The following is a 72,089-nucleotide window of genomic DNA, read 5'->3' as shown; positions in this document are numbered from 1 at the left end:
GTGTTGGAGGCTATTTTGTAAATTACATCTTTGAGGATTGGTAGGATAGTCAGTTTTACAAGGGTATGTTTTGCGGCGTGAGTGAAGGAGGCTTTCCTGCGAAATAGGAAGCTGATTCTAGATTTAATTTTGAATTGGAGATGTTTAATATGAGTCTGGAAGGAGAGTTTACAGTCTAGCCAGACACCTAGGTATTTGTAGTTGTCCACATATTCTAGGTCAGAACCGTCCAGAGCAGTGATGCTAGACGGGCGCGGGCAGCGATTGGTTGAAGAGCATTCATTTAAGACCAGTTGGAGGCCACAGAAGGAGTGTTGTATGGCATTAAAGCTCATCTGGAGGTTTGTTAACACAGTGTCCAAAGAAGGGCCTGAAGTATACAGAATGGTGTCGTCTGCGTAGAGTTGGATCAGGGAATCACCAGCATCAAGAGCGACATCGTTGATATATACAGTAATCCCTCGTTTATCGCGGGGGTTACGTTCCGAAAATGACCCGCGATAAGTGAAATCCGCGAAATAGAATTTTTTTTTTTTTTTACAATTAGCAACTATTACATGTATACAAATACAGTGACTCACGTGTAGGCCGTTTCGTCGACATTATGGGTTTAGGAGATGTTCGAAATTACAAGATAATTTGGCCAACTTAATGTAAATTTGCCAAGCTGTTTTATGTACGTACACATAACTGCACGAGACGACAAAATGATAGCACAATTCGTAGCATGTTTTGATACAAGAAGCGGGAGTGAGTTTTTAGCGAATCAGAATGCAGAGCACAATGCACCAAAAAAAAAAAAAAAAATGCATTATGAAAATCCGCGAAATAGCGAATCCGCGATAAGTGAACCGCGAAGTGGCGAGGGATCACTGTACAGAGAAAAGTGACGGCCCGAGGCTTGAACCCTGTGGCACCCCCATAGAGACTGCCAGAGGTCCGGACAACAGGCCCTCCGATTTGACACACTAAACTCTATCAGAGAAGTAGTTGGTGAACCAGGCGAGGCAATCATTTGAGAAACCAAGGCTGTTGAGTCTGCCGATAAGAATACAGTGATTGACAGCCTTGGCCAGGTCGACGAATACGGCTGCATAGTACTGTCTTTTATCGATGGCGGTTATGATATAGTTTATGACCTTGAGCGTGGCTGAGGTGCACCCATGACCAGCTCGGAAACCGGATTACACAGCGGAGAATGTACGTTTGGATTCGAAATGGTCGGTCATCTGTTTATTAACTTGGCTTTCGAAGACTTTAGAAAGGCAGGGCAGGATGGATATAGGTCTGTAACAGTTTGGGTCTAGAGTGTCACCCCCTTTGAAGAGGGGGATGACCGTGGCAGCTTTCCAATCTTTAGGGATCTCAGACGATACGAAAGAGAGGTTGAACAGACTGTTGCAACCCCTATTACCAATGGCGGCGGATAATTTTAGACAGAGGGGGTCCAGATTGTCTAGCCCAGCTGATTTGTACGGTTCTAGGTTTTGCAGCTCATTCAGAACATCTGCTATTTGGATTTGGGTGAAGGAGAAGCTGGGGAGGCTCGGGCATGTAGCTGCGGGGGGTGCGGAGCTGTTGGTAGGGGTAGCCAGGAGGAAAGCATAACCAGCCTTAGAGAAATGCTTCTTGAAATTCTCGATCATTGTGGATTTATCGGTGGTGACAGTGTTTCCTAGCCTCAGTGCAGTGGGCAGCTGGGTGGAGGTGCTCTTATCCTCCATGGACATTAGTATCCCAAAACTTTTTGGAGTTGGAGCTACAGGATGCAAATTTCTGTTTGAAAAAGCTAGTCTTTGCTTTCCTAACTGACTGTGTGAATTGGTTCCTGACTTCCCTGAAAAGTTGCATATCGCAGGGACTATTCAATGCTAGTGCAATCCGCCACAGGATGTTTTTGTGCTGGTCGAGGGCAGTCAGGTCTGGAGTGAACCAAGGGCTTTATCTTTTCTTAGTTCTACATTTTTTGAAAGGGGCATGCTTATTTAAGATGGTGAGGAAATGACTTTTAAAGATCGACAAGGCATCCTCTACTGACGGGATGAGGTCAATATCCTTCCAGGATACTTGGTTGACAGCCTCATTTATCTATTTCAATAGTAGGCCTACTTTTAAATCACTGTCAATTACCTAGGTCCTAGACCCTTATTGTTGTAATAATTGTAAAGTGTTTTAACCTCTCTAGGGTATGTAGGACGGTAGCGTCCCACCTCGTCAACAGCCAGTGAAACTGCAGGGTGCCAAATTCAAAACAACAGAAATCCCATAATTTATATTCCTCAAACATATATGTATTTTACACCATTTTAAAGATACACTTGTTGTAAATCCAGCCACAGTGTCCGATTTCAAAAAGGATTTACGACGAAAGCAAACCAAACGATTATGTTAGGTCAGAACCAAGTCACAGAAAAACACAGCCATTTTTCCAGCCAAAGAGAGGAGTCACAAAAAGTAGAAATATAGATAAAATTAATCACTAACCTTTGATCTTCATCAGATGACACTCATAGGACGTCATGTTACACAATACATGTATGTTTTGTTCGGTAAAGTTCATATTTATATCCAAAAATCTTAGTTTACATTGGAGCGTTATGTTCAGTAGTTCCAAAAACATCCGGTGATTTTGCAGAGCCACATCAATTTACAGAAATACTCATAATAAACATTAATAAAAGATACAACTGTTATGCATGGAATTTTAGATCCACTTCTCCTTAATGCAACCGCTGTGTCAGATTTTTTTTAAACTTTACGGAAAAAGAAAACCATGCAATAATCTGAGTAAGGCGCTCAGACGACAAATCAAGCCAAACAGATATCTGCCATGTTGGAGTCAACAGAAGTCAGAATTAGCATTATAAATATTCACTTACCTTTGATCTTCATCAGAATGCACTCCCAGGAATCCCAGTTCCACAATAAATGTTTGTTTTGTTCGAAAATGTCCATTTATGTCCAAAATGCCTATTCTATAACGTTCAGTACACAATCCAAACTCACGACGCGCGTGCAAGTCCAGCGGAAAGTACAGACAAAGTCCAAAAAGTTATATTACAGTCCGTAGAAACATGTCAAACGAAGTATAGAATACATTTTTAGGATGTTTTTAACATAAATCTTCAATAATGTTACAACAGGAGAATTCCTTTGTCTGTAGAATTGCAATGGAACAGAGTTCGCTCTCACGTGAACGCGTGAGACTGAGCTCGTGGCTCTCTGGCAGACCTCTGACTCATTCCCCTCTCATTTCTCATTCGCCCCCACTTCACAGTAGAAGCATCAAACAAGGTTCTAAAGACTGTTGACGTCTAGTGGAAGCCTTAGGAATTGCAATTTGACCCCATACACACTGTATTCGATAGGCCAAGAATTGAAAAACTACAAACTTCAGATTTCCCACTTCCTGATTGGATTTTTTCCCTGGTTTTTGCCTGCCATATGAGTTCTGTTATACTCACAGACATCATTCAAACTGTTTTATAAACTTCACTGTTTTCTATCCAAATATACTAATTATATGCATATTCTAGCTTTTATGGCTGAGTAGCAGGCAGTTTAATTTGGGCACGCTTTTCATCCAAAATTCCCAATGCTGCCCCCTATCCTAGTGAAGTTAATAAAATATATTTATTAATTTTATTACATTTTTGGTTTTATTTGGGACGGTTGATGTTCGGTTGAAATTGCACTTCGGGACGATTCTTGGACAGTGATGAAAAAATATTAGTCTCGAGCCCTGGGTGTGTCATTTGTCCTCCTTACGGGCACAGCTTTTCTAGGCGGAGGGGAAGGTCTGTCATACTAAATTAGCTCAAGATCTTGAGATGGAATGTGTCAGGCTGCCATTTGTATGTGTGTAGTTAATTTGAGGTGCCTGGTGTGAAAATGGTTGAGTAGTGTGCACCACTGCACTTAACTACCACTGTATTCTCTAGACTTCCAATTCAGATCTGACTTCCCACCCCCTCTCATAAACAAATATACACTCATCCATCTCATTGACTAACCATGCTACTACTGTTGTTTTAAAAGGGAGCGACAGAGTGACTGGTTGACTGCCCTAAATATCACTACTCAGGTTTGTCAGGTGTGTGTTTATAAGAGACAGATGTCAGGCTGGCATGGAGCTTACTGGAGAGAGACGCAATCTTCAGGCTTGACCTACCGTAGTTAATCAATACACAGCCCAGGGCGTAACGGAAAAAGTTACTTATAGCACGTCTACTGTGATGTTATAAACTGTGTGGTTCGAGCCCTGAATGCTGATTGGCTGACAGCCATGGTATATCAGACTGTATACTACGGGTATGACAAAACATTTATTTTTTACTGTTCTAATTCTGTTGGTAACCAGTTTACCTTGGGGGTTTGTGATATATGGCCAATATACCACGACTAATGCCTGTGTCCAGGCACTCGCGATGTGTTGTGCCTAAGAACAGCCCTTAGCCGTGGAATATTGGCCATATACCACACCTCCTCGGGCCTTATTGCTTAATTAGAGTTGTAATTTTAGAGCAAAAGGAAACTGAACCCAAAGAGGTTTTTAGAATGGCCATTTTTGTTTAGGCTGCATGTAGTTCATACTTTAGGTGATGCAGGCTTGTTTTCAACCACTATTGTAATCTTATTTTACGGTCTTCACCTGCATTGATGCTCTTGAAATGGTAACAGGATGGACTTTGAGAGGCTGGGAATCAAGTCCGTGCTTGTTTGCATGACTCCGTAAGGAACATTAACAATAAAGTGTTCTTCTCTGGCCACCTCATGTAAATTGTGTCCACTGAACACAACAGAGGCGTCAGTATCAACATGAGTCAGTCTGACACTCACAATGTGGTGGGGAAACCTTATCCATACACTGTTCTGCAAAATTGTTGTAGCAACACAAAGCAGGCAACAGGATACTCAAGGACATAAAATATATAGGCTACATTGGCCACTGAAGAGACATTGTGTGTGTGTGCATGCATGCATATCTTGAAAAAGCCTCCTCCTGTGTGTGTCAGTTGCCTCCATAAATTCCAATTCATTTCTTGAATTTGAATATAATTTTTGATTTTAAGTAGTAAACAGGATACAGAATTTGAATGAAAGGAAATAGAATTGAGTTAAATTAAAATGCCTATTCTATAATAGGTGAAGTCTGTAAAAATATACATCTTGTACATAAAACATCAATCATGTCATTATATACATGCTCGACATTAACGCTTGTCCAGACAAGTAAAGAAAAAAAAATTGTCAGACAAAATAATATAGATTAAAGACGTCCGAATGGACAAGTAAAAATAAATATCACCATCAAACAGTGTCTAATTTTCATTTAGGCCTAAATAAATAAAAAAGCCTACATGTCAAAGTGTAGTGATATGCCTTGGAAGGTGCCAGAAAATGTAGCCCAACTTTTAATTACAAAAATATAAACTCCAGTCTTGTTTGACATACAGAACCAGTCAAAAGTTTAGACACATTGACTCATTCCAGGGTTTTTCTTTATTTTTACTAATTTTTTTTTTTTACGTTGTGGAATAATAGTAAGAACATCACAACAACAAAAAATAACACGTATGGAATCACGTAACAACCAAATGAGTGTGAAGAATCTAAAATATATTTTGATTTGTTTAAAAGTAGCCACCCTTTGCTTTGACATTTTTGCACACTCTTGGCATTCTCTCAACCAGCTTCACCTGGAATGCTTTTCCAACAGTCTTGAAGGAGTTCTCACATATGCTGAGCACTTGTTGGCTGCTTTTCCTTTACTCTGCGGTCCAAGTCAACCCAAACCATCTCAATTGTGTTGAGGTTGGGGTATTGTGGAGGTCAGGTCATCTGATGCACCACTCCTTCTTGGTCAAATAGCCCTTACACAGCCTGGAGGTATGTTGGGTCATTGTAAAGTTGAAAAACAAATGATAGTCCCACTAAATGCAAACAAATGTGATGGCGTATCGCTGCAGAATGCTGTGTTAGACATGCTGGTTAAGTGTGCCTTGAATTCTAAATAAATCACAGACAGTGTCACCAGCAAAACACCATCACACCACCTCCTTGCTTCACGGTGGAAACCACATATGCAGAGATCATCCGTTCACCTACTCTGCATCTAACAAAGACACGGCGGTTGGAACCAAAAATCTCAAATTTAGACTCAACAGACCAAAGAACAGATTTTCACCGGTCTAATGCCCATTGCTTGTGTTTCTTGGCCCAAGCAAGTCTCTTCTTCTTATTGATGTCCTTTTAGTAGTGGTTTCTTTGCAGCAATTCGATCATTAAGGCCTGATTCACAGTCTCCTCTGAACCGTTGATGTTGAGATGTCTGTTACTTGAACTCTGTGAAGCATTTATTTGTGCTGCAATTTCTGAGGCTGGTAACTCTAATGAACTCTGCAGCAGAGGTAACTCTGGGTCTTCCTTACCTGTGGCGGTCCTCATGAGAGCCAGGTTCATCATAGCGCTTGATGGTTTTTGCGACTGCACTTGAAGAAACTGTCAAAAATCTTAATTTTCCGCCTTGACTGACCTTCATGTCTTAGAGAAACGACAGTCCATCATTACTTTTTGCTTATTTGAGCTCTTCTTGCCATAATATGTACTCAGTCTTCTGTATACCAATCCTACCTTGTCACAACACAACTGATTGTCTCAAACGTATTAAGAAGAAAATAAATTCCACAAATGAACTTTTTAACAAGGCACACCTGTTAATTGAAATGCATTCCAGGTGACTACCTCATGAAGCTGGTTGAGACAATGTCAAGAGTGTGCAAAGCTGTCATCAAGGCAAAGGGTGGCTACTTTGAAGATTCTAAAATATATTTTGATTTGTTTAACACTTGGTTACTGCGTGATTCCATATGTGTTTTTTCATAGTTTTGATGTCTTCACTATTATTCTACCATGTAGAAAATAGTAAAATAAAGAAAAACCCTTGAATGAGTGTGTCCAAACTTCTGACTGCACGTCTCGTTCAGATTAAATGGTCACAAGACCGGAGAGTGAAGGACAGTGCCTGTTGCGCACCGCTCATCACCTACCTTATGTAAGTTCATGAAGCATGTCTTGCCTTGTTTCTAAGTAGGCTAGCCAAAATACGACCATTGAAATGTTGAGGGAATTATTTTATAAATGCTTAATATGCCATTGAAACCAGCATTATTCTCATGTTCTATTGGTTTTCAAATCAACTTAATTTTATTGTCCAGTAGCTAGTCATAACCCTAATCATATTAGTAAACCATGGTAGTTGATGCATCTTTAGATCTCCCCTCTTTCTGTCACATGAATCCTCTCGCGGGTGCGGTGCACTTTTGAAAACTGTTTTCCGGCTAATTGCATTTTGGATCATTTGTGTAGCCTTCGATCTTCAGAGCTTATAATATGAAGGAAAAAGAACTATCAACGCTTTAAGATAAACGGTCTCATCTGTTGCATCATCAAATGCTTTTTACATTTGATGTGCAGTGGTTATGAATTTTGGATCTGTTGTTCCAAAACTGTCTGTTTAGAACCATAGACGGGGCCTTAAATGAACACCTGTCAAATGCGGGTCGATTTTGACATTTGCGGCTAAGATGTCTATTTCACCAGCCACGTTGGTGGGTGGTCAGGACTCCAGTGTGAGCATTTCAATAGCATTTGTGAATAAAAATAGTAAAGTATGATCACATTTATAGTCAAATAAATGCTGCAGTAGCTGTTTTCAAAGTATTTCTGCAGTATTGTTTCATGGCTGGTAAATATCACACTCTGGCTGTCCCCCGACAAAAAAATCTGGGTTGACCGAGAGTTGTCTGTTCTTTCGATTGGTCAACATTTTAAAACATATTTTTTCATATACAGTGCAACGGATACCTTATTTACTTAAGTATTCAGACCCTTTGCTATGAGACTCGAAATTGAGCTCAGGTGAATCTTGTTTCCATTGATCATCCTTGATGTTTCTACAACTTGATTGGAGTCCACCTGTGGTAAATTCAATTGATTGGACATGATTTGGAATGGCACACAGCTGTCTATATAAGGTCCCACAGTTGACAGTGCATGTCAGAGAAAAACGCAAGCCATGAGGTCGAAGGAATTGTCCGTAGAGCTCCGAGACAGAATTATGTTATTATGAGGCACAGATTTGGGGAAGGGTACCAAAACATTTCTGCAGCATTGAAGGTCCCCAAGAACACCATGGTAGCCATCATTCTTAAATGGAAGAAGTTTGGATCCACCAAGACTCTTCTTAAAGCTGACCGCCCGGTCAAACTGAGCAATCGGGGGAGAAGGGCCTTGGTCAGGGAGGTGACTAAGAACCTGATGGTCACTCTGATAGAGCTCCAGAGTTCCTCTGTGGAGATGGGAGAATCTTTCAGAAGGACAACCATCTCTGCAGCACTCCACCAATCAGGCCTTTATGGTAGAGTGGCCAGACGGAAGACACCCCTCAGTAAAATGCACATGACAGCCCGCTTGGAGTTTGCCAAAAGGCACCTAAAGGACTCTTAGACCATCTCTGGTCTGATGAAACCAAGATTGAATTCGTTGGCCTGAATGGCACGCGTCACGTCTGGAGGAAACCTACGGTGAAGCATGGTGGTGGCAGCATCATGCTGTGGAGATGTTTTTCAGCAGCAGGGACTGGGAGACTAGTCAGGATCGAGGCGAAGATGAACAGACCAAAGTATAGAGATCCTTGATGAAAACCTGCTCCAGAGCGCTCAGGACCTCAGACTGGGGTGAAGGTTCACCTTCCAACAGGACAACGACCCTAAGCACAGGGCCAATGAAAAAAATTAAATAATAACTAGGACACAAATTACTAAAGAGGGAGACCAATCTAGCCTATCCAGAAGAAACTAACCTGTTCCCGACCCTCCATTTTGACTGCTCTGCATGCCAGTTAGGATTTTCATATGCACACATTCGTGGAACAGTTTCATTTCATTTATAATAGTCTCCATATCTCAAAATCAATGTCATGTGGTTAATCAAAATTCAATTTAAATGAAATTATAGAAATTTAAAAGTAACTTTTCTATTGCCATTGCCAATATTTAATAATAGCGTGCATAAAGCCAAAAAAAAATAACAATAAAAATATTTTTATATCCTACAAATCAAATTGGCTATGCATTTCCTGGCTGCAAGGAAGTTCAAACATTGTATCAACTATATACTTGGGTCCAGCCATAAGCTTGGGCTAGCAAACTTGCAACATTGTATAAAATATTCTGGGCCCTCCGTTTCCTGCTGCAGACTGAAACTGCAGACTGACGGGCACAGCTGTAGGCTATTTGCGCAAGTGATGAGAAGTAATCAGGTAGGCCTTTTTTATGACATTTCCACCAGATCAGAGTGGTTATGGAACGGGAGAGAGCTGGAAAGATTTTTCAAATATGCTTAGTTGAGGAGCTATTGTCATTCTCAGTGGATGTAAAAACACTTTGTTTAAGAAGAAAATATTACTTTGGCTTATCTCACCATCCCTGTGAAGATTCTCAATCAGAACTAGTATCAGATCCCCACATTTACATTTACAGGCCTACATTTGCACGTAGGCCAGGTAGCCTAGGCCTAGTTTTATGCGTAGTCAGATGTGTCCTTACACAAGATTGACAGGAGTGCTCCGAACGAAAGTAAATGGAATGAAATAAACCAGAACTTTTTCCTCACAATTGTAGCATAAGGTTGTGCGCTCTGTAAACAAAGGTTAGACTGTAATGGTAATAATATATTGAATGCATTAACAGAAATTTCCGTAACCAAACAAACATTGCAGATTTAAAAACTATGGTAATTAACGGTAGATGTACTACTGGTGTGACACCCCCGTGGCCTACACAATGGATTAGTCCACTCAGACAGGTGTCTCGTGGGCCATACATTTTTTTAATTTATATTTGCCACTGCTTGACAACAACAACAAAAAATCTGTCGACCGACAGCCTATCGACCAATTCGATTGTTTGCTCGCCAACCATTTCCAGGTTGCTAAAATTCAATTTAGTGCCAAAACAAGTCTTGTATAGAATAGAGAATCATTGTACCATCTAAACCGCTGTGAAATATATTTTCAATAACCAAAAATATCGTGTGTTTTAGCTTTTTTTGAAGCTGGTGTACAATAATCTAATTGTATATCCTGTGGGGCGTGGCCAATTCGAATTTCAACTCATGAGTTGAATGGGAGTCAATTCCAAAATTCTGAATTGAGCACAATTCATGTGTTGGAATTGACTCCCATTCAACTCATGAGTTGAAATTTGAATTTTATTGGCCACGCCCCACAGGATGTAGAGTTTGAGTGACTGGAAGTAGAATTTAATCCAGTGCAATTCAAAGAAATTCCACTGTCATAGAGCATTAGATTAATTGAATCTGACAGTTCACACTTCAACACCAAAGAATATATCACCTTTCTCTGGAAACAATGTTAATTTACTCTTTTAACCTTAGTGCTTAGAATAGCCAATTATATGTCCACCAACCATTTTTCCTTTGTGTCTGCCCTCCAGCTCCAACTCATCCAGTGAGTGATACTGTCAGCCATCTAGCCTAATCCTACGTCACTTATAGAAACTACATTATTCATTCAAAGTGTGTGTGTGTGTGTGTGTGTGTGTGTGTGTGTGTGTGTGTGTGTGTGTGTGTGTGTGTGTGTGTGTGTGTGTGTGTGTGTGTGTGTGTGTGTGTGTGTGTGTGTGTGTGTGTGTGTGAGATGGAGTTTCCAAGGACAAACAGGCTCCTTCACTTTTCACCCAGGGAGATTCTCTTCACAAGCTTTAAACGCTTAACATTCTTTATTTTGTTACTTATTCTGTACTCAAAAACATCTGCATGTTTGGTTTGACAATTTATACAAGCGCTGTGTATTGAGTATGACCAAAAGGACCTTTCTAGTCCTTTTGGAAATCAATTTGGCTTGATTTCAATGAACGGGATGTGTATTTTATATTTAATAGGTTATACAAAATACACACAACCTTGGGAAGGCTAGTGCCACCCTCTTGCCAACACTGGACCACATGTAGCCTGTGTACGGCATGTTTATGGGTGTTTGTTTACCATACTTATTTAGTGCAGGTGAGTGGGCAATTCTCTCATCTAATAGAAACGATTACACCAATGTAGGCTTGTTGATTACACCTCTGCTCCTCCCATTAAGCCCTCTGTGTGTTTACTGTTTGTTGCCTAGAGCTCAGAGCAAGTGTTTTCCATTATAAACCTATTAGATATCAAACGGTACACGCTTCCTTCATCTATCCCTCTGCCGCACTCTGCTTCATATTTAATAAGGGAGGAAGTTTGCTTTGATTCCACGCGCGCACACACTGGCAATAGGTCCCTTATGCTCTGCTCGGGAATGCTGTTTTGCATTCTTATCATTTGCATCATGGGAATTTTCCGCTGTCACTGCAACGCTTTGACCTTTGAGACAGCACAGGGCCCAGTGTAGTGGGTGTGGGGGGGGTTTCCCCTTAGAGAAACTGTGCCTGTGCTATGTTCTTCCTGACTCTGATTAGTGACATGCCTTAGTGTTGTCATATTTTCTCCCTCAGGTAACTTCCTCCATTTACCTTAATTGGTAGATTCCCCATACTACTACCTTGAAGAATAAAAAAATATCTTCACAGTGCCCGCACAGAATAATTTTTGTACAGTTACTTCGAGCACAACCTGGTCCGAAACAATGTTGGTTTTGAAATGTGTAATGGCGCTGTCATAACACATCAGTCCTCTCCATCCCCCTGACTGAGCTAGCTGACTGAGTGTCTGCCTGTTGATCCTAAGAGGAGGGGTAGAGTCACTGATCCACAGTCTGGGAGAGGACTCACTCCCCTGGCGGGAATCTACCAAGAGGAGAGCCCTCAGCCTAGCTACTACTGTAGAGCAGAGCACCAACTAACTAACCAACACCTGGGTAAGGACAGAGGACCCTATTTCTCACCACCCCCACATCTCCCTCTTTCTACAGCCCTCCCTGTGTGTCTGTCTCCTTACCTCCCGCCCGCTGACAAAGCTGTTGTCATGGAGATGCATAGGGGTCCTTCGAGGCACGTAATCTCCACACAGCAGAGAGGCTGACAGAGAGGGAAAGGGAGGGAGGGGGAAGAGAGGAGAGCCCAGACAAAAAAGAGAGGCAAAAGAGGTAGATGAGGGATTTCTTGAGATAAGGAGGAGGGCAGATTGAGGTCTTGTTCAGATTCAGAGCTGTGCTGAGGAGGTTAGAATGTGTGCCCCGTCAATCTCACTCACTCACTGGGACTCAGCTCCGTAGTGCAGGACCTGGGGAGTATGTCCAGCTCGGAGTGGAGATAACTAGGAAGAGAGGAATGTGACGGGACCTGTGGAGGAGTTGATCCACGGATGGAGGGACAAAGGTTATCTATTCTTCTGGTGTCCGGCTTCATGTGACCAGTGCTGGTCTGTTGGAGCGAGGGAGAGCTGATATTGGTTATCTTCCTGAGATTACAACAGAAAGTGTGTCCCACTGAAATGTCATCTCTGTGTACTGACTCCACAGTCACCTTTTATAATAACCTGTGTCTTTTAGGTCTACTTCAGTCACCTTTTATAATAACCTGTATCTTTTAGGCCTACTTCTTGTAAGGTTTTTAGGGCTGACCCCATTTAGTCGACCGGTCAGTTTGGTCGATAACCGAGATTTTTTTTAGTCGAGCGGAAGCACATTATTTTTTTAAACATTTTTATGGTGCACAAGACACCTGTCTGTTTGGTGCCTGTCTCAGTGGACTGATCCATTGTGGAGGCCAGGAATGGCACAGTCCATCACTCTAAGACATGTGATACTGACATTCTAAGTGATTATATATTATGTAAGAATAATAGTGCAACACTAATAAATCTAATATTGAAACACACAGGAAACTGTTGAGTGTGAAAAACCCAGCAGCGTTGCAGTTCTTGACACAAACTGGTGCGCCTGGCACCTACTGCCATACCTCTTGTCTTGCCCATTCACCCTCAGAATGGCACACATTCCATGACTCAATTGTTTCAAGACTCCTCCCCTTCATCTACACTGAAGTGGATTTAACAAGTGACATCAATAAGGGATCAAGAACTTTCACCTGGATTCCCCTAATCAGTTTGGCTTTGAAAAACCAAGTGTTAATGTTTTGTATACTCAGTGTATATCTACAGAAATAAGACTGATCCTGCTTCTGTTGCCATTTTGTGTTTGTTTAATAACCTATTGATTATGTGAGCACCAAGCCTCCCATAACCACAACATGTTGGATGAAGCAATTTCACAAATTCAACTGTTTTTGATCTTTGCTATGCTGTAATAAAGGCTTTACAATTTATCATTTGTTTTGTTAGAAGATACTCTGGTATTACTTAGAATGTATTTAGTGTTAACTGTTCCAAACGGGCATAAAAATCGCATGTCACACACAATATTCTCTCCCTCCTATACCCTCTGTATTTGGGGAGTTTCTCCCATTTCTTTTCTTCAGATTCTTTCAAGCTCTGTCAAGTTGGGTGGGGAACGTCGCTGCACAGCTATTTTCAGGTCTATTTTTGATCGTGTTCAAGTCTGGGCTCTGGCTGGGCCACTCAAGGACATTTAGAGACTTGTCCTGAAGTCACTCCTGTGTTGTCTTGGCTGTGTGCTTAGGGTCATTGTCCTGTTGGAAGGTGAATCTTCGCCCCAGTCTGAGGTCCTGAGTGCTCTGGAGCAGGTTTTCATCAAGGATCTCTCTGTACTTTGCGCCGTTCATCTTTCCCTCGATCCTGACTAGTCTCCCAGTCCCTGCCGCTGAAAAACATCACCCCAGCATGATGCTGCCACCAGCATGCTTCACCGTAGGGATGGTGCCAGGTTTCCTCCAGACGTGACGCTTGGCATTCAGACCAACGAGTTCAATCTTGGTTTCATCAAACCAGAGAATCTTGTTTCTCATGGTCTGAGAGTCCTTTAGGTGCCTTTTGGCAAACTTGAAGCGGGCTGTCATGTGCCTTTTACTGAGGAGTGGCTTCCGTCTGGACACTCTACCATAATGGCCTGATTTGTGGAGTGCTGCAGAGATGGTTGTCCCTCAGGAGAATCTTCCAATCTCAACAGAGGAACTCTGTCCAATCAATTGAAATTACCACAGGTGGACTCCAATCACGTTGTAGAAACATATCAGGGATAATCAATGGAACGGAATGCAACAGTCTCATAGCAAAGGGTCTGAATACTGATGTAAATAAGGTATTTCTGTTTTTTATTTGTAATACATTTGCAAAAATGTCTGAACCTGTTTTCGCTTTGTCATGATTGTGTGTAGATTGGGGGGGGTTATTTAATCTATTTTAGAATTAGGCTGTAACGTAACTGTGGAAAAAGTCAAAGGGTCTGAATACTTTATGAATGCACTGTATTCATTTTTTTCTTTACAAGTTTTTAATTTTTTACATTTTATAATTTATTTTGTGTTTTACACTTCCAAATGGTCAGTAAAATTGTAATCTAACAGCAACAGTTTGGCACGCATAATACTCACGCAGTGCTTGCTCCTATACCCTCCTTTATCTGGATCTCCAGTAGTTTCCACTAGAGGTCGACCGATTATGATTTTTCAACGCCGATACCGATTATTGGAGGACCAAAAAAGCCGATGCCGGTTTCTTGTTTTTGTTTGTAATAATGACAATTACAACAATACTGAATGAACAGTTATTTTAACTTCATATAATACATCAATATAATCAATTTAGCCTCAAGTAAATAATGAAACATGTTTAAATAATGCATAAACAAAGTGTTGGAGAAGAAAGTAAAAGTGCAATATGTGCAATGTAAGAAAGCTAACGTTTCAGTTCCTTGCTCAGAACATGAGAACATATGAAAGCTGGTGGTTCCTTTTAACATGAGTCTTCAATATTCCCAGGTAAGAAGTTTTAGGTTGTAGTTATTATAGGACTATTTCCCTCTCTACCATTTGTATTTCATTAACCTTTGACTATTGGATGTTCTTATAGGCACTTTAGTATTGCAAGTGTAACAGTATAGCTTCCGTCCCTCTCCTCGCTCCTCCCTGGGATCGAACCAGCAACACAACGACAACAGCCACCATCGAAGCAGCGTTACCCATGCAGAGCAAGGGGAACAACTACTAGAAGGCTCAGAGGGAGTGATGTTTGAAACGCTATTAGCGCGCGCTAACTAGCTAGCCATTTCACTTCGGTTACACCAGCCGCATCTCGGGAGTTGATAGGCTTGAAGTCATAAACAGCGCAATGCTTGACGCACAACGAAGAGCTGCTGGCAAAATGCACGAAAGTGCTGTTTGAATGAATGTTTACGCGCCTGCTTCTGCCTACCACCGCTCAGTCAGATACTTAGATACTGTATGCTCAGTCAGATTATATGCAACGCAGGACACGCTAAATAATACCTAGTAATATAATCAACCATGTGTAGTTAACTAGTGGTAATGATTGATTGTTTTTTATAAGAAGTTTAATGCTAGCTAGCAACTTACCTTGGCTTACTGCATTCGCGTAACAGGCAGTCTCCTTGTGGAGTGCAACGAGAGAGAGGCAGGTCGTTATTGCGTTGGACTAGTTAACTGTAAGGTTGCAAGATTGAATCCCCCGAGCTGACAAGGTGAAAATCTGTCGTTCTGCCCCTGAACAAGGCAGTTAACCCACCGTTCCTTGGCCGTCATTGAAAATAAGGATGTGTTCTTAACTGACTTGCCTAGTTAAATAAAGGTATAAAAAAAACGGCAAATCGGCGCCCAAAAATATCGATTTCCGATTGTTATGAAAACTTGAAATCGGCCGTTCCGATTAATCAGTCGACCTCTAGTTTCCACAACTAAGTCAAATGTCTTCCACACATCTGACTTCCCCTTTCCCTCCTGAGCAACCAGTAAACATTCACCCGTTTCCAGTTTCTTTTTCAGGTGGGGGTTGTGCTGTAAATGGAAACGGGTGAATGTTTACTGGTTGCTCAATCTTGCAACCTTACATCCACCTGTGGATGTCGGGCCCTCATACCACCCTCATGGAATCTGTTTCTGACTGTTTGAGCAGACACATGCACATTTGTGGCCTGCTGGAGGTCATTTTGCAGGGCTCTGGCAGTGCTCCTCCTGCTCAAAGGCGGAGGTAGCGGTACTGCTGCTGGGTTGTTGCCCTCCTACGGCCTCCTCCGCGTCTCCTGATGTACTGGCCTGTCTCCTGGTAGCGCCTCTATGCTCTGGACACTACGCTGACAGACACAGCAAACCTTTTTGCCACAGCTCGCATTGATGTGCCATCCTGGATGAGCTGCACTACCTGAGCCACTTGTGTGGGTTGTAGACTCCGTCTCATGCTACCACTAGAGTGAAAGCACCGCCAGCATTCAAAAGTGACCAAAACATCAGCCAGGAAGCATAGGAACTGAGAAGTGGTCTGTGGTCACCACCTGCAGAATCACTCCTTTTTTGGGGGTGTCTTGCTAATTGCCTATAATTTCCACCTTTTGTCTATTCCATTTGCACAACAGCATGTGAAATTTATTGTCAATCAGTGTTGCTTCCTAAGTGGACAGTTTGATTTCATAGAAGTGTGATTGACTTGGAGTTACATTGTGTTGTTTAAGTGTTCCCTTTATTTTTTTGAGCAGTGTGTGTATATATATATATGTACAGTGGGGAGAACAAGTATTTGATACACTGCCGATTTTTGCAGGTTTTCCTACTTACAAAGCATGTAGAGGTCTGTCATTTTTATCATAGGTACACTTCAACTGTGAGAGACGGAATCTAAAACAAAAATCCAGAAAATCACATTGTATGATTTTTAAGTAATTAATTTGCATTTTATTGCATGACATAAGTATTTGATCACCTACCAACCAGTAAGAATTCCGGCTCTCACAGACCTGTTAGTTTTTCTTTAAGAAGCCCTCCTGTTCTCCACTCATTACCTGTATTAACTGCACCTGTTTGAACTCGTTACCTGTATAAAAGACACCTGTCCACACACTCAATCAAACAGACTCCAACCTCTCCACAATGGCCAAGACCAGAGAGCTGTGTAAGGACATCAGGGATAAATTGTAGACCTGTACAAGGCTGGGATGGGCTACAGGACAATAGGCAAGCAGCTTGGTGAGAAGGCAACAACTGTTGGCACAATTATTAGAAAATGGAAGAAGTTCAAGATGACGGTCAATCACCCTCGGTCTGGGGCTCCATGCAAGATCTCACCTCGTGGGGCATCAATGATCATGAGGAATGTGAGGGATCAGCCCAGAACTACACGGCAGGACCTGGTCAATGACCTGAAGAGAGCTGGGACCACAGTCTCAAAGAAAACCATTAGTAACACACTACGCCGTCATGGATTAAAATCCTGCAGCGCACGCAAGGTCCCCCTGCTCAAGCCAGCGCATGTCCAGGCCCGTCTGAAGTTTGCCAATGACCATCTGGATGATCCAGAGGAGGAATGGGAGAAGGTCATGTGGTCTGATGAGACAAAAATAGAGCTTTTTGCTCTAAACTCCACTCGCCGTGTTTGGAGGAATAGAAGGATGAGTACAACCCCAAGAACACCATCCCAACCGTGAAGCATGGAGGTGGAAACATCATTCTTTGGGGATGCTTTTCTGCAAAGGGGACAGGACGACTGCACCGTATTGAGGGGAGGATGGATGGGGCCATGTATCGCGAGATCTTGGCCAACAACCTCCTTCCCTCAGTAAGAGCATTGAAGATGGGTCGTGGCTGGGTCTTCCAGCATGACAACGACCCGAAACACACAGCCAGGGCAACTAAGGAGTGGCTCCGTAAGAAGCATCTCAAGGGCCTGGAGTGGCCTAGCCAGTCTCCAGACCTGAACCCAATAGAAAATCTTTGGAGGGAGCTGAAAGTCCGTATTGCCCAGCGACAGCCCCGAAACCTGAAGGATCTGGAGAAGATCTGTAGGGAGGAGTGGGCCAAAATCCCTGCTGCAGTGTGTGCAAACCTAGTCAAGAACTACAGGAAACGTATGATCTCTGTAATTGCAAACAAAGGTTTCTGTACCAAATATTAAGTTCTGCTTTTCTGATGTATCAAATACTTATGTCATGCAATAAAATGCAAATTAATTACTTAAAAATCATACAATGTGATTTTCTGGATTTTTGTTTTAGATTCCGTCTCTCATAGTTGAAGTGTACCTATGATAAAAATTACAGACCTCTACATGCTTTGTAAGTAGGAAAACCTGCAAAATCGTCAGTGTATCAAATACTTGTTCTCCCCACTGTATTTTTTTTTTTTTTTTTTTTTTACAAAATATCCTCACCACAAAGACAGTCAGCAAAACGCGCAGCCAAATTATGAAAATATCAGTAGTCTAAACATCAGTAGCCTAAACAATCTAGTTGATGACCCCTGATATGTGGCGCTGCGTATTATGTAATATTGACATGCATTTGGTTGTAGTGCGTAATAGTATCTGGTTGTTTTTCTATTGTGTTCTGTCGATGGCAAATGACTCATGCATGGTGCTCATGACAGAAACTTTCTTCCTTGCATTGGTATAGTGCGAGTGTTGTCTTGTCATTCTTCAGCATTATACGGCTGTGCAGGTGCCTTATTTTGTGCAGAGGGAGGGAGCTCCCTTCTCGTTTTGGTCATGGTGCCGACAAGGTTTGTTTTTATTCACAAGCAACTTGTTCACCAGTGGAAGTGAAGTGAAGAAATTGTCCATGATGACATTCCTCTCCTTGCCAACGTAAGGTTCCACAAGCCTCGTCACCGTTTCATTTGGTGGTGTTGTGGACACCTGCTCAATGCGGAGCGTTCAGACTTTTTTTTTACACTCAGGCCTCGGGTGTGTAGGTTCAGGCTGCGGCTCAGAATCAGAAGAGAAATCATCCGAGATGTCATGATTAATTTCTTCCCCAGCATCTGGGAACCTTTCATTCAGATCTTGTAGCTGCGCTGATGCAGCATGTGCATCCATTCTTCTTGGTCTTCTTGCCGTTGTAAATTACACACACTCTCACTGTGTCCTCCTAGTAGACGGATAAGACTGATTGGATTTTGTGGGCTGATATAGGGTACATACCATTTTGAGATTAGAATTGGAATATACCAATCCACTAAAATGACTGCTTTAGCGGTTCTAGTGTTAAAGCATCAGACGAGCTCAGTGCATATAGTTGATTGGATTCAAACACACAGGATGTTTTATATATGGAAAATTTCACTTTTAACAATGTTGTCCAATCGATTGGTTGAAAGTAGAGTTCGACCGATTATGATTTTAATACCGATTATTGGAGGACCAAAAAAAGCCAATGCCTATTTTTTTTTATTTTTTTTATTATACATTTTTTATATATTTGTAGTAATGACAATTACAACAATACTGAATGAACACTTTTTTATTTTAACTTAATGTAATACTTCAAATCTATTTGGTCTCAAATAATGAAACCTGTTCAATTTGGTTTAAATAATGCAAAAAGACTGTGTTGGAGAAGAAAGTAGAAGTGCAATATGTGCCATGTAAAAAAGCTAACGTTTATGTTCCTTACTCAGAACATATGAAAGCTGGTGGTTCAATATTCCCAGTTAAGAAGTTTTAGGTTGTAGTTATTATAGGAATTATGACGTGTCGACTATTTCTCTCTATACCATTTGTACACTGCTCAAAAAAATAAAGGGAACACTTAAACAATACAATGTAACTCCAAGTCAATCACACTTCTGTGAAATCAAACTGTCCACTTAGGAAGCAACACTGATTGACAATAAATTTCACATGCTGTTGTGCAAATGGAATAGACAACAGGTGGAAATTATAGGCAATTAGCAAGACACCCCCAATAAAGGAGTGGTTCTGCAGGTGGTGACCACAGACCACTTCTCAGTTCCTATGCTTCCTGGCTGATGTTTTGGTCACTTTTGAATGCTGGCGGTGCTTTCACTCTAGTGGTAGCATGAGACGGAGTCTACAACCCACACAAGTGGCTCAGGTAGTGCAGCTCATCCAGGATGGCACATCAATGCGAGCTGTGGCAAGAAGGTTTGCTGTGTCTGTCAGCATAGTGTCCAGAGCATGGAGGCGCTACCAGGAGACAGGCCAGTACATCAGGAGACGTGGAGGAGACCGTGGGAGGGCAACAACCCAGCAGCAGGACCGCTACCTCCGCCTTTGTGCAAGGAGGATCAGGAGGAGCACTGCCAGAGCCCTGCAAAATTACCTCCAGCAGGCCACAAATGTGCATGTGTCTGCTCAAACGGTCAGAAAGAGACTCCATGAGGGTGGTATGAGGGCCCGACGTCCACAGGTGGGGGTTGTGCTTACAGCCCAACACCGTGCAGGACGTTTGGCATTTGCCAGAGAACACCAAGATTGGCAAATTCGCCACTGGCGCCCTGTGCTCTTCACAGATGAAAGCAGGTTCACACTGAGCAGATGTGACAGAGTCTGGAGACGCCGTGGAGAACGTTCTGCTGCCTGCAACATCCTCCAGCATGACCGGTTTGGCGGTAGGTCATGGTCATGGTGTGGGGTGGCATTTCTTTGGGGGGCCGCACAGCCCTCCATGTGCTCGCCAGAGGTAGCCTGACTGCCATTAGGTACCGAGATGAGATCCTCAGACCCCTTGTGAGACCATATGCTGGTGCGGTTGGCCCTGGGTTCCTCATAATGCAAGACAATGCTAGACCACATGTGGCTGGAGTGTGTCAGCAGTTCCTGCAAGAGGAAGGCATTGATGCTATGGACTGGCCCGCCCGTTCCCCAGACCTGAATCCAATTGAGCACATCTGGGACATCATGTCTCGCTCCATCCACCAACGCCACGTTGCACCACAGACTGTCCAGGAGTTGGCGGATGCTTTAGTCCAGGTCTGGGAGGAGATCCCTCAGGAGACCATCCGCCACCTCATCAGGAGCATGCCCAGGCGTTGTAGGGAGGTCATACAGGCACGTGGAGGCCACACACACTACTGAGCCTCATTTTGACTTGTTTTAAGGACATTACATCAAAGTTGGATCAGCCTGTAGTGTGGGTTTCCACTTTAATTTTGAGTGTGACTCCAAATCCAGACCTCCATGGTTTGATAAATTTGATTTCCATTGATCATTTTTGTGTCATTTTGTTGTCAGCACATTCAACTACGTAAAGAAAAAATTATTTAATAAGAATATTTCATTCATTCAGATCTAGGATGTGTTATTTTAGTGTTCCCTTTATTTTTTTGAGCAGTGTATTTCATATACCTTTGACTATTGGATGTTCTAATAGGCACTTTAGTATTGCCAGCCTAATCTCAGGAGTTGATAGGCTTGAATTCATAAACAGCACTGTGCATCAAGCATTGCTAAGAGCTGCTGTTTAAATGAATGCCTATGAGCCTGCTGCTGCCTACCACCGCTCAGACTGCTCTATCATAGACTTAATTATAATATTATAAACACAGAAATACGAGCCTTTGGTCATTAATATGGTCAAATCCGGAAACTATCATTTTGAAAAGAAAACGTTTATTTCAGTGAAATACGGAACCGTAAACCGTAAATATTGCTGTTACATTGACATGTTATGTCATAATTATGTAAAATTCTGGCAAATTAATGACGGTCTTCACACCGTTCGCAACGAGCCAGACGGCCCAAACTGTTGCATATACTCTGACTCTGCGTGCAATAAACACAAGAGAAGTGACACAATTTCCGTAGTTAATATTACCTGCTAACATTAATTTCTTAACTAAATATGCAGGTTTAAAAAATATATACTTCTGTGTATTGATTTTAAGAAAGGCATTGATGTTTATGGTTAGGTACATTTGTGAAACTATTGTGCTTTTTTCCACGAATGCGCTTTTGTTAAATCATCACCCGTTTGCCTATTTTTATTTTATTTTATCGGTCAACCTCTAGTTGAAAGAACAGTCGGCCAAGGGGACAGCCCTAAAGGTTTTACTTAAGTGTAAAACTGCAGAGCTGTTTCTCTGAGTGCCCTTTGACCCTTTTGTCAGAGAGATCCATTGGAGAGGGGAGTGTGTCTGTGGGTCAAGGGTTAAAAGTGCATGCGCGTGTGTTTGACTGACTGTGAGAGACTCTGTTTGCGTGCCTGCGAGTGTGTGTGTGTGTGTAAGGGCTGAGGTATTTGTTTGGTTTAAAACAGTCTGTGTGTGTGTGTAATATTAGGTGATTAACTGAGTGATAATGGCCTGGCCTGGTCTGGCTCAACCAGCTGACAGACTGAAGGCGGGGAGACCTGTAGAGAACAGCAGGGACAACGAAGGGAGGGAGGGCCCTGTAGAGAACAGCAGGGACCACAGCGTGAGGGAGGGACCTGTAGAGAACAGCAGGGACCACAGCGTGAGGGAGGGACCTGTAGAGAACAGCCGGGACCACAGATTGAAGTAGTGTAGTAACTAGGTGTCTCTGTTTTGGTTGGCCTATTTAGTATTGTAATATTTTGTTAGGATCCCCATTAGCTGTTGCTGAAGCAGCAGCTACTCTTTCTGGGTTCCACGTGTGTGTGGGGAGGTGTGTGTGTGTGTAAAAAGCAAATTATTTGGGTTGAATCCTGGATGGTGAGATGTACTGTAAGTAACTGATTGCTCTGTGGATTCATTCAGTGTCTTTTTTCTGGATAAAAAAGGGGCGTAGGTGGTGGGCGGGGCATTGAGCGTGGTCGGCCCCTCGGTACAGGTACATTTTAGAGGCCCCATCTTCGCAGTGTATACAATTTTTTTTTTTGCATTTGTAAGCCAATCTACTGCAATTCTACACATTTCTCCATGGAGCTTAGAGACATTTTTGTAGTTTTAAATGAATTGTTTTTGGAATTATATGTCCACTTTCTTCTCTCCAAACGTTATCTGATTTTAGTCTTTTTTGTTGTTGTTATTCTTGAGATCGTATTTCCATTTTGTTTGGACTCAGGCGACCCGAAAATAAACGCTTACGCGGCCTGCCCAATAATTACAATGGCAGAAAAATCCCTGGTATTGAAATGTAAGGTAGTGTGGCTGTATTATGTTGTGGTTTGTCTGTGACCGACAGCATTGCAGTACCATACTAACCGTTCTTCCCTTCCTGTTCTGCAGGTGTCCTTCCCTCCTGGAATCCCAGCATCTGCCGAGTCATCAGTAGTGAGTTAGGGTGTCATGGCCGCCGGGTTCCGGACATGCAGAAATCACCCCTCATAGTGCTTCCCCCAGCCAACCACTTGCAAACACACACACGTAGGAGGAGGAGCAGGAGAAGGCGCAAGGGTAATAATGATAACCACATCCTATATGAACGGTCACATGACTGAGTCAGACGGAAGCCAGGAGGAGCCCCAGCAGTGGCACAGGGAGATGGCGGTGGACTGCCCGGAGGACCTGGGTGCCCGTACCCTGCCTGTGAGGCGCTCTGCCCAGCTGGAGAGGATCCGTCAGCACCAGGAAGACCTGAGGAGGAGGAAGGAGGAGGAGGGCAGGAACAGACAGGAGCTGGATCTGACTGCCTCCATACGGCTCAAGAAGCTGTCTCAGAACCCCAAGGTGGGCATCGATAACCCCACCTTCGACCCCATCGAGGGCCCTGGAGGGCCACTGGGACTGCCACCCAACCTGGGGGCCCCCACTCTACTGGGTGAGTAGGCCTGAATATGAGAACAAAGATATACAATATTAAATGTTATATTAAGTGCCAGTTGTTTGGCATCACTCTGGTCATTAGCCAAGATAAAGTTCTAACAAGTTGGTGGTTGTGTCCTGCTGAATTTAAAATCAACCACACTATGTAAGTATGGCAACATTACTGCTCAGATAGTGTGGTGAAGGAAGTGCCATTTTGCTTAAGTTGATCTTTTTAGATTTACAGGAGTGGGGAGGGGGTCCATCTAGAATTCAGAATACACCTCTAGAGCTGTCAGAACAGCATAGAGCTGTCATTTAACCTTTTATTTAACCAGGTTAGTCTTGTTGAGATAAACATCTCTTCAAGAGAGGCCTGGACCAAGCTGCAGCATCAACACATCAGACAGACACATGACATCAACCAGACTAAAATTACAGCTTAATAGACCTGACCTTGACATCTCTAGCTTTTATAATCATCCATCTCTTTTCTCTCAGTACACATGTATCCTTTGTGTCGGTCTGTGGCTTTCCCTCAGTCTCTTAACCCAAGTTCACTGTTCCAAGTAGGCTTATGAATGACACACAACACCCCTTAGTCTGTAGGCCTATGGTGGGTGCATTCCTGTTCTAAAGCTCTGTGAGTGAGTGATCCTCGGGGAGGGGGGGGACCCTGTGAGGGGACATTAATTAAAAAGTCTGTTCCAAAACATTCTGAACCAGGCTACAATGGCTGCTCTCTCTCCCTGAGTGGGTGCCCCGTCTCCTGTTCTTGGCCTGCTCTACCACTCTTCCTGACAAGTTAATAATGAGTCGCGTAGCCTGCCTGGCCTCACATGTCGCGTAGCCTGCCTGGCCTCACGGGTCGCGTAGCCCGCCTGGCCTCACGGGTCGCGTAGCCCGCCTGGCCTAACGGGTCGCGTAGCCCGCCTGGCCTCACGGGTCGCGTAGCCCGCCTGGCCTCACGGGTCGCGTAGCCCGCCTGGCCTCACGGGTCGCGTAGCCCGCCTGGCCTCACGGGTCGCGTAGCCCGCCTGGCCTCACGGGTCGCGTAGCCCGCCTGGCCTCACGGGTCGCGTAGCCCGCCTGGCCTCACGGGTCGCGTAGCCCGCCTGGTCTCACGGGTCGCGTAGCCCGCCTGGCCTAAAAAAACTATATGGAGAGAGAAAGTAGGTCCTCCATCAGATGAGATGACATTAGCCTCCTAATAACACACCCCATTTGACACACCAACACTCTCCTTATTTTGGTATTACTTACACTGGACAGATATGCCTAAAAGAGGGGTCTGGATTTGAGAGAGCTGGTTAGATTGAAGAATTTGATTAATTTTGGAGTTGTATCCCAGCTATTAATATCCTGTGTTGACCATAGTCCCTTTGAGTTCACTGTTATTTTTTTTCTGCATGTGTATCTGGCTTTTGTGTACTGTATTTCTATGGGTGACCTGTCAGTACAGTATATGTATGCCTGACTCACTTTCCTCCGTACAGATTTGGAGGAGCTGCTGATGTCCCTGAAGCAGGTGCAGCACTGCCTGTCTGACGGCCAGAGTCAGGAGGACGTGGAGCTGGTGCTGCAGCTGGTCCAGAAGACTGACTTCCAGAAGGCCTTCAACATCCACAACGCTGTGGCCCAGCACATGAACAGGCCCAGCCCGCCCTTCCCACACACAGACCGTGCTCAGGGCCTGGCACACGAGGTGAGTCCTGATCTGGAGTCAGTTTGGGGTGTTCTGATTAGAACGGGTCAGGTTAGGGTAAACTGATCATCGATCAGGGCTTACAGATCTCACAGCAGCACGTGAACCGGCCCAGCCCACCCTTCCCCACTCTTAGTGGTTATTTAGCAACAAACCGACGCCTGGGCAACTATGGGACAAAACAGAGAGGGTTGGATTAGATTGTTGACAGCATGTAAACTATATTTCTTTCCAATGTTTATTTAAAACATAAAGTTCCACAATGATCACTTGTCTCTCAAATACATTGTTACAGTTGTTGATCAGTTTGCGTGCAGATTTTAACCATCTTAGCAAGTGTGATGTGGCAGACACCTTCAACGTTGTGCGTTATTTCCCACAGAACGCATAGCCCCTCATTGATTATTCCCTACACACACCGCGCTCAGGGCCTGCCCCAGGAGATGACACCTAGATGCTGATCTCAGTCAGTTTGGGGTATTACTACGTCAGGGTTAAGGGTAGGGTTTGCGTAGAAAGAACTGATCCTAGATCAGAAGTGGCTCAGGAGGGGAGGGGGGGGGGGGGGGCTGATCCAGAGACAGTTTTGTGTTTTGCATTAGAATGGTTAGGGTAGGATTTCCGGAGGAGTAAGCTGACCTTAGGATCTGTTGCCTGCGGGCAACTTGTACCTGGAGCGTATTGAGTAGGTCTGGGGGAAGAGGTTGGTTTGGGGCTGGGGGAAGAGGTTGGTTTGGGTCTGGGGGAAGAGGTTGGTTTGGGGCTGGGGGAAGAGGTTGGTTTGGGGCTGGGGGAAGAGGTTGGTTTGGGGCTGGGGGAAGAGGTTGGTTTGGGGCTGGGGGAAGAGGTTGGTTTGGGGCTGGGGGAAGAGGTTGGTTTGGGGCTGGGGGAAGAGGTTGGTTTGGGGCCGGGGGAAGAGGTTGGTTTGGGGCCGGGGGGGAAGAGGTTGGTGCTGGGGAGGAGAATGGTGTGGGGCTGGGGAAGGGTCTGAGGGTAGAATGAGGCAGTAGGGGTTAGTGCTCCTGTATACTCAATTCCAAATCAACTTGTGCGTCGCTCCACTGGTCTTTGGCTGAGCCCCCACCTCAGACTTCATGGGAACTAGAACAGAAGGAAATGAGTGGGATACACACTTGATCTGAGGCCAAGCTAACAGGCCAAGAGTTAAGGACTGGGGAGGGTCTGTGTGACACAATGACAGGAATATATACCACATGCACACACACTGAGACTCACGTGCACACACACACACACACACTAAGATGCACACAAGCAATCGAGTATGATTTGTAGGAGTTGTAGAAACTTTTGCCTGAATTAGGTAGCCTACTAGCCGTGAGCTTGAAGTTCAGGAGAGTTTGTGCAGTGTAAGAGCTTTTAAATGGACCTCGCCAAAGTACTTCAAATGTCTTTTTGTATGTTTTGTCCACTAATGAAGCTTGATTGAGGAGAAAGCCTCTATGCCTGGAATCACTGTATTGTGAAGTGTTAATGAGACACCATAATAAACTCCTGTCCTCTCATTCTGCCCATTCTGCCCCAGCCAGCAGCACAGAACACCTCTTGTACTCAGCTCGCCCCATCATTAGAGCCCAAACTTATCAACAACTCAAACTCACTGACCTGGACTAGACGGGGAAACTCACAATAGGGCCTCGTGCACTCTCTCACTATATCTCTGTCTGCCTTTCTCTCAATTCAAATCAAAGGGCTTTATTGGCATGGGAAACATATGTTTACATTGACAAAGCAAGTGAAATAGACAAACAAAAGGGAAATAAACAAGGGAAATAAATCTGAAATGAACAGTAAACATTACTCTCACAAAAGGTTAAATAATATATACCTTTCAAATGTTATAATATTCATGTTGTAACAATGTGCAAATAGTTGAAGTATGAAAGGAAAAAAAAAAAAAAAAAAAGAGAAATATAGGTTATATTTACTCCAGGTATGGTATTTGTGTTCCACTGGTTGCCCTTTTCTTGTGGCAACAGGTCACACATCTTACTGCTGTGATTTCACACTGTGGTATTTCACCCAATAGATAGGGGATTTTACCAAGATTGAATTTGTTTTAAAATCTTTGTCTGTGTGATCTAAGGGAAATATGTGTCTCTATGGTCATACATTTGGTTAGGAAGTGCAGCTTGGTTTCCACCTCATTTTGTAGGCAGTGTGCACATAGGCAGACCTGGCTCTCAAGAGAAGACAGGCGATGGCGGCCTTTATCAATAGCAAGGCTATGCTCACCGAGTCTGTACATAGTCAAAACCTTCCTTAATTTTGAGTCAGTGGTCAGATATTCTGCTACTGTGTACTCTCTGTTAAGGGCCAAATAGCATTCCAGTTTGGTCAGTTATTTTTGTTGATTATCTTTTTGTTTTCTCATGGTTTGGTCTAATTGTGTTGCTCTGTGGGGTCTGTTTGTGTTTTTGAACCAGCTGGCTGAGGGGAAGCTTCTCTAGGTTCACCTATGTATGTGAGGGCTTTGTTATGGAAGGTTTGGGAATCGTTTCCTATTAGGTGGTTGTAGAATTTAACAGCTCTTCTGGATTTTAATAATTAGCGGGAATCGGCCAAATTCTGCTCTGGTTGCATTATTTGGTGTTTTACTTTGTACACAGAATGTTTTTACAGAATTCTGCATGCAGTCTCAATTTGGATTTTGTCCCACTCTTGGTTGGTGAGTGGACCCCAGACCCCATAACCATAGAGAGCAATGGGTTCTATAACTGATTCAAGTATTTTTAGCCAGATCCTAATCTCTGGCCGGCTGTGTCTCTGGCCGGCTGTGTCTCTGGCCGGCTGTGTCTCGGTCTGTCTGTCGCTGGCCGGCTGTGTCTCTGGCCGGCTGTGTCTCTGGCCGGCTGTGTCTCTGGCCGGCTGTGTCTCTGGCCGGCTCTGTCTCGGTCTGTCTGTCGCTGGCTGGCTCTGTCTGTCTCTCTCTCTCTCTCTCTCTCTCTCTGTGTGTGTGTGTGTGTGTGTGTGTGCACCACTGCAAGTTGGCTGTTGCCAGATGAGAGCACAGCAAGTGAGGTAGGCTACAAAATGGAAAGCCAATTCGAAACATTGCTTGTAGCTTGGCTAGGTAGCTCACTTGTTAGCTAGCTAGTTAACTTTTTAGCTATTAAATGATTGGTCAAACAGTAAAGTGCATTATCTTCATAATTCCTGTAAAGAAATTGTCTGCCCTGCCCATGTGCCTGTTTTGCTGGAGCCTGCTGCAGTGATAATGAGCAAGGCCACATTTTACTGCCTTTCCCACTGTGTTCCTATAGAAGAAAAATCTCTTCTGATTCTAGCTATAACAAAAACAGCTATACTGTGTAATACTCAGGACCTAAAATGAACACAGGTAGAGTTTGGCATTGCTGGGTAACAATGTTTCATTCACCAGCCACACTGGTGCGTGGTAACACTCTGGGCTCAACGGTGTGAGTATTTAATTGTCAAGTGAGAGTTGTGAATTATAGCTAAGTAAATGCTGCAGTAGCTTGTTTTCAAAGTATTTCTGCTGTTTTTGTTTCATATCTGGTCATTCACAAATAAATCTGAATCCTAATGTTATAACTATCCCACCTCACGCAGCAACACTTGTTTTTAGAAGCAATGGGCACAGGCATAAAAGTTGGTCTAATTTCCTCAAGTCTACTAAAGTGAGACTTGTGTTTCTTGACTGTTTACATTGTTTTGTTCAGATGTTAGGTTGCTTTTCAATGTTTGAGTTTGCTCCCACTGCAATCAAGAAGAGACAGTTGGCTTCTCCTAGTGACATTCTCACACTGATGACTCGAGTGGCCCTGTTACCAAGGTAACCTTAAAGGGGCGGCTAAACATTTTTGTTAAAATCCTCTAGTCACTGAATGTTAAATTAAATCGAGCAATATACCACATTACTACTTACTGGTAATACATTTCTTGTTTTTGAAACATTACTAAGCATGCTCATCATTTATTTATTTTGTGTGTGTAATTGTGGAAACAAATATTTTGCCTGGTAAAAAATTAGAGTGCAAGTAGTTAAAAAAAAAAAATCTAACTGCCACTGGCTGGTATACAAAAAAGTTAGTTTTAGGCCCTGGTAATGCTTGTTATAGTTGAAGAGAGGATGTTCTCAGCTTTGCAGGTAGATTTTTTTATTTCTCAGCTGTCTATTTTACAACTGAGATATTGATATGGATTTGAGATATGGAGCGTGCGAAATGAGCATTGGCCTCATTGGGTATTAGGCTATGACAGATGTGTTTTTTAGGACATGAATAATGACTTTGCTGTTAGATTTAAACATGGCTACTTCCAGTGTAAATTAGATTTAGAGGTAGTGATTTAGCTCATGTGTTTTGACTTTCTACTTAACCAGCTGGTGAATTAGCACCAAATATATTAGTGCCATTAGAAGATGATTAGCCTATACATGTTTTCTATTGGTGACAGCATGAAGAAATATGGGAATATTAGCAGGTTTATGGCACATGCAGACCTCAAAATTGGTATTAAATTGCATTTCAATTGGCATTAAAAAGGTCTTAAATTCAACTTGATGGAACCTGCAGATACACTGTGCGTGTCTCTGTCTTTTTCTCTTGCGCTTTCTCTTTCTCTCGCTCTCTGTCTCGCTGAGGCTGCATCATTATCTACTGAGTCCCTGACAGGGAGCCAGTGCCACCAGGGTTCAAAGAGGGAGGGGCTGGGGGGGTCTTTCCTATGTATGGAGTGACCTATTGGCCAGTCCTCATGTGAACCACGTCACCAGAGTATACCTAATACTAGAGACACAAACAACACCATAGTGGGATTAGCCTAGCTCTGGAGGAGACCAATTAAGTGAGGGGTGTTTTCTGCCTGTGTCCACCCTTGTAAAACCGCACCTCCCATAGGCTTAGTGTTGGGCTTAGTTGACAGGAAAGGAAGGATTTTGTCTTGACTGGCTAAAATGTAATTATTATTATTATTATTTTTTACCCCCTTTTTTCTCCCCAATCTTGTGGTATCCAATTGTTAGTAATTACTATCTTGTTTCATCGCTACAACTCCCGTACGGGCTCGGGAGAGACGAAGGTCGAAAGCCATGCGTCCTCCGAGACACAACCCAACCAAGCCGCACTGCTTCTTTACACAGCGCGCCTCCAACCCGGAAGACAGCCGCACCAATGTGTCGGAGGAAACACCGTGCACCTGGCTACCAGGCTAGCGCGCACTGCGCCCGGCCCGCCACAGGAGTCGCTGGTGCGCGATGAGACAAGGATATCCCTACCGGCCAAACCCTCCCTAACCCAGACGACGTTAGACCAATTGTGCGTCGCCCCATGGACCTCCCGGTCGTGGCCGGCTGCGACAGAGCCTGGCGCGAACCCAGTCTCTGGTGGCACAGCTGGCGCTGCGATGCAGTGCCCTAGACCACTGCGCCACCCGGGAGGCCCTAAAATGTAACTTTTGTATCATTTCAGCCTGTAGTTCTGAGTGATGCTCACAAGCCAAAAGTGGTCTCCATTGTATTGTGTACTACGTCATCCATTTCATATGGGACGGACGGGCAGGCGGGCTCAAATTTGTTGGTACCCCTCCACAAAAAACGAAGAATGCACAATTTTCTCTAAAATAACTTGAAACTGACAAAAGTAATTGGCATCCACCATTGTTTATTCCATATTTAATAGAAATCAGACTTTGCTTTAGATTTTTTTTTTTTTTCATAATATTGTAAGTAATAAAACAAATGATGGGACCCTTAACCTAATATTTTGTTGCACAACCTTTAGAGGCAATCACTGCAATCAAACGTTTTCTGTAGCTCTCAATGAGACTTCTGCACCTGTTAACCGCTAGTTTGGCCCACTCTTCCTGAGCAAACTGCTCCAGCTGTCTCAGGTTTGATGGGTGCCTTCTCCAGACAAATCTCTCCTTTGCTTTCTCTGGTCCATGTTCAGTGTGGTACACACAATGATATCAAACTGCTCAGTGACTACTTCTGTCCCTTTAAATAGGCTGAATGACTGATTTACAAGATTGGAGACGTGTGTGATACTAATTAGTTTGAAATATCACTATAATCCAATTATTATCTTTCGTAAGGGGTACCAACAAATGTTTCCAGGCCAATTTAGAATATCTTTGTAGAATAAGCAATAATTCATCTATTTTCACAGCTTCTTTGCTTTATTCTATTCTACATACCAAAGGCATGCAAGTATACATGATAAAATAGCTTTTAATGTCATCTCTTTTCAGGAGCAATGAAGCATTATTTCAATGAGCTGTAAGGGTACCAACATATTTGAGCACATCTGTATGTATGTTTTTGTTGCAATTTGTATGATATGTTATGAATCTAGTGCTTAGGATCTTTAAAAGGTGTCTGTAACCAATAAGAAACGCTCTTTAGCATTGCAAAACATTCTGTCATTCTGCTGCGTGCCCTAATGAACATAACCCAAGCTGAACCTGGGGCCTAGGCTGTGAACTCACTGGTTATTTTACTATTCTGCTTGCATGGCCTGGGCCTGGGCCTGTGGCTGGGGCTGGGCCTGCATGGCTAGGGGCCTGCATGGCCTGGGGCTGCAAGGCCCATCAGCAGAGCATGGATCACCAGCTCTTAGAATAACTCACTTTCACCCCACAAGGAAAAATGAAAACCAGTCAACTAAATGTTTTAACACAAACCCTATGCCCTCTAATCTGGTGAACAAATGTAGCCTATTGTATCAAATGGGTGGAAATATTTAAATACTTCAAACCTTTCTGTAGATACGTTACTTTTTGATCCATTTCTTTGATCGGAGAGAACAGCTGTAAATCATTAGATGTGTTTCCGGGCGTGACTCCTATCCCTCATCTTTCTTCCTGTGTGTTCATCTTCAGGTCCAGTCTATGGTTCATAACAGCCAACACAAGGAGGGTTTGGAGCTCAACACCCTGCTCTCCTCACCACATATCCAGGTGAGGCTTCCATCCATTCCTACTGGAATGACGAATTATGTGTCTCTGTGTGTAACCGCTGTGTCTCTGTCGTACCTGCGGCTCCGTCCCAGCATAACCCGTATCCCCCTCAGCATAACCCGTATCCCCCTCAGCATAACCCGTATCCCCCTCAGCATAACCCGTATCCCCCTCAGCATAACCTGTATCCCCCTCAGCATAACCCGTATCCCCCTCAGCATAACCCGTATCCCCCTCAGCATAACCCGTATCCCCCTCAGCATAACCCGTATCCCCCTCAGCATAACCCGTATCCCCCTCAGCATAACCCGTATCCCCCTCAGCATAACCCGTATCCCCCTCAGCATAACCCGTATCCCCCTCAGCATAACCCGTATCCCCCTCAGCATAACCCGTATCCCCCTCAGCATAACCCGTATCCCCCTCAGCATAACCCGTATCCCCCTCAGCATAACCCGTATCCCCCTCAGCATAACCCGTATCCCCCTCAGCATAACGCGTATCCCCCTCAGCATAACGCGTATCCCCCTCAGCATAACCCGTATCCCCCTCAGCATAACCCGTATCCCCCTGGCTGTCAGGGCTAGAGTTTGTTCAGGTCAGGAGTGTGTTGATTCAGCTGTTGGCTCCTAATCTCTCTCCCACATCCTTCCTCTGTGTTTATACTATATGGCCAAGCTGCCTTCCCCTGAGCCCTGTACACTTCTTCTGCAATGTGACCAAGCTGTCTTCCCCTGAGCCCTGTACACTTCTTCTGCAATGTGACCAAGCTGTCTTCCCCTGAGCCCTGTACACTTCTTCTGCAATGTGACCAAGCTGTCTTCCCCTGAGCCCTGTACACTTCTTCTGCAATGTGACCAAGCTGTCTTCCCCTGAGCCCTGTACACTTCTTCTGCAATGTGACCAAGCTGCCTTCCCCTGAGCCCTGTACACTTCTTCTGCAATGTGACCAAGCTGCCTTCCCCTGAGCCCTGTACACTTCTTCTGCAATGTGACCAAGCTGCCTTCCCCTGAGCCCTGTACACTTCTTCTGCAATGTGACCAAGCTGCCTTCCCCTGAGCCCTGTACACTTCTTCTGCAATGTGACCAAGCTGTCTTGCCCTGAGCCCTGTACACTTCTTCTGCAATGTGACCAAGCTGTCTTGCCCTGTACACTTCTTCTGCAATGTGACCAAGCTGTCTTCCCCTGAGCCCTGTACACTTCTACCTTTCCCTTACACTCAGACTTGTCTCTGTTCCCCACATCTACAATTATTTTTTATTTTATTTAACTAGGCAAGTCCGTTAAGAACACATTCTTATTTACAATTACGGCCTACCCCTGCCAAACCCTCCCCTAACCTGGACAACACTGAACCAATTGTGCGCCACCCTTTGGGACTCCTGATCACGGCCGGTTGTGACACAGCCTGGAATCAAACCAGGGTCTCTAATGACGTCTCTAGCACTTCAATGCAGTGCCTTAGACCGCTGCGCCACTCGGGAGGCCAGTGATGCTGCTGCTCCTCTGAGACCAGTGCATGTTCAGTAGGGAGGGACGGTTTGAAACAGATTGATAAGGGAGGTACTACCTGAATGTTTTGCTACTGTGTGCCCTACTGAACATGACCCAACACACAGGAGGATGGAGGAGAGGAAGAAGGTAGACCTAGTGAGGTAACTAACCAGGCCTTTCTCCCCAGGGGATGATATGGCTGTTAGTCTGTTACTACTTACTGAAGGTTTCTTATCATGTTTCTCCTCCTGGATTTTCTTCCTTCCACATGAATCAAATCAAAGTTTATTGGTCGCGTAAACAGATCTGCAGATGTTATCGCAGGTGCAGCGAAATGCTTGTGTTTCTAGGTGCAACAGTGCAGTAGTACCTTGTAATAAAAATACACACATAATCTAGAAAATAAATATAGGATGACTAGGCCTTGACTAGAATACAGTGTATACATATAAAGTGGGTGAAACAGCATGTAAACATTATTAAAGTGACCAGTGTTCCATGACTCTATGTACAGCAGTCTCTAGGCTGCAGGGTAGAGTACAGTGTGGTAGCCATCTAGAACAGTCTCTAGGCTGCAGGGTAGAGTACAGTGTGGTAGCCATCTAGAACAGTCTCTAGGCTGCAGGGTAGAGTACAGTGTGGTAGCCATCTAGAACAGTCTCTAGGCTGCAGGGTAGAGTACCGGGTGGTAGCCATCTAGAACAGTCTCTAGGCTGCAGGGTAGAGTACCGGGTGGTAGCCATCTAGAACAGTCTCTAGGCTGCAGGGTAGAGTACCGGGTGGTAGCCATCTAGAACAGTCTCTAGGCTGCAGGGTAGAGTACCGGGTGGTAGCCATCTAGAACAGTCTCTAGGCTGCAGGGTAGAGTACAGTGTGGTAGCCATCTAGAACAGTCTCTAGGCTGCAGGGTAGAGTACAGTGTGGTAGCCATCTAGAACAGTCTCTAGGCTGCAGGGTAGAGTACCGGGTGGTAGCCATCTAGAACAGTCTCTAGGCTGCAGGGTAGAGTACCGGGTGGTAGCCATCTAAAACAGTCTCTAGGCTGCAGGGTAGAGTACAGTGTGGTAGCCATCTAGAACAGTCTCTAGGCTGCAGGGTAGAGTACAGTGTGGTAGCCATCTAGAACAGTCTCTAGGCTGCAGGGTAGAGTACAGTGTGGTAGCCATCTAGAACAGTCTCTAGGCTGCAGGGTAGAGTACCGGGTGGTAGCCATCTAGAACAGTCTCTAGGCTGCAGGGTAGAGTACCGGGTGGTAGCCATCTAGAACAGTCTCTAGGCTGCAGGGTAGAGTACCGGGTGGTAGCCATCTAAAACAGTCTCTAGGCTGCAGGGTAGAGTACAGTGTGGTAGCCATCTAGAACAGTCTCTAGGCTGCAGGGTAGAGTACAGTGTGGTAGCCATCTAGAACAGTCTCTAGGCTGCAGGGTAGAGTACAGTGTGGTAGCCATCTAGAACAGTCTCTAGGCTGCAGGGTAGAGTTCCGTGTGGTAGCCATCTAGAACAGTCTCTAGGCTGCAGGGTAGAGTACCGTGTGGTAGCCATCTAGAACAGTCTCTAGGCTGCAGGGTAGAGTTCCGTGTGGTAGCCATCTAGAACAGTCTCTAGGCTGCAGGGTAGAGTACCGGGTGGTAGCCATCTAGAACAGTCTCTAGGCTGCAGGGTAGAGTACCGGGTGGTAGCCATCTAGAACAGTCTCTAGGCTGCAGGGTAGAGTACAGTGTGGTAGCCATCTAGAACAGTCTCTAGGCTGCAGGGTAGAGTTCCGTGTGGTAGCCATCTAGAACAGTCTCTAGGCTGCAGGGTAGAGTACAGTGTGGTAGCCATCTAGAACAGTCTCTAGGCTGCAGGGTAGAGTTCCGTGTGGTAGCCATCTAGAACAGTCTCTAGGCTGCAGGGTAGAGTACCGGGTGGTAGCCATCTAGAACAGTCTCTAGGCTGCAGGGTAGAGTTCCGTGTGGTAGCCATCTAGAACAGTCTCTAGGCTGCAGGGTAGAGTACCGGGTGGTAGCCATCTAGAACAGTCTCTAGGCTGCAGGGTAGAGTACCGGGTGGTAGCCATCTAGAACAGTCTCTAGGCTGCAGGGTAGAGTACCGGGTGGTAGCCATCTAGAACAGTCTCTAGGCTGCAGGGTAGAGTACCGTGTGGTAGCCATCTAGAACAGTCTCTAGGCTGCAGGGTAGAGTACCGTGTGGTAGCCATCTAGAACAGTCTCTAGGCTGCAGGGTAGAGTACCGTGTGGTAGCCATCTAGAACAGTCTCTAGGCTGCAGGGTAGAGTTCCGTGTGGTAGCCATCTAGAACAGTCTCTAGGCTGCAGGGTAGAGTACCGTGTGGTAGCCATCTAGAACAGTCTCTAGGCTGCAGGGTAGAGTTCCGTGTGGTAGCCATCTAGAACAGTCTCTAGGCTGCAGGGTAGAGTTCCGTGTGGTAGCCATCTAGAACAGTCTCTAGGCTGCAGGGTAGAGTTCCGTGTGGTAGCCATCTAGAACAGTCTCTAGGCTGCAGGGTAGAGTTCCGTGTGGTAGCCATCTAGAACAGTCTCTAGGCTGCAGGGTAGAGTACCGGGTGGTGGCCGGCTAGAGCAGTGACTAAGGTTCAGGGCAGGAAATAGAAGAATAGCAAGGGGCTCTGGAAGTAATGACTACAGTACTGTTAGAGACAGGTCTCTGTGGGTGTGGATGCGTGCGTTCATGTGCCTATATCTGCCTTTGTGTTTACTTTTCAAGTCACTGAAAGTTAACCTACTAAGTCTGATTGTTATCTTCAAGTAAGCCTTGTCTGAGCCAGAACCGCCCATAGGGGCATATCTCCTGTTTCTTTAGAGTGAGGCAGCTTGATGTAGAAGTACACCCACTAGACATGATGCTAGTCTTTCACATGGCCTTACCCCCCAATCCATCTCCTTAAAGCTGACTGGCAAGCAGAGAGGTGTGACTCGACCGGGGATCGAACCCCTACGTTCCAACCTCAGGCCGGACACTAACCACAAGGCCACTGAGTTGGTGTGTGTGCATATTGTAAAAGGCTAGTAGTTAACCCAGAATGTATGACTGGTGCTCTCTGTGCCTTTCAGTGCTGCTGGCCAGTGACTGTTTGGTGGAGAGTGGAAGTGATGTTGTTTCCTATAAAAGTGTCTAGTTAACCCAGTAATTCTGACCAGCACATCCCCTGTGTCCCCTGTCCCTCCCCAGTAGGTACTGCTGGCCCATGACTGTATGGAGTCTGTGTCTTGGTGTGCCAGTCTAACCTGTGTCTTGGTGTGCCAGTCTAACCTGTGTCTTGGTGTGCCAGTCTAACCTGTGTCTTGGTGTGCCAGTCTAACCTGTGTCTCTGCATCCAACCCTCTAGCAGCTAGAGTCTGGTTAGTTAACCCAGTAAGGCTAACCCTATGTCCCCTGTACCTCCCCAGGCGGTGCTTCTGGCCCATGACTGTGTTGCGGAGCAGGAGATGCAGATGGAGCCCCTGACCCATGACCCCTGTGAGGCTCTCACCCAGTGGGGAGGGGAGACTGTCAAGATAGTCCGCATGGAGAAGGCCAGGGACATCCCACTGGTGAGAGAGACTCCTTTAAAACACACCAACAGTCATGAATCATCATATGAGTAGACATAGGCTGTCTGAAAAGTCCCAGCTGTCAAATCCTCGGTTCTTCCAGTCTTTGTTTTCTCAATTCCTCTCTCAAAGCTTATTGGAGGAGATGCGCCAAGGTCCCTCCCTTCGGGATCCCCCCCAATGAGCTTTGAGAGTGTAGCGACGAATCAAGTACGGGAGGAATCGAGGATTTGACCGCTTGTATATAGGTTTTAGGCTAGGTTTCTGTATAGCACTTTTTGACAGCTGCTGATGTAAAAAGGGCTTTATAAAATACATTTGAATGAATGTACACTTTTCAGACAAAACCGACATCTCTCATATAAGAAAAGTTGAATCCCTCCTGAATCTATCACTAACCTCTGTTCCTCACCCTGTGTATGTGCGGCAGGGTGCGACAGTGCGTAACGACATGGATACCGTGGTAATAAGCCGCATCGTGAAGGGCGGGGCGGCGGAGCGCAGCGGGCTGCTGCATGAAGGAGACGAGGTTCTGGAGATCAACGGAGTGGAGATCAGAGGGAAGGACGTCAACGAGGTCTTCGACATCCTGGCCGAAATGCACGGCACCCTGACCTTCATCCTTATCCCCAGCTCACAGAACAAACCCCCACCCATCAAAGAGACTGTGGTGAGTACAGACCAAAACCCCACCCATCAGAGACTGTGGTGAGTACAGACCAAAACCCCACCCATCAGAGACTGTGGTGAGTACAGACCAAAACCCCACCCATCAGAGACTGTGGTGAGTACAGACCAAAACCCCACCCATCAGAGACTGTGATGAGTACAGACCAAACCCCCGCCCATCAGAGACTGTGGTGAGTACAGACCAAACCCCCGCCCATCAGAGACTGTGGTGAGTACAGACCAAAACCCCACCCATCAGAGACTGTGATGAGTACAGACCAAACCCCACCCATCAGAGACTGTGATGAGTACAGACCAAACCCCCGCCCATCAGAGACTGTGGTGAGTACAGACCAAAACCCCCCCCATCAGAGACTGGGGAGTACAGACCAAACCCCCGCCCATCAGAGACTGGGGAGTACAGACCAAACCCCCGCCCATCAGAGACTGTGGTGAGTACAGACCAAACCCCCGCCCATCAGAGACTGGGGAGTACAGACCAAACCCCCACCCATCAGAGACTGGGGAGTACAGACCAAACCCCCACCCATCAGAGACTGGGGAGTACAGACCAAACCCCCACCCATCAGAGACTGGGGAGTACAGACCAAACCCCCACCCATCAGAGACTGGGGAGTACAGACCAAACCCCCACCCATCAGAGACTGGGGAGTACAGACCAAACCCCCACCCATCAGAGACTGGGGAGTACAGACCAAACCCCCACCCATCAGAGACTGGGGAGTACAGACCAAACCCCCACCCATCAGAGACTGTGATGAGTACAGACCAAACCCCCACCCATCAGAGACTGTGGTGAGTACAGACCAAACCCCCGCCCATCAGAGACTGTGGTGAGTACAGACCAAACCCCCGCCCATCAGAGACTGTGGTGAGTACAGACCAAACCCCCGCCCATCAGAGACTGTGGTGAGTACAGACCAAAACCCCACCCATCAGAGACTGTGGTGAGTACAGACACATCTCCATCTCCGACCACCTCTCCTCTCAGCTGTGATGTCCGTCTATCTGTAGCAATCACACTGTTCCAAGTTCCAATGGTTCTTAGTGGGTTGGACAGCATGGTTCTGACCCATAGCCAATGTTGCTTTGATTCCCACATGGGCCACCACATACTGAATATGTACTTATGAACACTACATTGTTTTGGATTATAAACTGGGTGGTTCGAGCCCAGAATACTGATTGGTTGACAGCCATGGTATATCAGATAGTATGACAAAACATTTATTTTTTACTGCTCTAATTACTTTGGTAACCAGTTTATAATAGCAATAAGGCACCTCGGGGGTTTGTGGTATATGGCAAATATAACAGACCTTCTCGGGCCTTAATGCTTAATTAGAGCATCTGCTACATGACCATATTTACAAATGTGAATCTTAATGTAATTCTAGAATATACAGTATAGATTAACTAGAAAAACTGAGGTAATGTCTTGTGTCCTCTTTTCCACCAGGTCCATGTGAAGGCTCACTTTGACTACGACCCGTCTGATGACCCGTACGTGCCGTGCAGGGAACTGGGCCTGTGCTTCCAGAAGGGAGATATCCTCCACATCATTAGCCAGGATGACCCCAACTGGTGGCAGGCCTACAGGGACGGAGACGAGGACAACCAGCCCCTGGCCGGGCTAGTACCAGGTACGCTACCCTGACCCAAACCAGCCCCTGGCCGGGCTAGTACCAGGTACGCTACCCTGACCCAAACCAGCCCCTGGCCGGGCTAGTACCAGGTACGCTACCCTGACCCCAACCAGCCCCTGGCCGGGCTAGTACCAGGTACGCTACCCAGCCTCTACACAGATTGAAGGACTGTTAAGGAGAACTTTGCTTGGAAACCTCTGAAAGTTATCTTATGCTATTTGCAGTTTTTACTTTTGTGTGTGTTGCTTTCTTGGCCAGGTCTGACTTGAAAAAAATATGTCAATCTGAATGTGACTTTTCTGGTTAATTAAAGGATAAATAAAATGCCTCTCAACAAACTGGACCAGTTTCAGAACATTAATGTAGGTTATCAGACCGTGTTTAACAACATCTCTTCTCTTTGTGAATGCAGGCAAGAGCTTCCAGCAGCAGAGAGAGGCCATGAAGCAGACCATAGAAGAGGATAAAGAGCCTGAGAAGTCGGGAAAGCTGTGGTGTGCTAAGAAGAACAAGAAGAAGAGGAAGAAGCTCCTTTACAACGTCAAGCAGAATGATGGTAAAGCCAGCTCAGAAGAATTCACCAAGTACATTTACACACACCCATGCTTTTTCCATGACAGACTGACCAGGTGAATTTTATGATCCCTTATTGATGTCACTTGTTAAATCCACTTCAAATCAGTGTAGATGAAGGGGAGGAGACAGGTTAAAGAAGGATTTTGAAGCCTTGAGACATGGATTGTGTATGTGTGCCATTCTTACCCTAATGGGTCAGACAAAATATTTAAGTGCCTTTTGGAAGGAGTATGACAGTAGGTGCCAGGCACACCGGTTTGTGTCAAGAATTGAAACGCTGCTGGCTTTTTAATGCTCAACAGTTTCCTGTGTGTATCAAGAATGGTCCACCACCCTAAGGACATCCAGCCAAGTTGACACAACTGTGGGAAGCATTGGAGTCAACATCCCTGTGGAATGCTTTTGACACCTTGTAGAGTCAGACCAACTGAGGCTATTCTGAGGGCAAAAGGGGGTGCAACTCAATATTAGGAAGATGTTAGTAATGTTTTGTACACTCAGTGAATATTGCAGGTGTCGTGCAGTTATTTGATTGCAGTTTAGGATGGCTGGTGCGTAGTCTCTTAGTCCCACTCCCTATGGACCAGATGGCTGGAAGTAGAACGTGGTAGTAGTGCTGTAGCAGAGATGTTTGCAGACTGGTGTAGAATGACCCTATGTGGGTACCCTGGGCCCGTATTCAGTGTCTCAGAGTAGGAGTACTGATCTAGGATCAGTTTTGTATTTTAGATCATAGTGTATGAGATTATATTGGGCACGGAGGACCTGATCCTAGATCAGCACTACTACTCTGAAACTCTTGGTGAATATGAGTACTGGTTGCTGGAGGGGCTGTTTGTCTCTGGTTCTGGAATGTGCTTGTTTTAATGCTTATGCATTATGCATGTGAAGTTATTCACACTTACTCTTCCCTTATCACTATTGACTGTTACTCATATCTCTAATACCCCGGGTTACTATTTTATATTGTAAAGTGGTTGTTCCACTGGATATAAGGTGAATGCACCAATTTGTAAGTCGCTCTGGATAAGAGCGTCTGCTAAATGACTTAAATGTAAATGTAAATGTATAACCTGAGCAAAAAATAGCCCTAGTAGTCGTAGGCCTGAGAAAGAGAGATCACTTGCTTTAGCCAAAAGACGATGTACTAGGAAAGTTTGTATTTTCTCTGTAATGGACTGTGGTTGGAATGACCCCAAGATATAGTAGAAGAAATGACAAGAACAGGATAAATGTTGACGTTTCAGCTAGAGGCCTTTCTCAGGCTCAAGTCTTTTTCATTATACCAAGATAGGAATAGTGTTTGAAATTGAACTAAAACTGTCTTGTTCCTGTTTTGTCTATCTCTGCTGCTCCCCAGACAACGACAGTGAGGAGATCCTGACCTATGAGGAGATGGCGCTCTACCACCAGCCAGCCAATCGAAAGCGACCCATCGCCCTGATTGGTCCTCCCAACTGTGGGCAGAACGACTTGAGACAGAGACTGCTGTCCAGCCAGCCAGACAGATTTGGGGGAGCTGTCCCACGTAAGTGTCAAATTGATCAAAGTTTATTTTCAGGAGTGAACTTTCCCCTTGAACTGCACACCTCAGTGCTCCCTGAAGGCTATCCTCAAACTCTCTCTTGGACTTATTCACTGTACATGTATTATCAGGCTGATCTATGTAGGTACTAGTCCATTGTCGAACGTCAGGTACTGCGACGACTGAGGGACGAGCTTTGCGTAGGAGTGACACAGTCTGACGCCAGACAATGGGTACTAGGTAATGATGCACTCATATGACATTTTTGGCCGATACGATATCCGATATTTTCCTTGACAAAAAAACCTGATACCGACATTTAAAATTTGAGCGGCCTTTTAAGCATTCTAGTACAGTTAAATAGTTAACACACACATGGACGCAGTAGTCTAAGGCACTGCATCTCAGTGCAAGAGGTGTCACTACAGTCCCTGGTTCGAATCCAGGCTGTATCACATCTGGCCGTGATTGGGAGTCCCATAGGGTGGCGCACAATTGGCCCAACGTCGTCTGGGTTTGGCTGTCATTGTAAATAAGAATTTGTTCTTAACTGACTTGCCTTGTTAAATAAAGGTTACACACACACACACCACACTGACCAAAAAGTTATTTTGTTAGCATTTACGCATGTCCCCATTACCAGTAAAACATAATCAAAACCGATTTCTTTCACTTAAAAATCTGTTTAAATCACACTGAATGTATTATACTTTAGAATTTCTTTGGGAGTATACTTATTTCACTGTACAACCTTACTTATGGTTTGTGGATCAGTGACACCCAGAGAACATTAGCATCGTAGCTCTTATTGCGGGACTCTGAAACAACTGTGAATTGAGACACATTTATTGTCAACCTATGTGTATTGAATTATGTGTATTGAACACTATTCCCAAGGAAAAACAATACTGCATGGATGTTTGGGTCTGATAACTCTGAGGAGGAGTATTGAGTAGACTGATTCCCCATTTCATTGCTCCCCAATCCTTAGGTAAAGCTATACAGTGCAATATGAATGTCAATACACACAATAGGCTGACTGGGGAGGTGATGTCACAGTCCCGCGATAAGAGCTACAACTCTTAACAGTTGTGTTCTGTGGGTGTCACCGGGTAGACTGTTACCCATTTCACATTTCAACCTATCTAGTCTAAATATGGCATGATTCCACCAATTGTAACCTTCTGCATTACTTTCAATGGGGTACTTTTATGCAAATTCCACTATTGTGCCTAATCCTTATTGTGGCTAGCTTCACAACACATAACCCTGTCCGGTCGAGCCTCACTAGCCAGCTAGCTGGCTGCTTATAACGTTAGCTTTGGGCTGGCTAGCTATTTATTTTCATGAACTGAAGTTCAATTTCAATAGGTGAACAACAAGTGGCTACCTAGCTAATACTTATTCACAAGGATTCCTAAATCATTGCTAAGGATAGTAAAAATGACTGCAGTTTCTACTGGTCATTGTTTTCAGGCTTGTTGTATTGGTGCTACCTAGGTACCAAGTGTTAGGGTTGCGTCAATCAAATCTGGTATCAGGATAAAATGTGATGCAAAGTCACTGAATATACTATAAGTACTTTTATTAAATTCAAGCAATAAATGGTAAATGCAATTTTCGTATATACGGGTTCACTGTAACACCACGCAGGGCAGAACAGAGAACTGACTTGTTTCCTGACAAAGTTCTTCTAATATACTTCTGACAGAGGTAGTTCCCGCTTCTGAGCTGGCCTGTCAGAGTAGAGGCTGAGTGTGGTTTAGACTTACTCAGCCTATCGTTGGCGCACAGGCTGGTCCCAGCCCCCAGGCTTTAGCTGTCCAGCGTTGCAGATTACCTCATTGTTTTCTATGCATGTGTCAATAGCTCAACATACTGTTCCCGCCTTGCAACATTCTTTTCTATGTATGTGTCCTCATTTAACATACTGTTCCCACTCAAGGTTAACCACAGCCTTCCCGCTAGTCACACCATATGTTGCAAAATGTTACTTCCAGCACACACAGACACCCCCATTATAGGCCAAGCATATTTTCAACCCTCACACAAGCTAAAGCTAGCTAGCTACCCCAGACGTTTGTGGTCGAACAAATAATACTTTATTACCAACGCGGTATTGTAAACACATTGTTCGTGGTTGCTTGTTTGCAGACGTTTTTGTACAGCTTTGACAGTGCTACTGATGGTGGTGGTGGCTTGGCTTGCACGTGCAAATTCAAAACATTCTATAATAGAACTGTGCAAATGAAAAGCTTATTTAACTCGTCAAATATATTTTTTGACACGCAAAGACCCAAATGGCCTTCCATAGTATGTCGTGTAGTTATTACTGTATAACTTGGTAAGGCAACATTTGAAAAATAGCGCACTTGGTTATGTTAATGTGTACCGGGGCTCGACCAGTCACGAAAACCAACATCACCCACGACAGAGAACGGTTGATTATCAAGAGCAATGAATTCCATTCTCTTGGCGTCAATGGATTTCGCCTTTGAGTTGTCTTGCTGAAATTATCTTATTCTTTCAAATGACTGCTCGACTTGTTGATTACTCGATCAACACTGTAGACATGCTGGGTAGGCTAGGTTAGGAATGCTGTGTTGCACGTGTAGAGCAAAATTTTACATGGCGTCATGTACCTACAGTTGAAATCTGAAGTTTACATACACATTAGCCAAATACATTTAAACTCCGTTTTTCACAATTCCTGACATTTAATCCTAGTAAAAATTCCCTGTCTTAGGTCAGTTAGGATCACCACTTTAAGAATGTGAAATGTCAGAATAATAGTAGAGAGAATGATTTGTTTCAGCTTTTATTTCTTTCATCACATTCCCAGTGGGTCAGAAGTTTACATACACTCAATTAGTATTTGGTAGCATTGCCTTTAAATTGTTTAACTTTGGTCAAACATTTCGGGTAGCCTTCCACAATAAGTTGGGTGAATTTTGGCCCATTCCCCCTGACAGAGCTGGTGTAACTGAGTTAGGTTTGTAGGTCTCCTTGCTCGCACATGCTTTTTCAGTTCTGCCCACAAATTTTCAATAGGATTTAGGTCAGGGCTTTGTGATGGGCACTCCAATACCTTCACTTTGTTGTCCTTAAGCCATTTTGCCACTACTTTGGAAGTATGCTTGGGGTCATTGTCCATTTGGAAGGCCCATTTGCGACCAAGCTTTAACTTCCTGACTGATCTCTTGAGATGTTGCTTCAATATATCCACATAATTTTCATTCCTCACGATGCCATCTATTTTGTGAAGTGCACCAGTCCCTCCTGCAGCAAAGCACCCCCACAACATGATGCTGCCACCCCCATGCTTCACGGTTGGGATAGTGTTTTTCGGCTTGCAAGCCTCCCCCTTTTTCCTCCAAAAATAACAATGGTCATTATGGCGAAACAGTTCTATTTTTGTTTCTTCAGACCAGAGGACATTTATCCAAAAATGTATGCTCTTTGTCCCCATGTGCAGTTGCAAACAGTAGTCTGGCTTTTTAATGGTAGTTTTGGAGCAGTGGCTTCTTCCTTGCTGAGTGGCCTTTCAGGTTATGTCGATATAGGACTCGTTTTACTGTGGATATAGATACTTTTGTACTGGTTTCCTCCAGCATCTTCACAAGGTTTGCTGCTGTTCTGGGATTGATTTGCACTTTTCGCACCAAAGTACGTTCATCTCTAGGAGACAGAACATGTCTCCTTCCTGAGCGATATGACGGCTGCGTGGTCCCATGGTGTTCATACTTACGTACTATTGTTTAAACAGAGGAACGTGGTACCTTGAGGGCTTTGGAAATTGCTCCCAAGGATGAACCAGACTTGTGGAGGTCTACAATTATTTTTATCTCAGTTTTTGGCTGATTTCTTTTGATTTTCCCATGATGTCAAGCAAAGAGGCACTGAGTTTGAAGGTAGGCCTTGAAATACATCCACAGGTACACCTCCAATTGACCCAAATTATGTCAATTAGCCTATCAGAAGCTTCTAAAGCCATGACATCATTTTCTGGAATTTTCCAAGCTGTTTATAGGCACAGTCAGCTTAGTGTATGTAAACTTCTGACCCACTGGAATTGTGATACAGTGAAATAATCTGTCTGTAACAATTGTTGGAAAAATTACTTGTCATCCACAAAGTAGATGTCCTAACCGACTTGCCAAAACTATAGTTTGTTAACAAGACATTTGTGGAGTGGTTGAAAAACGAGTTTTAATGACTCCAACCTAAGTGTATGTAAACTTCTGACTTCAACTGTACATTATATAGGTATGCACATCAGCTTTGACATCGGGTTTGCACATCGGCGTTAAACTAGACATCGGGCCGATACCGTTGTTGGCATTTTTAGCTAACATCATCCGATTCTGTTATGTTTACCGATATATTGTGCATCCCTTGTACTAGGTAGTAAAGATTCTAGATGTTTTAGGGGAAAACCATCTGGTCAATGAGAATGTCTTTGTGCTGTAGGGAGTTAATATTCCTCAACACATTTGGAGGGTATAGAATTTGATCATTTGTATTCATTCCAGATATGATTTTTCAGTCACTGTCTGTTGTATCCCTTCCTCTGTCCTGTTCTTGTTTTGTTTTTTTAGCAATAAAAATGTTGATCATGTGTTTTATTTTTGCTCATTCCAGACACGACGCGGAACAGGCGTGATGTGGAGGTGAGTGGGAGAGACTACCACTTTGTCTCCCGCCAGGCCTTTGACATGGACGCCACTGCGGGGAAGTTCATTGAGTCGGGAGAGTTTGAGAAGAACCTGTACGGAACCAGCACCGACTCTGTCCGCCAACTCATCAACACGGGCAAGATCTGCCTGCTCTGTCTGCACACACAGGTGAGGGGGAGAGGCTGAGGGAGGGGAGGGGAGGGGGGAAGGAAATAATATAGAGAGTTGAGAGGGAGAGGAGGACAGACAGAGGGAAAAGAAGAGGTATTATAAGAGAACATAAGTTGTCTATGTTGCTGCCATGTCTGACTGGGAGTTCTCTCCCTCTCTCCAGTCGTTGAAGACTCTGCGTAGCTCGGATCTGAAGCCTTACATTATCTTCATCGCTCCTCCCTCCCAAGAACGGTTGCGAGCCCTCCTGACCAAAGAGAGCAAGAACCCAAAGGTAGTGAATCCTTCGAACACCACATCTGTTTTCTCCATCGTTTTGACCCCGAAGGGTCCTGTCTGTCAGTAAGGTTGGTTTACTAAGCCTTGGTCAAGCTCATCCACTTGACATCTAGCAATCAATCATTATTCAAATGTATTTTATGAAGCCCTTTTTACATCAGCAGTTGTCAGTGCTTTGCAGATACCCAGCATAAAACCCCAAAGAGCAAGCGAGGCACAGTGCCTAGGAAAAACATCAAGCTAACCTGGGGAAACATAATCAGTGTTCCTTTTTTTTATCCCCAACCCTTTCTCTACATCAGCCAGAGGAGCTGCGTGACATCATCGAGAAGGCCCGTGAGATGGAGCAGAACTTTGGCCACCTGTTTGATGCAGCCATCGTGAACACAGACCAGGACAAGGCCCATCAGGAGCTGCTGAGGCTGATCAACAAACTGGACACAGAGCCACAATGGGTCCCCTCCTCCTGGCTACGCTAAGGGCCGGGGCAGTATAACACACCCACAGTGCTAACCCTGACTAGAGCCCTGTAAAATCTGCAATGCACAGAAAGTGAACGGAATCACAGAAATCAATACATTGAAACATAATTCAATATGCTAACATTTATTGAACTTTGTAGGCAATCAACTAAATGTATTGAAAATGTATTCATTTTCCCAAGTTTATCATAAGACATGAACAGAATGCATCAGTGATTCTTATTTCCTGCAAGTTTCTGAATAAGCAAAGAGAATTCCTCGCCTGTATGTGCAGTGCGTGCGTTTACCACTTTGTGTAGCCGTTAGCGATGATGCTAATGAAAAGTCTTCTAGTAGATGGAAAGGCTTTCACAAAAACCTTCAGTTAAATGTTAACTACAAAGTAGCCTATGCTGACCTAGCAGAATTATATTATTTGCATCAATCCAGTGGGTATTTGTGTACAAAAACACTGCTAAACAACAGCCTCTTGCTAGCACTGGAATTAAAGCGTAACTACACCTGAAAATAAACATTTTTAAAAAATGTTCCTAGACATCAAAAGGGGTCTCTCGATGTGGTTTGCGCATTGTTGTGGACTTAGAACATCCAATTTAGTTGTTTTCTATTTTAAAAGTGTGATTTTGAGAGTGAAAACCTGAAAAAACAAGGGGAAACGGAAATCTGGAAAAACTAAAAATGTATAGGGCCCTACCTGACACACACACACACACACACACACACACACACCGCTGAAGATTTGTCTTGTTTCAATTCTCCAACCACAATCACTGTGTGAGACTGGAGGTAGATCCTCAATCACCATAAGCTGAAGATGAATGAAACATTTACAGCTTATCACTAATATACTGAACTCTTCTATTCACTTCTGAGACTACCTGGGGAAATTCATTTCAGTTATTTTGCTCTGATAATTTGTCCTTTCTTCCCCTTTTTTGTTTCTGTATTTCTCTTCACTAAATTAACTATTCACATTCCAGGTAAGAAGTATGTAAAGACTTGGCACTTGTGGCAGAAATATAATTAATGCTTCTATCCTTTTGATAATTATTTATAATTGTAAATATATTGTATTTTAAATAAGTTTTCAAAGATGAGAAGAAGAACCCATAGCTTCTATGTATGACATATTATTATCCAGTCAGTGAATGTCTCTCCTACACAGAGGTTGTTGTACCCATGCTCTGTCTGTGTGTGAGGTCAGGTGTGTGTGTGTTCTCTAATGTCGAACTGACATCACTCAGCCATAGTCTTGAGTGTTGGCAGTAAGGTGCCTCTGATCTCTAACATAGCAGATGGGAATGGGATTAGGCTACTACAAGTATCATCATGGATGGGATTTGTTCACCCAATGAAACTATCTGAGGTGATAACACCCAGGTGTAGGATTACATTATCTCAGCATCTGGGATCTCTTTCCACTGCAGCAGCCCTGGGTTCAAATACAATTTGAATCATTTCTAATACTTTAGCTGTGCTTGATTGAACAATAGAATAGTCCCACAAGTGCAAACCCTACCCCCATCTGGCACTCCAGGTAGATGAAAGCAAAACCGGAAAGTATTTCAATTATTTCAAATGCTATTTGAACCCAAGTCAGCACTACCCTACAGCACAGCACAATGCTGGAGGTTTATCTAACTGGTGTTTTGACATCACAATAATTAGATCTGAGAGGTGCTTAAGAGTCACTGCCTCATTCTAATCTACTTGCTTTATACCCTTTTCAAACTATCGTGCCAATCAACACTACTGTGCTGGCTCTGATATTTTCTTTTCACATTGTCCCTCCAGCATGGTCTCAGAAACTATGGTGGGTCGTAATCAGGCCAGTTCTGCTCATTTTGGATCGGCTCAGTACTAGAGGATAATAAACTAGCCCTAACCCCACCTCTCACCTCTACCCAGCACTATAGGGTGTATTTATTACATTTTGCAACAGAAACCATTTACCGTTTTAAGAACCAAACTGAAGCAAATGGTACTAAATGGGGAGGGACCTACCTGAATTTGTGCAATAGACATTTTGTCGTTCCAAAGCGTTTTCCGTTTGTAGTAAATGGTTTCTGTTGCTAAATGCTTTGCAACGGACTGAACATTTTACAACAGAATCGGCGTAAATAATATACCCCTGGTCATAACTAAATACAAAAAACTGTCCTATCCAGAATCACAGGATTTAAACCAACATTGATGATAATGAAGAAAGATTATTAGATGTTTAAAAGTTTTGACACTAAACCCCCCTGGGGTAGCTTTTGTTTTATCTCAGTATTCATCATGCATAGTTCCTGTGCTACTCTGTAGGAGTGTAACCATAGTGAATGTAACCAGCACTATTCTATTCACAGAAAACACTAAAGAATATCTGAGCACCGCTGTCTGTGGGATTATCTTAATTATCAATACTTTGTTTGAAATCAATGCATTTTCTAATTCACTGAGATTCATTATGAACGATCCATCTATACTGTATTCTTAATCTGATGGTTTTCACCACAGGTGATATTTTAAATGTGTGTTTTGTTTTCAGAGCTGTTATTGAAATGGGTCTGGGAAATGAACTTGAACGAACCGATAAGCCTAAATACGGGGAAAAAATAGCCTACAATTTCATAAAAATTGTTTGTATGTTTGTTGTTGCATGTGGTGATGGTATGTTCATGGGTTGGAGCTCACTCCCGTGTGTGTGTGTGAGCGCGCAGAGGCAGGACTCACTTAAATGCATGCAAGTATTATCTCTAGTAGACACAATGGGGAAACAGTCTTAACAAAGACCTGTTTCACATATTATAACAGCATTTTCATTTTAATGTGGGTTATTATTGATGATATTGTGGTGTCTAGATATTTGACATTGATATATGTGTAATGTTAAAAATGGATGTATTATGTACAAAGTAATGCACTTGTAGAATGATCACTCTGCCACCCTTCCCTCCCTATTGCTTCTGGAACCAGAACTGAGGTTTACGTAGAGTTCTGCTGGTACTGTCTCCATGACCCGCTCAATTCAAGCCTGATCCCAGATCTGTGTTCTACCCAACTCCTCTGACTATTTCTGTCATGTATGCCATAGTCAGAGGAGTTTGTAACAAATGGATTTATTCAGTGTCTCAGAGTTGGAGTACTGATCTAGGATCAGGTCATCCCTGTCCATATAATATTATTCATTATGTTATCTCTTCAGTCTGTGCAGTACACACCGTGTGTAGATGTTGAGCTGTTAATTGGAAGTAGAGTTATTGAATGTAAGGTTACTATATTATTAAAAAAACTGTTTTTATTTCTGTAGATCTGTTTTTGTAGAAATTATTCATGTGAATTAAAGACCAGATTGATAGAAGTAGTGTTTGGTTCTTTAATTTCTCCAGCACTGGAGGGGGGGGCTTTCCTCTTGTTCTCTATTGTTCCTCAAGGAGGGAGGCAGATGACATCAGACCAAATCTTTGAATACCCTACTCCTTGAAGTTTGCCCTTTAGTGTGTGTACTTTACTGTATTTATACTTGGGATATCACTTTGCAACAGTAAAAGTTCATAAATCACTGGAGGATGTCTAACATTTTGTATTTAACCTTTATTTAACTAGGCATGTCAGTTTACAATGACTACCTACCCCGGACAACGCTGGGCCAATTGTGGGCCGCCCTCCCTATGGGACTCCCGATCACAGCCGGTTGTGATACAACCTGGATTCAAAACAGGGTGTCTAGTGACACCTCTAGCACTGAGATGCAGTGCCTTAGACCGATGCGCCACTCGGGAGCCCCTTTCTGAATCATGTTCATGCCATTTTTATTGTGTAATACTGTATGTAAGTGGTCAACTCAATGTGAAAGAGTAATCGATCTACCAGTATGTCCAGTATTTATGAACTTGCTTCAAAACACTCAGGGCGACACCTTGTGGGGAAAAGGAAGACTACTAATTTAGGTGGAAACACTAACAGAAAGAAATATCGAGGGTAAAAATGTTTTTGAAGGTTTCCAGTTCCGCTTCCGGGTCAGATCGCATGTTCGCGCATGCTGATGAAATAATTAAATTCGATCTTCGAAATTGTTACTTTTTGAAATTACTATTTTAATGTAACAACTTAAATATATAGTTCAATATCAAGATTTGGATATATCTGTAGCTTTAAGGTGAGTACTTAACGTTTGAGTGTCATTATGTTCTGAATGAATGACTGGTGATGAAGGCATGAGACTCAGCAAAGCGGCGTTAGCTAGCTAGCATATTCATCTGGCTATCCTATCCAGCTGATCCTCTACTATACATTATCAGTAGCTAGCTGATGGGGCTAACTAACACATAATACAAAAAAAATAATCTAGCTGAAAGTCCTTCAGACAGAACTTGTAGCTGAACTAGAAGTTAGCATATGCTCATCGGTTAGTTAGCTAAGTTGTATAAGGACAACTTGCTTGCTACTGTAGCTAGCAAGTTGTCTTCGTACAAGTTAGCATATGCTCATCGGTTAGTTAGCTAGCTTCTAGTTCAGCTACAAGTTCTGTTTATGATCATTTGCTGTATAACGTTAATGGTCTGCCTCTTTCAAGCATTACCGCCTGTGCCATAAAGACCAGACCTCGGAGATGGCATAATGACATAGGGTAGTGGCTACAGGCAGAATGAGAATACAATAACTAGCTACTATCCTCTGCAATGTACTTTATGGTCTCCTCTCGTCCACACAGAGTGAAGAATGCCGTCATTCAGCTGTAGATTCTACCAGCACAGGTTTCCAGAGGTGGAAGATGTGGTGATGGTCAACGTGCGCTCCATCGCAGAGATGGGCGCCTACGTTAGCCTGTTAGAGTACAACAACATCGAAGGCATGATCCTGCTGAGCGAGTTGTCTCGCAGACGTATCCGCTCCATCAACAAACTCATCAGGATCGGACGCAACGAGTGTGTGGTCGTCATCCGAGTGGACAAGGAGAAAGGTGAGAGGAAGAGTCCTGTCTATGTGGATGTGATGGCTTGTTTTGTAGCCTGGTCCCAAGGACTGATGGTTAATTTCCCTACTCTCTCTCTCTCTCTAGGCTACATTGATCTGTCCAAGAGAAGAGTTTCACCCGAGGAGGCAATCAAGTGTGAAGACAAATTCACCAAATCCAAAACGGTATGTTGTCTAAGTCCTCACATCATCTCCATGTTCATAGTGTAATACCTCTACCAGCTAGTACAATGTCATCTTGTGCATTGGGCTGAAAATTTAGAAGGGCTGGTTATGTTATATTATAGTACTTTTAAATGTGTTGTCAAATTATATATATATATACTCAAATATTTCTGCCGGTAAACTTAGACCTGTGTGTCTTCTGTCATGAGCGACCTTGGGTTCTTGAAAAACGCAATATAAATATGTATTATTATTGATATGACTATGACAGGTATACAGCATATTGAGGCATGTGGCTGAAGTTCTGGAGTACACTAAAGAGGAGCAGCTGGAGAGCCTGTTCACGCGCACTGCCTGGGTGTTTGATGAGAAGTACAAGAGGCCTGGATACGGAGCCTATGATGTCTTTAAACAGGCTGTGGCGTGAGTACTGACATCCTGGTCCGGGTTGGTGGAGGGGATTCTCTTGTTGAGATCCACAAAATTATTTTCATTCCTAGTTCCAATGTGTTGAAAACAGCAACGTTCTGTAACTAGAAATGGAAGAAAATGGTTCTAGACTAGATCCATTTCTCCCACAACAATAGACATATTATTTGGCTATTGCACTGGACGTCCCAGGACTGTCTGTTTTGGCCCACAGGGACCCAGCCATTTTAGATTGTCTGGACCTGACAGAGGAGGAGAAGGCTGTGCTCATTGACAACATCAACAGAAGACTCACACCACAGGCTGTCAAAATCAGGGCAGGTATGTACATGCTGTACAGTACACCTAAAGCTTACCTGTGTACTTGTACATCATTTACATAGCAGTAGCTTGATGAGTTTTGATATAGTATGATAGAATAAAATATTATTCTAACATATTACTAACACGTCTCTCCCTCAGACATTGAGGTGGCCTGCTATGGCTACGAAGGCATTGATGCTGTCAAAGAAGCATTGAGGGCGGGGCTAGGCTGCTCCACAGAGGCCATGCCCATCAAGGTCAATAACAACAACAAACACTCCTCAACAGTCTGTTTTTCTGAACCCAGATTAGACATAGTATAGTCCTAGACTAAAAAAGCATTAATTAAAAGTGACTTCTAGTCCAAGACTGGGCTTAATCTGTGTCCGGGAAAACGTCTATCACAACAACATAGTCCAACACATGATTTATCCCCTCTAAACCTGTCTTCTGCTCTCTGACAGATTAATCTGATAGCACCGCCGCGCTATGTCATGACTACCACCACGCTGGAGCGCACGGAGGGGCTCTCTGTCCTCAACCAGGCCATGGCTGCCATCAAAGAAAAGATCGAGGAGAAGAGAGGAGTCTTCAACATCCAGATGGAGGTCGGTGCAATAGAATGCAACTTTATTGTCCAATTTGCAGCTGAAATATTTTTTGCTGTCTTTTGATACTACAGGAAGCGAGGGAAAATGGAAAAGACCAAGCTTGGTTGAGGTGGGGTGGTGGAGGTTTCATGTAAACGTTCTTGAAACCCCTGCCATACAGTTGTGGCCAAATATACTGTCACTTGTACTTTTCATAAATAATAATCTATTTACTCTAAAATAATTTGAAATTGAAAAAGAATTGGTGGTCGCCACATCTTATTGGCTTTTCAACATTGCATAACCAATTTAATTGTAAACTTAAGTTTACAATTGAAATAGAGAAAATAAAAACAAATGGCATGGGTAAAATTATCACCCCGGAGATGGTACTTGTTTTCAATTTCAACTTGTTTGAAAATAAATAGCGAATTATTTAAGAAATCTGAAAGAGTGCCAATATATTTGGCCACAACTGTATGTAATAAATACATTGGAAATCTTACTTACCAGAGATACCACATTAAAACAGCATTAAAAACGTCAAGAAGGTTCAGGATATAGCGCTTTTAATGTCAATTTGTTTGTCTTCCTGTGTGTTTTCTTCCCCTCCAGGCGAAGGTTGTGACAGACACCGATGAGACAGAGCTGGCACGCCAGCTGGAGCGACTGGAGAGAGAGAACGCTGAAGTGGACGGAGACGATGAGGATGGAGAGATGGAGGCCAAGGCAGAGGACTAAACTAGAGGAAAAACAGACGGATTGGATACAACGACAAGACCAATTATACACAGTCCAGGGCCCGTATTAATAAAGCATCTCTGAGTAGGAGTGCTGATCTAGGACCAGGTCCTCCATGTCAATGTTGTTCATAATGATCTTAAACTGATCCTAGATCATCAATCCTACTTTGAGATGTTTCATGAATACAGGCCACAACAAACTTCAATTTCAATTCAAATCGTGCATTCTAGAACGTCTCTCCAACTGAACACGAGCCTCTGTTGGTCAGTACCAGGGACCCTCAGGAAGACTGAACCAGAGAGACGGCTACAGGTGCTGACTATCATACTGCCAAACACAGAGCTGGGAAATGCCCCTGTCATTCTCCCAATGGACAAAATAAACACATTCATATTATTACTGAACCCTAGCTGTTTGAATTGCGTCCCAAAGGTGAACAGTGTGGTCGGTTGGGTTAGCCTGCTTGTCCACTCTGTGCTGTAGCCAACTCCTCTGTTTGGAAGTGAGGATACAATAGAGAATAGGACCAGGTTTGGTGGGGTGGTCATCTCTTGTAGACTGACTACGTAAACATCTGACCAAATGACTCCAGATTTTTGCTCTGGGTTAACTGAGATTAGTGGGGTGGTGACTTGGTCCAATACTTAATGATCTGTAGCCAACTCTTTGTTACACATACATAATGAGTAGAGGTTCACTCGAAGATAGATTCTGGGAATATCATTTGTTATTAGATATGCATATCAAGCAAATAAGGACATTTTTTAGGATTGAGGTGTTTTGAAAGTGGCCTTGTCTTTCTCCCCAACTCCATGTAAGGACAATGGTTTTCTGGTCTTTTTCCACCTCACTCTTTTTCAAGTGAAATGTTGGAAAGGAAAAGTATACTGCGCATCCTGGACTTGCATGGCTCTTATAAGGATGCATTTGTAAGGCTATTTTAAGAGTGCATTCTGGGTTCATTTATATGTTTACAGGGCTACATTCTTCACATAACATTAAACAAATTATTATTTTTGTTGAATATTTTCAAATGAATTTGTGTTATTTTGTCTGGTTAGAAGTGATTTGAAAGTGACATCCACCTAAATGTGAGATGCATTTGTAGTTTGTCTGCACTATAAATCCAATTTCTTGTTAGCAATTGGTGGTAGTTGCCGCGTTCACATCGTGTCGGGAACTTGCTTACTCGTAGAAAGATGATACTCGAGTTTCCCACTTGGGAAGTATCAGAATCAACCAAGAGGAAGCTCTACGCAAATAACCTAAGTTAATTTTATCTCGTAGGTCCCAATTTTCTGATAATGCCACATTCACGTCATGTCTGTCCATGTGAGAATACAGCAATAAGCAGACTGCCTTCCCGCCTTTGGGACAACAACTCCCATTGTTAGTGCATAGACAACACCATCTCGTCATTATAGTATCTCTGGTTAGGCTAAGCTAGCCACGCATCTGTAGCAAAACTGCTATTGAAGGTTTTAAATGTTTAATTGACTGAAACTAAAGCCAAATGAATTAACAGTAGCAACAACATTGCTAGCTAGTAAGCACCCTCTTGGAGGCGAAATACTATGGAGCTTCGTGGACCTTCAATCAATTGTATATTTCTCTCCCCTTCCTATACGCCTAGATCTTCGTGGACGAGCCTCTGGTCGCGCCCAACCCTATACCTACATGTCAGGCATCATCCTGGAAGCAGTGGAGGCTAGTGGGGGAAGCTATAGGAGGACGAGCTCATTGTAATGACTGGAATATAATAAATTGAAAGGTATCAAACATGGAAACCACTTTTCTCTCCGTTCCATTGATTCCATTCCAGCCATTACATTGAGTCCATCCTATAGCGCCTCCCACCAACCTCTGCCTGGGAGGCATTCCCAACCCAATACCTCAACATGACAGCCATCATGCTGGGAGGCCTGCTGACGTTCCCAACCCGATGGTTGTGTTCCCCTGCTCAGACGTTGCATGCATCAACCAATGGTTGCGTGCCACATCAAGTAGCCATTATTTACCCACAATATAAGATATTCTCCAAAATTGAAATATTCCAGGCATTTGTATATATAAATTCCACTTGTACTTAATCAAAAGCCTTTTCAAAGTCAGCTATGACTACCAGAACAGGTTTCCCAGATGTTTCACTGTTCTATTGTTTCCAGTACTTGTCTTATATTATCTCCAATGTATCATCCATGAAAAAAACTTGTCTGATTAGGGTGAATGATATATGACAAGAGCTTTTTAATTCTATGCGCAATGCATTTTGCTAGAATTTTTGCATTACAACACTGAACTGGGGTCTCCCCCCCAAAAAATATGGACTATCTTTATATTTACCACCTGGGTCCTGTTTCAGTAATAGTGAAATCACACCTTCTTGTTGAGTACAGTGGGGCAAAAAAGTATTTAGTCAGCCACCAATTGTGCAAGTTCTCCCACTTAAAAAGATGAGAGAGGCCTGTAATTTTCATCATAGGTACACTTCAACTATGACAGATGAAATGAGAAGAAAAAAAATCCAGAAAATCACATTGTAGGATTTTTAATGAATTTATTTGCAAATTATGGTGGAAAATAAGTATTTGGTCAATAACAAAAGTTTATCTCAATACTTTGTTATATACCCTTTGTTGGCAATGACAGAGGTCAAACGTTTTCTGTAAGTCTTCACAAGGTTTTCACACACTGTTGCTGGTATTTTGGCCCATTCCTCCATGCAGATCTCCTCTAGAGCAGTGATGTTTTGGGGCTGTTGCTGGGCAACACGGACGTTCAACTCCCTCCAAAGATTTTCTATGGGGTTGAGATCTGGAGACTGGCTAGGCATACTCTGACCAACCCATCCCAAACCATCTCAATTGAGTTGAGGTCAGGTGATTGTGGAGGGCAGGTAATTGTCCTGTTGAAAAACAAATGGTAGTCCCACTAAGCGCAAACCAGTTGGGTTGGCGTATCGCTGCAGAATGCTGTGGTAGCCATGCTGGTTAAGTGTGCCTTGAATTCTAAATAAATCAGTGTCACCAGGAAAGCACCATCACACCTCCTCCTCCATGCTTCACGGTGGGAACCACACATGCGGAGATCATCCGTTCACCTACTCTGCGTCTCACAAAGACACGGTGGTTGGAACCAAGAATCTCAAATTTGGACTCATCAGACCAAATGACAGGTTTCCACCGGTCTAATGTCCAGTGCTCGTGTTTCATGTCCCAAGCAAGTCTCTTTTTTTTATTGGTGTCCTTTAGTAGTGGTTTCTTTGCAGCAATTCGACCATGAAGGCCTGATTCACGCAGCTTTGATGCACCTGTCCTGACCTCGCCTTCTGGATGATAGCAGGGTGAACAGTCCGTGGCTCGGGTGGCTGAGGTTCTTGATGATCTTCTTGGCCTTCCTGTGACATCAGGTTCTGTAGATGTCCTGAAGAACAATCAGTGTACATGAAGGGGAGGAGACAGGTTAACGAAGGATTTTTAAGCCTTGAGACAATTGAGACATGGATTGGGTGTGTGCAATTCAGAGGGTGAATGGGAAAGACAAAAGATTTAAGATCCTTTGAACTAGGAATGGTAGTAGGTGCCAGGCGCACTGGTTTCTGTCAAGAACTGCAATGCTGGTGGGTTTTTCACACTCAACAGTTTCCTGTGTGTATCAAGAATGGTCCACACCCAAAGGACATCCAGCCAACTTGACACAACTGTGTGAAGCATTGGAGTCAACATGGGCCAGCTTCCCTGTGGAACGCTTTCAACACCTTGTAGGGTCCATGCCCAGACGAATTGAGGCTGTTCTGAGGGCAAAAGGGGGTGCAACTCAATATTAGGAAGGTGTTCCTAATGTTTTGTACACTGTGTATAAGGCTGTTGTGCACTATTACTACAGGGCAATAGAATGTCAATTGGGACTAAGACTGAGACTGGGCAATCCTGTAATGTTGTTATGGGGTTGAGATGGGGAAGCACCTCCGTGGTAATGTCTTCACCCTTATAGATTCTGATGGGCATTCCAGAGTTTATAGCTTCGGGAACAGGAACCTTGCTATCAGTTCTTCTTTCACTGAACTGATCTGAGTGATTCATCACAAATGGCTGGCTGGTACACTGCAGTGAATGGCCCAGTTAGGCTATTAGCAGCGTATGCATTGAGAGCACTGTTACCCAATAAGCTATTGGAAATAGTCTTTCAGAACAGATTAAGGAGGACCTCTGAGCTTTTGAAAATATTTTCCTGCAGAATAATTGGAAGGTAGAAGTAAAATACAGTGGCGACTGGTCATTTAACAGAATAAGCCTCGTAACTAGCAGACTGATAGCGCAGCAGCTATCAATTCAGAATCTGTTTAGCGAAACAGAATGTAATCTCGCAAAACTTCCTAATGATTGTACGAGGTTCAACACTGTGTGGGAGAATTATGAAATCCCCTGCTGAATTTCTCAACACTGTTTCCACACATATGCCCAGGCCGTGAGCAGAGCAACAGGCCCAACCCCCACTATTACACCAACCCAAGGTCCGTCATGCACCAGATACTCAGCATGCTCTACTCACACCTAATGGTCCGAGCCTAAACCACACAAATAACACCACAAGACACGATGGAACATAACTTTTTACTATCTGATCCTGGGATATACCAAAGAAGTTGGAAATACAAAAAACATGGTATAAAGGAAACTGACCCGCTGGTTGCCCTCTAGGTTACAGACAGCTGGTAGTCCCATCCACCAAACTACCAGGTGTGAAACAGGGAAGCGTCTCTGGGGGTATGCTAATTTGGATTAGAGCAGACCTAACCCACTCATTTAAATTAATCAAAACAGGAACATTTTACATCTTCCTAGAAATTCATAAAGAACTTAACAGAGAACAGTGTCCTCCTGTGTGCTACCTATATCCCACCACTAGAATCCCCATACTTTAATGAAGACAGATTTTTCATCCTAGAGGGTGAGATCAATAATTTCCAGACTCTAGGTTGTACTAGTCTGTGATGACCTAAACACCAGAACTGGACAAGAACCTGACACACAGCACACAGGGGTCCAAACACCCAACTGGAGGTGACAGCATTTCCTCCCCAATATGCCCTGCTAGACACAACTACGACACAACTACGACAAAACAACCAACAAAAACGAGTCACAACTCCTGCATTTCTGTCACAAGCTGGATCTGTACATAGTCAATGGTAGGCTTCAAGGTGACTTCTACGGTAGGTACACCTACAGCTCAGCTCTTGGTAGCAGTACTGTAGACTACTTTATCACTGACCTCAACCCAGAGTATCTCAGTGTTCACAGATCACAGAAAAATCACAGCCTACTTGAACAGAGTAATACTCAACCATGAGGCATGATTGAAACTGCATACTATTAAGAAATGCTATAGATGGAAAGAAAACACCAGTCTCAACGTCAACAGTGAAGAGGCGACTCTGGGATGCTGGCCTTCTAGGCAGAGTTGCAAAGAAAAAGCCATATCTCAGACTGGGCAAAAGAACAGACACTGGACAGAGGAACTCTGCCTAGAAGGCCAGCATCCCGGTGTCGCCTCTTCACTGTTGACGTTGAGACTGGTGTTTTGCGGGTACTATTTAATGAAGCTGCCAGTTGAGGACTTGTGAGGCGTCTGTTTCTCAAACTAGACACTCTAATGTACTTGTCCTCTTGCTCAGTTGTGCACCGGGGTTGCACCACTGAAAAATACCAAAAGAAAGATGCCCAGGGTCCCTGCTCATCTGCGTGAACGTGCTTTAGGCATGCTGCAAGGAGTCCTCTTGCTCAGTTGTGCACCACTGAAAAATACCAAAAGAAAGATGCCCAGGGTCCCTGCTCATCTGCGTGAACGAGCTTTAGGCATGCTGCAAGGAGGCATGAGGACTGCAGATGTGGCCAGGGCAATAAATTGCAATGTCCATACTGAGACACCTAAGACAGCGCTACAGGGAGACAGGGCGGAGAGCTGATCGTCCTCGCAGTGGCAGACCACGTGTAACACCTGCACAGGATCGGTACGTCCGAACATCACACCTGTGGGACAGGTACAGGATGGCAACAACAACTTCTGAGTTACACCAGGAACGCACAATCCCTCCATCAGTGCTCAGACTGTCTGCAAGAGGCTGGACTGAGAGCTTGTTGGCCTGTTTTAAAAACTTCTTATGGATCAAATCCCGTTAGCGGGATCGATTTGACAACATCCGGTGAAATTGCAGAGCGCAATTTCTTATTTTTTTGTTGTTGAAATATTTAACTTTCATACATTCACAAGTGCAATACACCAAATTAAAGCTTAACTTCTTGTTAATCTAGCCACCATATCAGATTTCAAAAAGGCTTTACGGCGAAAGTAAACTATGCTATTATCGGAAGACAGCACCCCATCAAACAAACACATAACAATTATATTTCAACCCGCCAGGCGTGACACAAAACTCAGAAATAACGATATAATTCATGCCTTACCTTTGAAGAGCTTCTTCTGTTGGCACTCCAATATGTTCCATAAACATCACAAATGGTCCTTTTGTTCGATTAATTCCGTCGTTATATCCCCAAAATGTCAATTTATTTGGCGCATTTGATTCAGAAAAACACCGGTTCCAACTCGCCCAGCATGACTACAAAATATCTAATAAGTTACCTGTAAACTTTGTCCAAACATTTCAAACAACTTTCCTAATCCAACTTTAAGTATTTTAAAACGTAAATAATCGATAAAATTTAAGACGGGATAAACTGCGTTCAATAGCGGATAAAATGAAAGTGGAGCGAGCTTCAGGTCATGCGCCCCAAACAAAAGAGTACACTTGGCTATACACCCAGAAAGGAAAGGGCTACTTCTTCACTACTCAATGGAAAAACATCAACCAATTTCTAAAGACTGTTGACATCTAGTGGAAGCTATAGGAACTGCAAGCATATTTCTATTAAAACGGGCTTGCCATAGGAAACCAATGGAAAACAGATTGACCTCAAAAAAGAAATTCCCTGGATGGATTGTGCTCGGGGTTTTGCCTGCCAAATCAGTTTTGTTATACTCACAGACATTATTCAAACGGTTTTAGAAACTTCAGAGTGTCTTCTATCCAAATATACCAATAATATGCATATCCTAGCTTCTGGGCCTGAGTAGCAGGCAGTTTACTTTGGGCACGCTTTTCATCCGGACGTGAAAATACCGAGCCCTATCCCAGAGAGGTTGTTTTAAGGCAGGTCTTCACCAGACATCACCGGGCATCAACGTCACCTATGGGCACAAACCCACCGTCGCTGGACCAGACAGGACTGGCAAAAAGGTGCTCTTCACTGACGAGTCGCGGTTTTGTCTCACCAGGGGTGGTGGTCAGATTCGCGTTTATCGTCGAAAGAATGAGTGTTACTCCGAGGCCTGTACTCTGGAGCAGAATCGATTTGGAGGTGGAGGGTCCGTCATGGTCTGGGGCGGTGTGTCACCGCATCATCGGACTGAGCTGGTTGTCATTGCAGGTGTCGTGTCTTTGGCATCATTAAAGTGAAGACTGTTATTTTATCAAATCAATTCTCTGTAATTATTATTATGTGATTAAACTAATCATGTAAATGTAATTAACTAGAATGTCGGGGCACCAAGGAAAATCTTCAGATTACAAAGTTATAATTTTCCTAATATAACTCTTAGTCTTCTAATTAATGAATTATTCTTTACCTCACGTTAGTCTCATTCCAAACGTCGTAAATTGTTGGTTATCTGCACAAACCCAGCCTTTACTATGAATCATCCATATGTCAATTGTCTTAATAATTTATTTACTAACTAAATAAATAATCACAGAAATGCATAAACAAACAAAGAGTATATATGGTTACAAGGAAATGATAGGAGAGGTTCCCTAGTGGTCTAAGCCAATATGACGGCTTGGCGGACAAAGGGAAGTGGGTGTGGACTGGGAAGTGCGGGAAAGACAAAAAAGAGTCACTACACAGTTGATAATTGTATTAATTGAAATGCTAATCCTTTGCACATGAACGCTCACTCATTCAGGAATAATTGTCAGGTTGACATAATTTCTAGCTGCAGACTAGTAATTAGTATCGAAGATTTGCTCTTATTCTGTCGGGATCGATTGTTTCAGAGTTTAACCATTTCCACTCGTGTAGCCAATGCTCCACGTGGTATGGTTAGCAATTCAACAACCATTACAACCTTAGCTTATACTGAGGTTTTCGCCCCCTCAGCTGACCGCGTGGTCTCTACTTAACCTTCAGCCCCCAACTGACCGAGGTATGCGTGGTCTAAAGAGGATTTCTTCGGGTGGTGTTTTATTCCTAACAGTAGAAAAGGGCTGTCCCATGAGCCAGATCATGTCGGTGCTCATGGAGGAGGGCCAATGACTTAGTTCAACTTTAAAGGGAATACAATTCTCTCACATTTAACAGTTTAAAATCACATTACATAATTTCACAAATAGTTTTATCTTTACTCATTCATTTTATACAATAATTAGATGCAAACCTCATAACGGAGGCTCCTGTATAAACAGAGTTATGGTAATGTGGCTGTATTGTCTTTCATGAGGTCACAAACATGAAACAAAACGGACCGGGTCGTAGCTGGCTTCTCCACCGACCGTTTACACATTCTCCAAAACATGGATATTGTTCAATTCTCAAGTTCTGTGATGTAGAAGCAGTTCCTTTGTTCTCTCTGTGTCTCTTTTTGCATGGCCAGGAGGAGAGAGTCTCCTCCAGGAATTTTCTGAGATAACCTGAGATAACAGAACCTGGGTGTTGGAGGGAGAGAGGGGGAAGCCACTCGCTATACCCAAAGATGACCACGTCATGACACAGGCAATCTCAACGCTGTGCTTTACATGGAAGACATCCTCCTCCCTCATGTGGTACCCTTCCTGCAGGCTCATCATGATATGACCCTCCAGAAAGACAATGCCACCAGCCATACTGCTTGTTCTGTGCGTGATTTCCTGCAAGACAGGAATGTCAGTGTTTTGTGATGGCCAATCGAAAAGCCTGGATCTCAATCCCATTGAGCACGTCTGGGACCTGTTGGATCGGAGGGTGAGGGCTAGGGCCATTCCCCCCAGAAATGTCCAGGAACTTGCAGGTGCCTTGGTGGAAGAGTGGGGTAACATCTCACAGCAAGAACTGGAAAATCTGGTGCAGTCCATGAGGAGGAGATGCACTGCAGTACTTAATGCAGCTGGTGGCCACACCAGATACTGACTGTTACTTTCGATTTTGACCCCACATTTGTTCAGGGACACATTATTCAATTTCTGTTAGTGACATGTCTGTGGAACTTGTTCAGTTTATGTCTCAGTTGTTGAATCTTATGTTCATACAGTACAAATATTTACACATGTTAAGTTTGCTGAAAATAAACGCAGTTGACAGTGAGATGACATTTCTTTTTTTGATGAGTTTATATGGGGGATGCAACCATCCCAGCTCTGCAGAATTTGCTGCGAAGTGACAGAATGTCACGATCGTTTGAAGCATACTCGGACCAACGTGCAGCGTGATCTGGGTTCCACATCTTTATTTAGTGAAACACACAAAACAATAAAGAATAACGAAACGTGACGACAATGGAGTGCTGACATACAACTACCCATAAACAATATCCCACAAAACACAGGTTGAAACAAGCTACCTAAATATGATCCCCAATTAGAGACAACGATTACCAGCTGCCTCTAATTGGGAATCATACAAAATCACCAACATAGAAAAACAAAACTAGAACCCCACATAGAAAATATAAACTAGACTATCCCCAGTGGTCGCGGATCCAGCCATGGACCCAGGCTGAACACTGTGCCTGGACTGGACCTAGATGCCAAGGAAGGCTCCTGCCATGGAGCAGGACTGGACACTGACCCTGGCCTGGACATCGGTGCAGAGGAAGACTCCTGCCATGGAGCTGGACTGGACGCCGTGTTTGGACTGGACATCGGCGCAGAGGAAGGCTCCTGCCCTGGAGCTGGAGGTTCTGGACCGTGGACCGTCTCAGGAGGTTCCGGACTGTGGACCGTCGCAGGAGGTTCCGGACTGTGGACCGTCGCTGGAAGCTCTGGAGCGTCGCTGGAAGAAGTTTGGAACCAAATCAAATTTATTTATAAAACCCTTCTTACATCAGCTGATATCTCAAAGTGCTGTACAGAAACCCAGCCTAAAACCCCAAACAGCAAGCAATGCAGGTGTAGAAGCATGGTGGCTAGGAAAAACTCCGTAGAAAGGCCAGAACCTTGGAAGAAACCTAGAGAGGAACCAGGTTATGAGGGGTGGCCAGTCCTCTTCTGGCTGTGCCGGGTGGAGACACCAAGACTCTTCCTAGAGATGGCCGCTTGGCCAAACTGAGCAGTTGGGGGAGAAGGGCCTTGGTCAGGGAGGTGACCAACAACCCGATGGTCACTTTGACAGAGCTCTAGAGTTCCTATGTGGAGATGGAGAACCTTCCAGAATGACAACCATCTCTGTAGCACTCCACAAATCAGGCCTTTATGGTATAGTGGCCAGACGAAAGCCACTCCTCAGTAAAAGGCAAATTACAGCCCGCTTGGAGTTTGCCAAAAGGCACCTAAAGGACTCTCAGACCATGAGAAACAAGGTTCTCTGGTCTGATTGAACTCTTTGGCCTGAATGCCATGCATCACGTCTGAAGGAAACCAGGTACCATCTTTACGGTGAAGCATGGTGGTGGAAGCATCATGCTGTGAGGATATTTTTCAGCGGCAGGGACTGGGAGACTAGTCAGGATTGAGAAAACAATGAACAGAGCAAAGTACTGAGAGATCCTTGATGAAAACCTGTTCCAGAGTGCTCAGGACCTCAGACTGGGGCGAAGGTTCACCTTCCAACAGGACAACGACCTTAAGCACACAGCCAAGACAACACAGGAGTGGCTTCGGACAAGTCTCTAACTGTCCTTGAGTGGCCCAGCCAGAGCCAAGACTTGAACCTGATCCAACATCTCTGGAGAGACCTGAAAATAGCTCTGCAGCAACTCTCCCCATCCAACCTGACAGGGCTTGAGAGGATCTGCAGAGAAAAATGGGAGAAGCTCCCCGAATACAGGTGTGCCAAGCTTGTTGTGTCATACCCAAGAAGACTTGAGGCTGTAATCGCTGCCAAAGTTGCTTCCAACAAAGTTCGGAGTAAAGGGTCTGAATACTTATGTAAATGTGATATTTGAGTTTTGTATTTTTAATACACTTGCAAACATTTCTACAAATCTGTTTTTGCTTTGTCATTATGGGGTATTGTGGGTAGATTGATGAGGGGAAAAAACTACTTAATACATTTTAGAATAAGGCTGTAACGTCACAAAATTTGGAAAAAGTGAAGGAATACTTTCAGAATGCTCTGTATATGAATGTTATCTGATGTTAGCAAGTTATTGAATTCATGAACCTTAATTTAAAGGATAAATACCAATAAGAGCTATTTTAATAATCTGCCCATAGAACATTCTTCCAAGAGTATTGATGATCTTCCAGCTGCTTTTTGGTTTGGGGATGCTTTGCTGCCTCAGGACCTGGATGACTTGCCGTAATAGAAGGAACCATGAATTCTGCTCTGTATCAGAGAATTCTACAGGAGAATGTCAGGCCGTCTGTCTGTGAGCTGAAGCTAAAGTGCAGCTGGGTCATGCAGCAAGACAATGATCCAAAACACACAATCAACAATCAAGTCTACATGAAAATGGTTAAAAAGCAACACATATTTTTTTTTTGAATGGGCTATTCAAAGTCCAGACCTAATCCCAATTCAGATGTCGTGGCAGGACTTGAAATGAGCAGTTCGTACTTGAAAACCCACAAATGTCGCTGAGTTAAAACAGCTCTGCATGCAAGAGTGGGCCAAAATTCCTCCACAGAGATGTGAGAGACTGATCAACAACTACAGGAAGTGTTTGGTTGCAGTCATTACAGCTAAATGTAGTACAACCAGTTATTGAGCATAAGGGGGCAATTACTTTTTCACACAGGGGAATTTAGTTTTGCATAACTCTGTTAATTAAATAAAGAAAAAAAGTATCATTTTTATTTTATTTGTGAACTCACGTTCCCTTTATCTAATATTAGGTTTTGGTTGATAACATTCAGTATAAAAAATATGCAAAAATAGAGAAAATCAGAAAGGGGGCAAATACTTTTTCATGGTACTGTATGTTCCTCTCATGTTCTTGGCTCTTTCTAGAACAGCTACCTTGTCCTTGAACCTCAGAAACTTGACCACTAACTGCCTGGGCCTGTCACCTGGGCCAGGGGTGGGTTTTCCAGTCCTGTGGGCGCGCTCCACCTCAATCTTCCTGTGGTCCATCTTCAGTTTCTCCAAGATAATTTCCCTCACTTTGTCCTCAGACTCCGTCCAGGTCTTGTGGAGATTCTGCAATCCCGTCCACAACAATGTTGTTCCGCCTTGATTGTCCCTGGAGATAATCTGATTTCTGCGTCATTGTTATCATGGATTCACATACAGAACTGATGTCCTCTCTCAAAGACTTACAGGTTGCTGTCATCTTGCTGTTCTTCTATTTCAACTCATCGAGCTGACCCTGGGAGAACTGCAGACTGTTCTTCAGGTCCTTTATTTTATTAGTTGGCTCCACCAGTATTTGGACACAACACTATTTTCTTGTTGTAACAACTGCTTGCAGAAATATTTGTGTTTGTTTAAAAGATCCTTCACCTGTAATAGAGAGACACCACTGTCCTCAACGGTACTCCCACTGGCTTTGATCTTTGTCATTGTAGCAACGTAGTCTACGCTGTTACTCCTCGCAGATCCAGACAGGGCAGGTCGCAGGGAAGATGTAAACCTCAACAAACAGCAGAGATCTAGACAGTCCCGCGAGCAAGGCACTTAACCCTAATTGCTCCTGTAAGTCGTTTTGGATAACAGTGTCTGCTAAATGACAAATGTCAAAATATAAATGTAATTCCTCCCTCAGTAGGGAGCTATCAAGGTCAGAGGAAGCATGTTATTGGGCCAGCTTAGCACCAGGGCCAGAGATGACACTGTTTGCTCTGAGTTTGTCTGGGACTACAATAAAAATGGGTACTGTTGGGGGTACTCGAGGACTGGAGTTGGGAAACACTGATCTTATTGATCACTCTGTCTGCCCCCAAATATATGTCTCTCTCCACCCCCAGGTGGTATTAGTGACCCTCTCAGTGGGGAGGTGAAGCCCAGGATCCTCCTGATGGGTCTGAGGTGGAGAAGGTTGAATGTACCCTTGTTTTTGTCTTGTAAGGAGTTTTCCATGATGCAATGCAAATGAAACAGACGATCAAATCTTATTTTATCTAAGGTGATTTTCTACAATATGTCCCCTATGTGAGAACCAACAAGCTCTGCAGGGAGGACCTGTCCAACAGTTCTTTTGTCAGATCTGGGACATAACCGGACAGATCGACTTCTTCGACCTTTCGACCCGCCCTTCGACTACGAGAGTATCTCAGAGGAACAGGAGCCCTCATCATCATCATCAACTCTCAGGTAACTATATGGAAACTGTGGTGTCCGTGCTTGGGTTGCAAAGTTCCCAACATTTTCTGAAAACTCCTTGGTTTTTCAGAAATCCTGGTTAAAGAATTCCAGGTTGCAGGATTCCTTCTGGGATTGATAAAGTTCAGTTCAAATAAATTCTAAGAATTTCTCAGAACTGTCTATTGTACAGTGCAAGTAGAAAAGTAAAGTATCTTTGGTTTGTGATAGAAAGGAAAAGTTGTTAGATGTGTTCCACTCCTCTTTAATAAAGAGTATCGCTGTGAGGCGCTTCAATCAGCAATTCCTTTTGGTGACTTTGCTGTCTTTGAACCGTCTATGTGTTATTGAAGAGTTCGGTCCAGATCTCTAAGTCCATGGTGTTATCTATTGTGAATGCATCAAAAGGCATTTATGCATTTTTATACAACAAATGTATGAATATTTAGTGTTTACTCTTCCTAGGGCCCACACAAAACATGAAACATGACATAATACAGAACATTAATAGACAAGAACAGCTCAAGGAAAGAACAGCATAAATTAAAAAAAACGGCACACAGTCTACATATCAATACATATCAATACATACACACAGTCTACATATCAATACATATCAATACATATCAATACATACACACAGTCTACATATCAATACATATCAATACATATCAATACATACACACAGTCTACATATCAATACATATCAATACATATCAATACATACACACAGTCTACACATCAATACACATCAATACATATCAATACATATCAATACATACACACAGTCTACATATCAATACACATCAATACATATCAATACATATCAATACATACACACAGTCTACATATCAATACATATCAATACATACACACAGTCTACATATCAATACATATCAATACATATCAATACATATCAATACATACACACAGTCTACATATCAATACACATCAATACACATCAATACATATCAATACATATCAATACATACACACAAAATATCAAGGTCAAATAGGGGAGAGGCGGCCTCTCGTGTGGGGAAGCGGTCTAAGGCACTGCATCGCAGTGCTAGAGGCGTCACTACAGACCCAGGTTCGATCCCGGGCTGTGTCATAGCCGGCCGCGACCGGGAGACCCATGAGGCATCGCATAATTTGCCCAACGTCGTCCGGGTTAGGGGGAGGTTTGGCCGACCGGGATGTCCCATCGTGCTCTAGCAACTCCTTGTACTCGTGTCACCAGGTGTACGGTGTTTCCTCCAACACATTGTTGTAGCTGGCTTCTGGGTTAATGCAAGCAGTGTCAAGAATCAGTGTGGCTTGGCAGGGTCGTGTTTCAGAGGATGCATGGCTCTCAACCTTCGCCTCTAGTGAGTCCGTACGGGAGTTGCAACGATGGGACAAGACTGTTAAAAAGTACAAAAAAAGAAAAACATTTGGGGAGAGGTTTTGTGCTGTGAGGTGTTGCTTTATCTGGGTTTTTTAAACCAGGTTTACTGATCATTTGAGTAATATGAGATGGGAGTTCCATGCAATAATGGCTCTATATAATACTGTATGCCTTCTTGAATTTGTTCTGGATTTGGGGACTGTGAAAAGACCCCTGGTGGCATGTCTGGTGGGGTAAGTGTGTGTCAGAGCTGTGTGTAAGTTGACTATGCAAAACATTTGGAATTTTCAAGATGATCTCCGAGGAACAGCGGCCCTCATCTTCATCATCAACTCACAGGGGACTACATGGAAACTGTGGTGTCCGTGCTTGGGTTGCAAAGTTCCCAACATTTTCTGAAAACTCCTTGGTTTTTCAGAAATCCTGGTTAAAGAATTCCAGGTTGCAGGATTCCTTCTGGGATTGATAAAGTTCAGTTCAAATACATTTAAAGAATTTCTCAGAACTGTCTATTGTACAGTGCAAGTAGAAAAGCAAAGTCTCCTTGGATTGTGATAGAAACTAAAAGTTGTTAGATGTGTTCCACACCTCTTTGATGAGTATCGCTGTGAGGCGCTTCAATCAGCAATCAGCAATTCCTTTTGGTGACCGCTGTCTTTGAACCGTCTATGTGTTATAGAAGAGCTAGGGCCAGATATCTTCTGAGTCCATGGTGTTATCTATTGTGAATGCATCAAAAGAGATTTGTGGATTTTTATACAACGATATTATAAATGTTTTAAAGCATGTCTAGAGTTTAGCTTCGGATGCCCAGACATCACTCACGTTGTCAACGAAACGAGATTTGGAAGGATGGACTCGAAAGACTACTGTGAGTGTAATAGTAATCCTATAAGGCACTATAAATGCATTAATTACACTCAGGTTGTGCATAGAAAGCGTTAGCTACCTTACTTCTGTTAAAACAGTAGAATAGCGTCCAACTTGCTGTATTAAACCAGTGAGAACCTCCCTCCACCACTCAGACCGTGATGGACCTTACATTCCTGATTCAACTCTCTTTATGAATTACATTTTTTTTGTATCTCACTTTATTGCTTTACGTGTTTTCTGGTAGGTGCTACTGCAATTACGTTTTTAGCTGCATTAGTACACATTAAATACATTAAATAAGACTTACTGTTCTTTCCTGTCCTTGTCTGTCTCTAGGATGAGGAGGCACCACCTCACAGTAACCAGGGCCTACAAGGTCAACCCAGACATCAACTTTGAGGTGGTTATCCACAAGGTGGACAGGCTGTCGGACGACGCTAAGTTCTAGAAGCACAGGGACAAATGGGCCAATGACGACCTGGCTGACGTCAGCTTGGAGAGGATACATCTAAGGTTATACCGTCAGCGGCAATTTTGTAAGAAGGGACAAATCTGTCGTGGCTCCATATCAAAATCTTTTCAGCTTCAATAAATCTACCTCTGTAAAATGTGGCCAATTTATTCATGACTACATTTAGCTAACAGTTAGCTGATAGTTAATCCAGAGAGTCTTACCTTTGCCTCGATTTGGCAGATCATCATGGCATTTTTAGTTCTTTATGAACAGCTAATTAGCATTTCATTTTGGGGTGGTAAATACAGGCAAATATATTGATAAAAGTCCCATTGTCCTAGAGAGATTTACACGGATATCAAAACGTCACGAAACACAACCCTTATGGGAAAAAATGAATGGTGGGAAAACGAGTGAAAGCATTTCCCTGTTTGACTGCTTGGTTTTATGGGTATTATGACTCATACTGTGGTATTCTATAAGGAGGTGTCTTCAAATGAAGCTACCATAGCATGACTTACTAGTGGATGGCCAGAGTGCCCTCTTCAAGCTACCATCTAACATTAAGATGTCAATATAATTAACTTACCTTTTAATATCTTACTATGTGTGTACACAGAACTATCCTCAGGAGTAATAGGGTGTAATTCAGCACTTTTGACCAGGGCCCATAGAGAACAACCAGGCTGGTTGTTTGGGCAGAAGTGCTTTGACAGAAACAAAAGATGAATGACATTGCTGAATCGAATGGTTGATTATGAACACTTCAAATTTCATCCAGAAGGTGGCAGTAATAAGTAAAGCATCGCAGGCGTATTGTATAAAGAGGAATATATATATATATACCGTGTAAAGAGAAGATTTCTGATTTGTTTCATTGAGGTTCTTTTGTAAACAAACTGCACAGAAAAGGAACAGCGTGAGAGATATTGTTTAAGTACTATTATGACAACCTGTTGTTGTACGTATTTAATTTGGTAACTAACATCTTACAGTAGATGAAACCATACCCTCACCCTCAGTTTATAACTACAAACATATGAGAAAATACATATTTTACAGATTAAATAATTATTAATACCAAGGTTACAAACTTTATAATATAAACATTTAACTTAGCTTTTATATTTATTCATCTGCCTAGAATATTGAGAGGAGGCAACGTTTTAAAGCTTTCACCAATGTAATTAGCAAAGTGTTTGTTGTATCTCATTAGTATGTTCATAAATATGTATGTTCATAAATAAATAAGTACACAGTATGTGATCCCTTTAATCTCTGGACTTTACATGGAAACTTGTATTGGTCTACACACCACATTCAGTGCATTCCGAAAGTATTCAGACCCCTTGACTTTTTC

At 43.6% G+C, this 72,089-nt stretch overlaps 2 protein-coding genes and 1 pseudogene across 2 annotated transcripts; all 3 read left to right on the top strand.

Annotated features, from left to right (window-relative positions):
• Positions 1-22,937: 22,937 nt before the first annotated feature.
• pals1a (protein associated with LIN7 1, MAGUK p55 family member a) lies at positions 22,938-50,672 on the top strand. The gene is given in 13 exon segments (XM_071382090.1): positions 22,938-22,980; positions 23,073-23,212; positions 23,214-23,604; positions 25,085-25,293; positions 32,155-32,232; positions 37,138-37,281; positions 37,712-37,951; positions 39,431-39,614; positions 40,030-40,173; positions 41,554-41,721; positions 46,360-46,562; positions 46,729-46,839; positions 47,147-50,672. Coding segments are annotated over 13 exon segments (2,217 nt in total). The 5' UTR covers positions 22,938-22,952; the 3' UTR covers positions 47,324-50,672.
• A 636-nt stretch (positions 50,673-51,308) lies between these two features.
• On the top strand, positions 51,309-55,543 carry eif2s1a (eukaryotic translation initiation factor 2, subunit 1 alpha a). The gene is made up of 8 exons (XM_071382336.1): positions 51,309-51,470; positions 52,026-52,274; positions 52,374-52,453; positions 52,725-52,876; positions 53,097-53,203; positions 53,345-53,442; positions 53,650-53,793; positions 54,391-55,543. Exons 2-8 carry the CDS (start codon positions 52,034-52,036, stop codon positions 54,514-54,516), a joined length of 948 nt encoding a protein of 315 aa, XP_071238437.1. The 5' UTR covers positions 51,309-51,470; positions 52,026-52,033; the 3' UTR covers positions 54,517-55,543.
• An 8,813-nt stretch (positions 55,544-64,356) lies between these two features.
• Positions 64,357-72,089, top strand: part of LOC139563501 (ras-related GTP-binding protein D-like) — a 9,705-nt pseudogene continuing 1,972 nt past the window's right edge.

Source organism: Salvelinus alpinus, chromosome 34 (assembly GCF_045679555.1).
Source record: "Salvelinus alpinus chromosome 34, SLU_Salpinus.1, whole genome shotgun sequence".
Lineage (NCBI taxonomy): Eukaryota > Metazoa > Chordata > Actinopteri > Salmoniformes > Salmonidae > Salvelinus > Salvelinus alpinus.
The sequence above is the reverse complement of the archived record's forward strand: the minus strand, read 5'-3'. Positions and strand labels throughout refer to the sequence as shown.

Excerpts from the sequence above, each read along its gene's own strand:
- eif2s1a (XM_071382336.1), top strand. The coding sequence starts at position 52,034 with ATGCCGTCATTCAGCTGTAGATTCTACCAGCACAGGTTTCCAGAGGTG. Across the intron at positions 53,443-53,649 it reads CAGAGGCCATGCCCATCAAG|ATTAATCTGATAGCACCGCC; the intron begins GTCAATAACAAC and ends GCTCTCTGACAG. Across the intron at positions 53,794-54,390 it reads TCTTCAACATCCAGATGGAG|GCGAAGGTTGTGACAGACAC; the intron begins GTCGGTGCAATA and ends CTTCCCCTCCAG.